Source organism: Gopherus evgoodei, unplaced genomic scaffold, assembly GCF_007399415.2.
Source record: "Gopherus evgoodei ecotype Sinaloan lineage unplaced genomic scaffold, rGopEvg1_v1.p scaffold_80_arrow_ctg1, whole genome shotgun sequence".
In the NCBI taxonomy this organism is placed as follows: domain Eukaryota; kingdom Metazoa; phylum Chordata; order Testudines; family Testudinidae; genus Gopherus; species Gopherus evgoodei.
Genome location: NW_022060101.1, coordinates 160,323 through 227,954, shown reverse-complemented (window position 1 = coordinate 227,954; position 67,632 = coordinate 160,323). Strand labels below are relative to the sequence as shown.

The following is a 67,632-nucleotide window of genomic DNA, read 5'->3' as shown; positions in this document are numbered from 1 at the left end:
GGAGCTCCTCAACTAGCCCCCACCCTTCCTGGTCCCTTTCCTTGAACATTTCTTTCAAAATTGTGAAGTGACTACAATAGCACTCACAAACGGTTCATTGGGGGGGGAAAAAAAAAAGCAGGATCGGGCCCAGAAAAGCAGGCAAGCAACAGAAAAAAAAACAACTGAAAAACAGGTTGAAAGCCCTAAGGGAATAGTGTTAGAAGTAAGAAAAGCAGTAAGTGCAGGCATGAACCCCTGGAACAATACCTAAAATGGTGAAATCTGAGGTGAAAAAGGTGTCATTTTGGGACATAAACAAGTGATTTAAGTAAAGAGAGTAAAAAGTTAACTCTACAGAGGCTGGAGAGAATTAAGCAGTTAAACTTTGTGAAAATGTTAAAAAAGGACCATGTTAATGAGAGAGAATTCTTGGTTTCTTTGCAGCCATTCTGAAGGGAAATGGGCCCTTTTCCAGAAGAGTGCCTGTAAATAATCCATATATATATACAGCTATGCAAAAACAAAACAGTGTAAAGGAATGTTAAGGAAAAAAAAATGTGTATGTATCTATGTCTGTGAAAATATGTAAAGTTCTATGAATCTAAACCAGCACATCTGGTTTGTAAAACTACTGTTTTGTAGGTGTAAGATAAATTGATTTTGTTTTTGTTTTTAATGCCACTAAAAATTCATTTGACTCTTTAATTCAAAGTTGCAAAACTGACAGACCTTTTTGCAAGACACAGGTAATTAGTGTTGTTTGGCTTTGGGATTTAGCATTTAACCCTTAAGGGGTAACTTGATTCTTTACAAAAATTAAAATGTTTTTAAATACAGACCAAGTCATGGCTGCAATAGGGCAGTCAAAATCAGGAGAATAGGTAAAGATTCTGGAGTCTGTCTGTTTGTTTTGTTTTTTTTGTAACAATAGCAGATAAGAGTTGTAGTGAAAGAATAAGAAATTAACAGTGACCCTCTGAAGCAACAGCAGAGGTGAGGTGCACAAAACAAAAAGAAGCAATGTTAAAAACTCTGAGCCTTAAAATGGCTCTGTGGAATCAGACTGTCACTTTGATAAAAATACATGAAAACTCTGTAAGAACAAAAGAAACAGTTATACCTTATGTAAAAATTAATATGGCTAATGTTTTTGAAAAGTTATAGTATAGAAAGAATGTGCATTTTCCGTAGGACATGTGCAGCGTATATTGTAGAAAGGGATGTAAAAAAAAAAAATGCAAATGAAACATGCTGCTGAATTAAAATCCTATTAGAGCTCCAAAAAGAGCCGCAATAGGCTGTGTTTTCTTTTTCAGATCCCTGTGTGTTAAGACAGAGTCTCTGAGCTCTGCTGATGGCTTTGAATCCAAAAGCCTAGCCTGTGTTGATGCAAATTACCTAACTAATAAAGAAAGGTGAGAACTACCAGCACAAAAGAAGCTGCAAATAAAGAACATACCTGGTCAGCACACAAACTGCCTACATAAAAGGCATGGTATAACAAGATACCTTTTATAAATTTAATGCTAATGTTACTGTTAATATTAAACATTAAAATAACTTTAATGTTAGTAAGTACCCCTGTAACAACTTGTAGTGTGTATGATTTTTGAAAAAAATCCTTTAAAGTAATATGGTAATGATGCTTCCCAGCTATTACCTGTAAATAAACTTAAAGCTTAACACAGCAGGAAAAACATTACAAACTTGGTCTGCTATATAAGAGGCAAAACTTGAGGTACACCACCTCATGAATTTAATAACTAAACAATGGAATAATGTTTGCATAACCCTTAAAAAGTAGAACCCATTAAAACCTGGCCTGCCTATAGAACAAAAAACACAAGAAAATAAGGGGGTAATTCTGTTAGGTAATAAAGCAAGTCCTTACTCACCTCTCCAGCACCCGAGTTCGTGCGGGAGGCTATGGGCACACAATTCTGTCAGAGACCAGACACAAATGCGTTGATCAACGGGCTCACACTAACCCAAAAGCTTTAGAATAAGTGTGGCCCCTTTATTAGGGGTGAGCATCAATATTTATACACAGAAGTAAACAAAGTGATTAATAAAAGATAATGGTCATGCATAATCAATCAAGATTTTACAGGAAAAGCAAGTTTAACAAGTAAATGCATAGAGATAAAGGCTAATGGCTACTTAATAAAGGGGGTGTCATGAGTAGTTTGCAGGTCAGTGCTTTGTTCGATAAAGGGTTCAGAAAGGATTATGCAGAGACGGCCAGTCTGGGTGTGTTTTGGCTCCAAAGTTTACCAAAAGTTTAGACCCAACATTCCTCCATTTGTAGCTTTGAGATAACTATTAATCAAAAAGCTACACCCTATTTCAAGATTTCAAGGGCCGCTTGGCAATTTTAGCCTGGGCCAATTCGAAGAGAGTAAGGCTTTTAGCTGAAGTGGGAAAAGAATAAACTGACTTACATGAGTTTATGAGGGAGGGGACACACTGAATACAGCAACACAGTATTATAAGGACTACTATGGCCCCAACAACACCCACCAAGAGGTTTTTAACCCACCCAAATCCGGGCAGCCAATTTTATAAGGCTCCCAACCAATCATAAGGTGGCTGGCCAGAGGAGTAGTTTTTAGCCATTTCCCTTAGGTGTTTGGTACGTTGAAAAGTGTCAGAGTAGGTGTCATTTACAAAAACACAGCATTCTTCATTTATGAGGGCGCAAGTTCCTCCCTGGGCTGCTAACATCATATCTAAAGCCATTCTGTTTTGCAAAGCCAACTGGCGCAGCTGGGACATTTCCCCGGCCTGATTCTCAAATAGGGTTGCAGTTTTATTGGTTAAAGATTTTAATAGTTTCTGTAGACGGATGATAGCACCCTTTAAGCTAGTGTGACCAGCCCACCGCTGCCAGGACAAACCATCACGGAGATTAATATCTCTGTCAGTTTCACGAATGTTACGAACGTGGGGAAAATGAGGGGGAGTGAGGGAGATGCGAGAAGGCGGTGCTAGCCATGCCAAATAACATGACCCTGCCCAATCAGGGGAGAGAAAATAATAAGCCTTGGGCCCGCACACCCAGTATGTTCCATATAATGCGTTTTGGGTATTTTATTTTTCAAAGTAGGAGGTAACCCACCACCCGGTGTACCACTGTTCCCCTGGTAACGCAGAGGGGTCGTTGTGTGAACTGCAGAGGCACAATTTGGTAGTGTTGTCCTCAAAGGGCAGTGTAGTACTGCTTGAGCAGTTGTAGAAGGCAATTGTGTATCCTTTAACAATTAGTTGGACACCCTCGAGATCTGAGCAGGGCTTTTTAAAAACTGACTCTGAAAACCTGCCCCTCCATGAAAAAGTTGAAAAGGTTGGATCGGGGTGAGGGATTCACATATGGGATAAGTGGGATGCGCAAGGCTTGAAGCCAAGATTTTTACTAAAGGCAGTGCCATTAAAATATATGTTGCATTTACTTGTTCCCACAAAAGTTGACCCTTTTTCTTTAACAAAACACAGTGATCCTGTTTGATTGGTTACCCTGAGATATTTGTTAATTGGCACTTCTGTTTTGTCCCATGTAAGATTGGGTTGGACTGGATCTTTTATTCTAGTCGGTGGCATCCAAGTCATATTAGCAGTGGTTAGGGGAATGGGTGTGAAGGGGAGTCCCTGTGCTGCATTTACTGGAAATTGAGTACATACCCAGCAATTACTTCTATTTCCTAAAATACGAGTTTTAACCTCGTGGGAATATCTGATAAAAGCATTATCTTCATAAGCAGAAAATAAACTAAAAAAGCATAAAAAACATACAGTTGTCAGAATAAAGGGTCCTCTCATTTTTTCCGAGTTAATTTAAGTCTAATGTCTGAGAGAGGTAAGCTGGTCCACTGGTCGAAGGCAGTGTCCTCAGTGGTGACAAGAGCTGCTGGTCCGTCACTGTGGTCCACTACGGCTGGCTTGACGTGGGAGTGGTGGATCCAAGATTTGCGTCCTTTCAGGAACACTGCAGTCTGGGTTGTTAAAAGAACCTGGTGGGGTCCAGTAAACCTTGGCTGGAGGGTGTCGTCACGAACGAACTTTTTGGCCCAGACGAAGTCCCCTGGTTGGAACGGGTGGATTTGTTCCTCCAGCGGCACGGTCTGGGAAAACTGCGAGGCTTTCCAAAGGGTACGGAGGCGAGCCTGTAGGGAGAGAAACTGACACGCGGTCATATGATCCCCTCCCAATAGTGAAACATCAGCACGTGGTAGCGCCCCGCCTTTGAAAGGGGAGTGTCCATAGAGCAGTTCAAAGGGGGATAATCCCAATGCGCGGGTTGGGCGAGTACGAAGGTGAAACAGGACCAAGGGAAGTACCTGAGGCCACTTTAATCCTGTTTCCTGACAGTATTTAGCCAATGTAAACTTAAGTTCCCTATTCATACGCTCAACTTTCCCGCTAGACTGGGGGTGGTAGGGTGTATGAAAGGAGTGTGAAATGCCCAGTCCTTGTTCTAAACGGCCAAGGACATGACCAGTAAAGTGAGGTCCGCGATCTGAGTCGAGCACAAGAGGGATGCCAAAACGGGGTACAATGTCTCTAAGGAGAATCTTCGCCACTGTGGCAGCAGTACAATTAGCAGTAGGAAAAGCTTCGACCCAGGAAGTCAGAGGGCAAACCAAAACAAGGAGGTGCTTTTTTCCCAAAAGCCTTTGGCATATCTGCAAAGTCAATTTGGAGATGTTGAAATGGAGCAGCAGGCGGAGGTCTTCCACCCTTAATTTTGTTAAGAGGCGGAGCAGGTCCATTACGCTGACATGTGCTGCATGCTTTCACTATTGATAGGCAATAGGGTTGAATGCCTGGAGCATACCAAAAGCGAGCGATAGTGTCCACGAGGGCATGCGTGCCGTAGTGACCCCCTTTATCATGGTGCCAGCGAACTGCCACGGGGTACGTGGAGCGAGGGAGGCAGGCTCGGCCATCTGGCATAAGCCAGGTTCCTTTGACCAGAGTGGCCCCGAGGCTCTCCCACGATTGTAGTTCAGCAGCGGGTACTGGTACGGGGTGCGGTGGAGTAAAGGAGGAGGTTGCAATAGCCAATGTGGGCATGGCTAAAGGTAAGGTGGCAGCCTTCTTGGCGGAGGCGTCAGCCAGGGCATTCCCACGGGTAACGGGGCTACTATTTTTAGTATGGGCCCGGCAGTGAACTACAGCCAGAACAGAGGGTTTTTGGAGGGCGTCCAAAAGCTTGTGGATGAGGGGGAGGTGCTGAATGGGTTTACCGGCAGCTGTCTGGAAACCTCGAAACTTCCAGAGGTGGATATGACAATGCACAACTCCAAAAGCATATTTGCTATCAGTAAAAATGGTAACGGTCTTACCAGCGGCCAACTGGCAAGCTCGGGCCAGGGCATAGAGTTCAGCGACTTGAGCTCCCCAGTTGCCTGGCAGTGAGGCGGCCTCTTGAATGTCCCATCTGGGGTGACAGCATAACCAGTGAAACGCTTGCCATTAACATAGGAGCTTCCGTCCGAGAAGAGGATGCAATCGGGATTGTCTAGTGGCACGTCAAACAGGTTGTCCCTTATTTGTAAGATGCTGGAAACTACTTCCACACAGTCGTGCTGATCCTGGAGGACTGGCAGGTCAGGAAGCAAGGTAGCTGGATTAAGGGGTCCACACCTTTCAAAAATTAGGTTAGTGTCTTCTAAGAGTTCGGCCTTTAGCTGTTGCTGACGATGGGCCGAAAAGACTTGGGTTGTGCCCCTACGCAGAAGGGCTGACAAGGCATGAGAGGTCCAAACCGTGGTAAAATGACCCAGGGTTAGGCTCTTTGCCTTTGTGATCAGCAGGGCAGCTGCTGCCAGAGTCCGGGTGCAGGATGGGGTTCCCTGAGCGACAGGGTCGATTTGCTGAGAGTAAAAAGCAAGCGGGAAATGGTGGGGCCCGCTCAGCTGGGTAAGGACACCACTAGCAATTCCGCCCCTCTCGTGGACAAAAAGGTGAAAGGGTTTGCTGTAATTGGGGGGGCGGAGAGACATGGAGGAGGCCACACTGTCCTTGAGTAACTGAAAGGCTTGAATAGTGTCCGGGGACCACTGCAAAGGGTCAGGAGCAAGGTTAGCAGTGAGTCGGTGGAGCGGTTTGCTTAACTCCCCGCAGGACGGCAACCAGGGGCGACAGAAGCCAATTAATCCTAAGGAACCTCGAAGTTGTTTCTTGGTGTTCGGTAGAGGGCAGTTTTGAATAGTCTTTATGCGGGCTGGGTCCATCTGTCTTCCCTCTGGGGTTAACAGGAAGCCCAGATATCGGACCTTCTGTGAGACCCACTGAATCTTTTTAGGGTCTACCTTGTGGCCTCTGGTGTGTAGGTATAATAAAAGTGCCTTACCATCGATGCGGAGGGCAGCTTCTTCGCGATTACCTAATAGGATGTCATCTACGTATAGGACCAATGTGGATCCCTGCGGACTGGTGAAACCTTCCAAGTCGTGGCGGAGGCACTGGCTGAAAATCGTGGGGCTGTCTCTGTAGCCTTGAGGAAGTCGTTGCCAGACATAACTTTGTCCCTCCCAGGTGAAACCAAAGAGATACTGAGAGTCTGGGTGCACAGGAATGCTGAAAAAAGCTGATTTTAAGTCAATAACAGTGAACCACTCAGCATCCCAGGGGATTTGGCTGATGATAGTAGCTGGGTCAGGAACTACTGCATGAAGAGGGACCACATACTGATTAACAACTCGTACATCCTGTACAAAGCGCCAACGAACAGGGTCTCCGTCCTTTTTAGGAGGCTTTTTGACAGGCAGTATAGGGGTGTTACAGGGAGTGCGCTGAGGGCGGACTAGCTTTTGTGCAATGAATCCCTCGATAATGGGGCGGATGCCCTCCCGGGCTTCCAGTGACAGGGGGTATTGAGGGACTGACGGGGGGGTTAAGGAAGGCTTCACCTGAATCCTTACGGGCTCTGCTGAAAGGAGCAGGCCAACATCAGTGTCAGAAATTCCCCAGAGGGTTGAAGGCAAGTCAGTGAGGTCAGGGGAGAGAGAGGGGGGTGTTTCCCAATTACCCTGAGTAGGGGCCGAATCTCCTAACACTGTCATCAATAATCCTACCCCTTCAGGAGTGCAGGTTAAAGTAGCCTCAAGCTTACAGAGTAAATCCCGGCCCATCAAAGGGATCGGACAAGCTGGGGAAAAAAGAAAACGGTGAGGAAAACATTTATCAGCATAAACAACATTCAAAGGCAAAGTGAGTTCCAGAGACTGTGGGTTGCCCTCCACCCCAGTCGCAGTTTTAACCTCAGAGGATAGCCAGGGAGAGGGGGCATGATTTAAAAGAGAGAAAGTAGCCCCAGTATCAATGAGGAAAGAGACAGGCAGTCCCTGGACTGAAAGGGTTAAACGAGGCTCTTTGCTGGGAGGGGAGAAAGTGAGAAAGGAGCCGGCTAAAGACATTAAGGAAATAAGACCATCACATTGTTTGCCTTCGCCCCCGGGGTACCGTCATTGAGGAGGCTGAGTTTGCTGCGGCTGCTGCTGTTTCCCGTAGTTGATCCAGGCCTGGGGGATGGGCTGAGCTGGTGGTGCAGGGGTGTATTCCTCACTTGTGTAAGCATCTGCGGATGCAACCAGACCCTCTGGGCGTCCCCAGGGGCATTCACGTTTAAAGTGACCAGGCTGTCCGCACTGAAAACAATTTCCTGATGGCTGGGGTCGCCAGGACCCTCTTCCTCGGGCACCCTGGAATCCCCTGCCACGGCCACGGCCTTTGCCTCGAACACCGCCGTGAAAAGCTAAAGCCATCAGCTTATATTCTTCCTTTTTCTTTTTCTTTTTACTACTTTCCCTTTCTTTCTCCCAGGCAAAATCAGCTACGTCCAACACTGAAGTGACTGACTCACCTCCCCAACCAGGGCGAAACTTTAAGAAGTAATCCCTTACAGGGGGCACCGACTGATTCACAAAAAATGAAATAAGAGTAGGGTGGTCTGCTTCTCTCTCAGGATCCATCTGAGTGAACATTCGGGCCCCCTCCAATAGCCTCGACCAGAACTTTCTGGGCGGCTCATCAGATTCCTGCCGAATCTGCATGAACTTAGCCTGATTAGGCGAGCGGCGAGCCATTTCCTTGAGTCTCTCTAACAATCGCTCTCTATCTGCTCGCAGCTGAGTCAGCCTTGGCTGAGTCCAGTCTAGGGGATTCCAGCCAGCGGCCAGATCCCGCCTATCCATCCAAGTAAGATTAACTGCATTGCTATCTCCCCATGTCCTTTCTGCCATCCACAATCTACTACGTTCCTCTCCGGTCAAAACTCTACTTAACAACTGATCCACATCCGTATAAGTAGGATTATAACTTAAAAACAATCTTTCTAGAAGTTCTATGATCTTTCGGGGATTTTCCCCCAAAGACCCTGACAACTGTCCCCACTCTTTTAAGTCCCATTCTAGCCATTCTTTATATTCCACAATACTAGCATGTTGCAACCGTCCATCATTGCCCATATAAGGTTGATCGTGCACCTGTAAAGGCATCTCTCTAACTATACTTTCCTCGGGGGGGGGCATGCACCCTGCCGTACCTGCTTGGACATAAGCCTAGTAACTACTCCTCCCGAGGTTTGCCCCTCCATTTCCTCCTCATCCTTCTGCACAAATTCCAATCTGGTATCCTGCAGATTCCCCTCTGCTACAAGGAGAGAGTCCCCCTGCGGAGGAATAGGGGCAGGTGCAGAGGGGACCAGCTGACGAGTCAAAACACGCCGTGGTCTACACCCTTCATCGAAATAACCTGGAGGGGGTTCACTCTCGGGAGAGTACCTGACTGCCATAATTTTTAAAGATTTCCACAGCTCTGCTGCTGTGTCCCAACAAAACCAGTAACATAACTGTCCCGGATGGTCTTTTTCGATCTGGCTCTTTACTCCTCTTAAGGCAGCCTGCTCGAAAGAGCCATACGAAGGCCACCTCATCTCCGGGTCGGCCAATACCGCGGTATACCCAGTCCAATTCCTTACACATAGTGTGTACAACTTCTTCCTAGACATTCCTGTCTGTACTGGGAGTTTCCCTTCATTCCATAACTTATTTACAATCCCCAACGGACTCTCAAGAGGCACGCTAGTCCCTTGACCCATGGTGTCTGACAGGAGCCCTCCAACTGGCGTTTACCCTGCTGTTCAATACACGACCCCTCAATATTGAATTGGCTGGGAGAAATCTCCTGTGGCGCCTTGCCAATTCATATATGAGTGGTCTGACCACTGGACAGAGGTACCGCACCAGAAGGTATCCCGGACGAGCCCCCAAATTGTTAGGTAATAAAGCAAGTCCTTACTCACCTCTCCAGCACCCGAGTTCGTGCGGGAGGCTATGGGCACACAATTCTGTCAGAGACCAGACACAAATGCGTTGATCAACGGGCTCACACTATCCTTAGCTCTCAAAGCTTTAGATTAAGTGTGGCCCCTTTATTAGGGGTGAGCATCAATATTTATACACAGAAGTAAACAAAGTGATTAATAAAAGATAATGGTCATGCATAATCAATCAAGATTTTACAGGAAAAGCAAGTTTAACAAGTAAATGCATAGAGATAAAGGCTAATGGCTACTTAATAAAGGGGGTGTCATGAGTAGTTTGCAGGTCAGTGCTTTGTTCGATAAAGGGTTCAGAAAGGATTATGCAGAGACGGCCAGTCTGGGTGTGTTTTGGCTCCAAAGTTTACCAAAAGTTTAGACCCAACAATTCCTCTGTTTTGCCTGCAGTCAGGAAGGGTATTTGTAAAAGAATGGAATCTTTAAGCAATAATCAATGCCACCCCAAAAGGGGTAGAAAAATGTTCTTTTTGTCTTTCAGATAATCCAAAGTACTGCATAATAGGCTATGTGTATGTGTTAATTCTTGGGGAAAAGTGTTTAAAAAGTGTTAGCAACTTACCAGAAGACAAATGTAAATGTAATGTAAGTACTGTGTTTACCAATAATCACATTTACTATTTGCCACAACAACAACACCACCAAAAGAGTCTCAGCTTACTGTAAGCACTGATTTAGCTGAGTTCTCTATCAATCTTGGCACTGAATGGCAAACAGTTACCAATCATCTGTTAAAAGGTAAAAAGGTAACATGGTTAAGTGGAAAACTGGACCATTCATATTATACACGCAAATGGGGACATGTTAAGAATTGCCACTGCATAAAAGCATAACAGCTTACCATTGGTATAACATATTTTCTGGATGGTCTCCCACAACTACTGGCATACTAATGTTACTACCCCTAATTGTTTTTCGTTTTAAATTGTATGTGTTTAATTGAAATGTTTAAAATGTGCTGGTGGATAAAACAAATGTATGTAAACCTAAAGCCACAGGCCCAAATCATCTCCCAGTATTTTCTATTACATGGACTAAATAAGAAGTGACACTGGCGATTAATAATCTTGGCGATTAATAATCTTAGTATCAAAAGGGGGATATGTAGGAGCAGGATTTTATAATGTCCCATAAGAATTACAGTATAATTTGATTTCATCCTGCTAGCCATCTTTTTTAAATACCAGAAAGAAATGACCCTCTGGGACTATAAGATTCTGTTTTCCCATATGCATTACAAATTGGGCCCTCTCTAACTCTTTGTTTTAAGATTTAGGTAGTAAGAGACAGGATTCTCTATTGTGTCTGTGTTAAGTAAATTAGAGAAACATTGAAGGCCTGGGTCTCAATGTAAATTGTCTTAGTTATCAATTGTAAAACTTAGCAAGGTTTAATTTGCAATGCATTTTTGTTCAATATAAAATACTACTGTTTGTATTCTCAATCTATTTGTGTGAATGAGGAATGTATGCATCAGGAAAAGACAAGGTGTGAAGGCCATTGTTACAGCCAGAGTCAAGGGACGGCTGTTAAACTGTCTGGCATCTCAGAGTGGATACATGCTTCGCAGTGTAAGAATGCACCACCCCCAGTGAACCAACCACCACCTCAGGACCACGCAGAGTCAATTTTTTTGACTCCAGAAGAAGACGTAGAGGAACAGCCTGCAATACCTTACAATCTACGCTCTCGTAAGGGTTGCCAGAAGCAGATGACTACATAAAGCAAGGCCCAAGAAGAAGCAGTAGTGAGCCGAGCGCCTGCTGCCTGGTGGACATAAAACTGTGAGTGCAGTTCCCTCAGTTGGGGTTGTCAGAACCAGAAGGGCCTTGCCTCCAGCATGCAGCTCTGGTAGCGCCTGTTCCTCGGCTGCTGGTATCTTAAGGTCTGGGGTGCACACAATGACAATTCTTTTATCCAGCAGCAAGTGTGGATAGCTCAGACCCTTATTATTTCTAAATGCTGGGTCTGCAGCCACATCCCAGCCCACTCTCAAACTGGTGTTCCTGTCCTGGCTATCCCACTCAATTACCCAGACCTCACTGGAGGACCTTGTCTGTTTAACACAATATGGAACAGTAATGACACCTGGGAAGAGGCTATTGGCAGTTCCTTTACCCCACTTGGGGGAGCAATATACCAGGCAAAAAGGCTCCTAAGTAGTTAAATTATGGCAAATAAAACCAGAGAAAGTTTAAGAGCCCTGGCCAAGGAAACAGAGGCGATCGGACAGGTGGCCCTCCAGAACCGTCAGGCATTGGACATAGTGCTCGCGGCCAAAGGAGGGACCTGTGCTCTCACTGGAAAACAATGTTGTATGTTTACACAATACCAATAAGGTAATAGATCGCTATAGCCACTTAGAACAAATCACATATCTTCCCCATGAAGAGTCGAGTTCTTTATGGAAGTGACTAAGTAACCTGTTCAATTTCTCTGGCATAGGAAACTGGTTGTTTCAGGGAGCCCTAACTATCCTGTTTGGAATCTTAGTGATTTTTGTATGCTTTCAGTTAATCTCCTGTTGTATACAGAATTGTGTCACCCAGATGACTGCCCCAAAACACAGTGCTAATATGATGATTTTGAATATCGCTGATGAACTAAGAGATAAGGAATGGTTAATTTGTGGAACTCAGTAAGGGTTGGTCATGGCGTACGCCTGACCAAAAGGAGGGATTGTGAAAGTAGAATGAATTATATAGTAAGAATAGAAAGGATTAAAGAAATGCTGTCTGTACCTTTAAGCAAAACTGTTGGCATGCTGCAATCCAGGTGTCAGGAATACAGACATTAACATAGAACAATTGCACCGTTTGAGGGCAATTGGTGAAGTATTAGCCTTAAATCGATAACAGTTAGTAAGGAAATAGGATATGCATGCTGTGCCCCAGGTGAATTTTCCTGTTTTGCTTTCTTTGTCCCTTTGTCTAATTCCCGCTCTTTTATCTGTATAAATAAGACTGTTTGGGCCTTGCATGGCCACTCACATATTCTGAATGTTATTGGCGGAGCGCTGCGCTAATAAACAGAGTGGTCTGACAAATTGTGAGTCCTGATTCTAACTTTGACAGGGGTCACTCTGCCCAGTGACCTGGGGAAGTTCAGGGCCCCCTCTCCGGGACAACGCGTCTGCTGTCAGGTTGGCACTTCCCTTCCCATGGACCACGTCCATGTCATAGTCCTGCAGGAGCAGGCTCCACCTCAGGAGCTTGGCGTTGGCTCCTTTCATCTGGTGCAGCCAGGTCAGGGGAGAGTGGTCGGTGCACACGGTGAAGTGTCGCCCAAAGAGATATGGCTCTAGCTTCTTAAGGGCCCACACCATGGCCAGGCATTCCTTCTCGATGGCCACGTAGCTTTGTTCCCGGGGCAGCAGCTTCTTACTCAGGTACACGATGGGGTGTCTCTCCCCCTTTTCATCCTCCTGCATTAACACCGCCCCCAGTCCCGTGTTTGAGGCGTCAGTGAACACCATAAAGGGCTTGTCAAAATCTGGGTTTGCCAGAACTGGGCCACTAACCAGAGCCTCCTTCAGCGCCCGGAAAGCCTCCTGGCACTGCTCAGTTCAGATCACCTTGTCTGGCTTCCCCTTTTTGCACAGTTCAGTGATGGGGCCAGCTATGGCACTGAAGTGGGGCACGAACCTTCGATAGTACCCCGCCATTCCAATAAAGGCCTGGACCTGTTTTTAGTTTGGGGAGCAGGCCAGTTTCTGATCACCTCCACCTTGGCTGGTTCCGGCTTCAGGCAGCCGCTCCCCACCCGATGGCCCAGGTAAGATACTTTAGCCATTCCCACCTTGCACTTTTTAGCCTTTACTGTTAACCCAGCCTTTCGGAGTTGGTTTAGGACTTGTTTAACCTGGGACACGTGGTTTTTTTAGGTTTGGCTGAAGACGCAGATGTTGTTAATATACGCCACGGCAAAACTTTTTATTTTTTTTAGTAGCTGATTTACCAGGAGCTGGAAGGTGGCCGGCGCTTCCTTGAGGCCGAAGGGCAGGGTCAGAAACTCATAGAGCCCCAGAGGGGTGATAAAGGCCGATTTCAGCCTGGCATCTGCGTCCAGCGGCACTTGCCAGTAGCCTTTGGTAAGATCCATAGTGGTGAGGTACCGAGCACCTCCCAGCTTGTCTAGGAGCTCGTCAGGCCTGGGCATAGGGTAGGCATCAGATACGTTGATGGCATTGAGCTTTCGATAGTCCACACAGAACCGGATTGACCCATCCTTCTTGGGAACCAGCACCACTGGCGAGGCCCAAGGGCTGGAAGACGGCTGGATCACCCCCAAAGCCAGCATGTTCCTGACCTTTTTTTTAAGATTCTGGGCAGTTTTACCAGTGACCCGGAAAGGGGAGCATCTTATAGGGGCATGTGACCCGGTCTCCACCCGGTGGACAGTCAAATTAGTGCGTCCAGGCTGGTTGGAAAACAGCTGTCGGTACAGATGCAGCACCCCCCTGATCTCAGCGTGCTGGCCCGGGGTCAGTTGCTCAGAGAGGGGAATCGCCTCCAGGGGGGAACCAGCTTTTGTCCCAGGGAATAGATCCACTAAGGGGTCATCTCCCTGCCCCTCCCAATGTCCACACACGGCCAACACCACATTCCCCCTGTCATAGTATGGTTTCATCATGTTCACATGGTACACCCGACGGTGATGTGTCCGGTTTGACAGCTCCACCACATAGTTTACCTCATTCAGTTGCTTGATAACCTTGAAGGGCCCTTTCCAGGCAGCCTGGAGTTTGTTTCTCCTCACGGGGATAAGAACCATCACCTGATCCCCGGTGGCGAAGTCACGGGCCCGTGCCGTGCGGTCATACCAGACCTTCTGCCTCCTCTGGGCTCGGGCCAGATTCTCCCTGGCCAGGCCCATGAGCTCAGCCAGTCTTTCCCGGAAGGTCAGGACATACTCCACCACTGACTCTCCCTCGGGAGAGGCCTTCCCCTCCCATTTGTTCCTTATTAGGTCTAGGGGCCCCCTCACCCGCCTTCCATACAACAGTTTGAAAGGTGAAAACCTGGTAGATTTCTGGGGTACCTCCCTGTACGCAAACAGCAGGTGAGGTAAGTACTTGTTCCAATTTTGCGGATGCTGGTTTATAAATGTTTTTAGCATCATCTTCAGCGTCCCGTTGAACCTTTCTACCAGCCCGTTGGACTGGGGGTGATACGCTGAGGCCCAGTTGTGCTGGACCCCACATTTCTGCCATAAGGACCGGAGCAGGGCCGACATGAAGTTGGACCCCTGGTCCGTTAAGACCTTCTTGGGGAACCCCACCCGGCTGAAAATTGTCAGCAGCGCATCTGCCATTGTGTCTGCTTCGATAGAGGACAAGGCCACCGCCTCGGGGTAGCGAGTGGCAAAATCCACCACCACCAGGATGTATTTCTTCCCTGACCGGGTTGTTTTGCTGAGGGGTCCCACTATGTCCATGGCCACCTTTTGGAAAGGTTTTTTTATGATGGGTAAAGGCCTCAAAGCCGCTTTCCCCTTGTCCCGGGCCTTCCCCACCCTCTGGCAGGGGTCACAGGATTGGCAGTACTGTCGGACATGGGTAAAGACCCCAGGCCAGTAAAAGTTCTGTAGCAGCCTCTGCCTGGTGCGCTGGATTCCCTGGTGCCCTGCGAGAGGGATGTCATGAGCCAGGTACAGCAGCTTGTGAGGAAACTTCTGGGGAACCACCAGCTGCCTCCTGATCCCCCATGACTCTACTTCCCCTGGGGGAGCCCATTCTCGGTACAGGAACCCCTTCTCCCACAGGAACCTCTCCTTGCAACCTCTCCTCATGGTCTGTACCGCACTAAGGTCAGCCCGGTCCCTGTGCTTCCGCAAGGAGGAATCTTTCTGCAACTCGGCCTGGAACTCAGCAGCTGGGACAGGGATGGGGACCGGCTCTCTCTTGCGGGCTGGGTCTGAGGCCGCAGCCTCTCTGCACCGTGCCCCTGGGCGTTCCCCGTTCCCTGAGTTAGGGTCCTGCACCTCAGGTCGAGTACCTTCCCCGTTGTCGGGGAGCAGTGCCATTTGCCGACTCTGACTACGAGTCACGACCAGGGCACTCTGGGTGTTACTAGTCCAGTCCTCGAGGTCCCCTCCCATTAACACGTCAGTGGGCAAATATCGGTGTACCCTCACATCGTTGGGGTCCTCCTTGGCCCCCCATTTCAGGTGTACCTTTGCCACGGGCACGTTGAATGGGGTCTCGCCCATGCCCATCAGGGTCAGGTAGGTGTCGGGCACCATCCGATCTGAGGCCACCACCTCGGGCCGGGCCAGCGTCACCTCTGCACCCGTGTCCCAGTACCCAGTGACCTTCCTCCCATCTACCTCCAGGGAAACAATGCACTCTTTCCGGAGGGGCAGCCCCGCGCCTATCCGGTAAACCAAAAACCCGGAGCCTGGAGCATCCACAGGTGGTATGTTGCCAGCCCCCCTTTCCTGGGAATGTAGCCCCTCCTCCGATTGGGTTTTTACCCAGTCCACCCTCTGCGGGTTGGGTCTGCTTGGTCTGTCCCTGAGCTTGGGGCACTGGGCCCGTATGTGACCTCGTTGGCCACAGCGATAGCAGCCCATATCTCGTGGGTCCCCTTGAGTGGGTCGGAGGGACCTGCCGCTGGATGTTCCCCTTTTGGGGGGGTTCTCCATAGGACCCCTTTGGGAGGTCCCATGATGACTCTTTCTCTGCGTTGAGGCAGGCCTGCTCCTTCGAGACTCCTCCCTGCCATCCCCTGCCCGACTGTCCACAAATTGGTCGGCCAGCTGGCCTGCATGCTGCGGGTTCTCCGGCTTCTGGTCCATCAACCACAGCCTCAGGTCGGACGGGCACTGCTCGTACAGGTGCTCCAGTATGAATAGGTCAAGCAGGTCCTCTTTAGTTTGGGCCCCAGCTGTCCACTTGCGGGCATACCCCTGAGCCCGGTTGACCAGTTGTAGGTATGTGACCTCACGGGTTTTACGCTGGCTCCGGAACTTTTTCCGGTACATCTCAGGAGTCAGCCCAAACTCGCGGAGCAGGGCCTGTTTGAACAGTTCGTAGTCCCCTGCCTTCGCCCCTTTCAGTCGGCTGTACACCTCCACGGCTGTGGAGTCCAGTAAGGGGGTGAGAAATGAGATCCTGTCTGCAGGGTCAACCCTGTGCAGCTCGCAGGCATTCTCAAAGGCCGTCAGGAAGGTATCTATGTCCTCCCCCTCCTTACGCCGGGGCAGCAAGTGCTTATCAAAGCTCTTTGTAGGCTTGGGCCCCCCCTCACTCACCGCAGCCAGGGCCCCACTGCTCGCCAGCCGGGCCAGGTCCAGCTCATGTTTACGCTGTTTCTCCTTTTCCTCCCGCTCATGTTTACGCTGGTTCTCCTTTTCCTCCCACTCACGCTGGCGCTGGTTCTCCTCATGTTCACGCTGTTTCGCCTTCTCCTCCAGCTCTCGCCTCTTTAACTCGAGCTCTTCCCGTCTCAGCTCCCTTTCATATTCCAGCCGCCTCCGCTCCACGGATGCCGAGCGTTGCCGGGCGGATCCCCTGCTGGCCGGGGGGGTCACGGTGCCCTCGGTATTCACTGGGCTCCTCCCCGCCCTTCCCCTAGGCCTAGGAAGGGGGGGTCTCAGGAAGCCCTCGTCCGCCGGCTGACCACTCCCAGCGGGGACAGACACTGGTGCCTGCGCTGCATCTGCCCGGCTGCTTCCCTCAGAGACAGGGCCCCGTTCATTCGTGCGGTCTCCCTGCTCCAGCTGGGCAATCAGCTGGTCTTTGGTGAGCCTCCCCGGGCGCAACCCCCTCTGCTTGCACAGCTCCAGCAGGTCACACTTGCGCCGCTTGGCATACATCTTCCTGCTGGCCACTCACAGGCCGGGGTGCTCGCCGCTCCCCACGGTTTCCAGGGGGGCCCCTAGTGCACCAGCCCTTCGTGAGGTCACCACCTCTCTGCCAGGGTCGAGCTGCAGACTCCTCCGCCCCTGGGACTGCTCGCTGCAATCCCCCGGGGGACCCTGTTACTGCAAAGTCCTTCTCACTGGGCACACACTCCCAGGGGTTAACCACCCCTTCGTTTCACTGCTCCCCAGTCACTTACTGCAGGAAGCGCCGTCCACGGGCTGCAGTATATCCCACCTCTGCCACCAGTTGTCACGGAGTGTGGGGGAGTCCGGCCCTGCACCCCTCTTCCTGGGACCCACAGTGACTCTTAGCCAGCCAGTAAAACAGAAGGTTTATTGGACAACAGGAACACAGGTTACAGCAGAGCTTGCAGGCACAGTCAGGACCCCTCCACTAAGTCCTTCTGGGCTTTTAGGGTGCTTGGATCCTAGCTAGGATACCCTGAATTCCGCCCACACGGGCCCAAGCCCAAACTCCAACTGCTTCCCTCCTGCCGCTCCCTTCCTTTGTCCCCTTCCCGGGCAAAGGTGTTGACCTTTCCCCTCCCTTACCTAGCTCAGGTTACGGGCCCTGGCATCGTCTATCCCCTAAAGTCCTCCCCTGCTCTCCCCCTCCCCACACAGACAGTCCCTACTGCATCACACCTGTAACAGGCACCCTCACAAGCCCCCCCCCCCCCCCCCCCGGCAGGACAGGAAGTATTCTCCCTGTTTTCAAGAGAGGGAAACTGAGGCACAGAGCGGGGAGGGGAATCACTCAGGGCCTCACAGCGAGCCAGCAGCAGAGCTGGGAATAGGACCCAGGAGTCCTGGCTCCCAGACTGCACTGCTCCCACCAACAGGGACTCCCATGATGCTCTGAGGGAGCCTACAGAGAGTGGGAGCACGGGGCACCCAAACTCCAGCTCCCATGGGCAACTGCGGTAGCTTCGCCACATGGAATTTGGTGGTTTTCAGGCAGAAGTGTTCGGTTTTAGGCCAAAAATTACGGTTTCCCACGTGACCGGCCCTTCCCCCCTTCTCCAGTGGGTGCTGGGATGGGGCTCCATGCACCCCAGAGATAAGGAGGCCGCAGTCCCTGCCCCAAGGGGCTCACACTCTAAATAAACCAGACAGCAAATGGGGCCGGCCGTGCCCATCCGAGCTCCCCAGTTCGCGTCCCGTGGCCGACATGCAGAGCACGGGGCAGGCGACCCCCCGGCAGTGGGTCCCAGGGAGGCGGGAGGTTCAGGAGACGTGGGGCTGTTCACCAGGCACAGCTCCGAGGCCCTATGCAAGGAGTAACAGGGAGATAACACTGAGGAGGGGCAGGGGGACTGGAGCCCCTGGGTCAGTCCGTCTTCACAGTCTGGAGTCTCCTCCGGCTCCAACCGGCTACGTTAGAGCTGCAGGAGGAAGACACGGGAGAGTCAGGGTCTGCCCCGAGCCGCGTCCGTATGGGTCAGAGAGGGGCTGGGGGGGTGGGTTTCCCCTAGGGCCATTCCCCAGAGAGACCACCCCAAGCTCTCCCCCTCCCAGAGACACCCCCCAGTGCTCCCGCTGCCTGGAACCCCTCTCTGCAGAGGGGAGACAGACCCAGCCGCAGACTTGGCCCTGCACTCGGCACCCCAGCCTGGAGCTCAGGGCTGGCTTGTCGGAGGGGCCGGGCCTGGGGGTCTCCTCTGGGACAGAGCCCCCCCCACATACCGGTGATGGAGCTGTCCGATCCATGCTCGCTGGCTGTGGGGGGAGAAGGGAAGGGGGTCAGTGTCTGGTGGGGCTTGATACACTCCCCTGGGCTCAGCTCCCCACCTCCCTGCCCCACGGGGAACAAACGGGGGCTGGTCAGATTGCGACACAGAGGCAAAGGAACGGCCCAGCCCAGGTAGGGAAGGTGACCGGCCCCACAAGGATCCCCAGAGCAGATCTGGGAGCAAACACCCCCTGTGAGCTAAGCCCTGCCAGCGACGGAGAATCGCCCGGCCAGCTGTTCCAGGGGTTAATTCCCCCCCGCCCTGGCAGCCACTGATGCCTGATTTCGGGAAGGTGCGTGGGAGCTAACCTCCCGCCAGGGGCCCCGGGGACTGGGCGTGGGGTTCGGGTTTCAGACAGACCCACAGGACAGCGACTGTCCCGGCAGGCCCAGCGCCCTCGGGGTGTTCATGGTGCCTGGACCCTGCTCCCCAGCTCCCCCACACTGCACAGCTCAGCGCCAAGGCCAGGCTGGTCTCGGTGGGGGGACACGGACAGCGCCCAGCCCAGCATGGGGCCGTCTCACTCACCCGGCGCCGGCGAGTACAGATCCGCCTTGGGCCCTGCGGGGAGAAGGCAGATTTCAGCGACCGCTGGAGCCGGTTCTGGTCGCTCTCCGGGGCCCGGCCCAGCATGGACACCGGGGCTCAGGGTCCCCGATAAACCCAGCCCGCGGGGAGGGGACCAGACACCCCAGGGTGAGCGGTCGGCTCCCTCCCTGAGTCCCCATCAGGGTCCTTGCCAGCCCCCCTCGGGGAGCCCAGGGCACCAGCACTGGGGGGGCAGGGCGTGGGGCAGCCCGGGGACCCCCGCCCCGGCTCCGTACCTGACTGCCTCCTCCTCCAGGCCAGGCCGACCAGCACGGCGACCGCCCCCAGGGCCAGGATCACGCCCGCCACCACCGGGACCAGCAGCGACTCGGACGGCGACTCTGAGACGGGGACAGGACAAGGGCTGAAGGGAACCGGACGAGACTCCCCCCGCCACTGCCCTGATCCCCCGGCAGTGCTCCATAGCCCCCCCCCCCCCCGAGATCCTCCCCCATCACAGGAGTCAGTCACCCCCGCCCCTGTCAGTGCCCCATAGCCCCCCTGAGATCCTCCCCCATCACAGGAGTCAGTCACCCCCGCCCCTGTCAGTGCCCCATAGCCCCCCTGAGCTCCTCCCCCATCACAGGGGTCAGTCACCCCCTCCCCTGTCAGTGCCCATAGACCCCCTGAGCTCCTCCCCCATCACAGGGGTCAGTCACCCCCTCCCCTGTCAGTGCCCCATAGCCCCCCTGGGCTCCTCCCCCATCACAGGGGTCAGTTACCCCCTCCCCCATTAGTGCCCCATAGAACCCCCAGCCCCCATTACAGGAGTCAATCACTCGGTTCCCCCATCAGTGCCCCATAGCCCCCCTCCTCCATCACAGGGTCAGTCCCCATCACCTATGCAGGGGCTCAGCCCCCCCACAATCCCCCTCCCCCCGGCCTCACCCCACACGGCGACGAGCGGCTGGGCCAGGCTCTCGTGCTCCACATGGCAGCGGTACAGGCCTCTCTCCCGGGGGTCGAGCTCCACCGTGGCCCAGGCGTGGTAGGTCCCGTCCCCGTTGGGCAGGATCCCCCCTCGCCACGTCTCCTGCTCTCTGCTCTCCCCCTTTCGCAGCCAGCTCAGGGCAATGTCCCGGGGGTAAAAGCCGTGGGCCCGGCAGCAGAGGGTGGTGGGGCCGTCAGGGGCGTCTCTGCCGGTGACCCGCACGGCCGGGCGCTCTGGGGAGACGAGGGGGCAGAGGGGGAGCCGCAGGGTCACGGCCAGTGAGCAGCACCCCGGTCCCCCCGGCCGCTACCAGCACTCGCCCCAACATCCCTCCCTGGGCCCGGATGAGGACACAGACCTGGAGTGAGGGGCCAGGGGATCCATGGGGCAGGGGTGTCCCCAAATGGGAAGTCGGGGAGCATCAGGGACGTCCCTGCCCCCCAGCCCCATGGGAGGTCCTCCCCCTCCCCCCCAGCGCCCCCTGCCCTTCCTCTGCCTCACCAGAACCCCCTGCCCTCCTCCCTCCCCCCCAGCTCCCCCTGCCCTCATCCCACCCCTAGTGCTCTCTGCCCTCCCTTCTCCCACCCCCCAGCGCCCCCTGCCCCCCAGAACCCCCTGCCCTCACCCCGCCTGGCCAGCACCCCCTGCCCTCACCCCACCTCCAGCTCCCCCTGTCCTCACCTCACCCCCCAGGGCCCCCTGCCCTCACCCCGCCTGGCCAGCGCCCCTACCCTCACCCCACCCCCCAGGGCCCCCTGCCCTCACCCGCCCTGGCCAGCGCCCCCTACCCTCACCTCACCCCCCAGGACCCCCTGCCCTCACCCCGCCTGGCCAGAGCCCCCCGCCCGAGCTGCAGGTAGCGGCGCAGGGCCTCGACACACTCCCGCTCCAGGAAGTGGCGATAGTACTGCAGGGCGACCGGGTCCCCGTTCCACCGGCGCTGGGTGGCCTCGGCCTCCCGGGCGGGAGCCTCCCAGCGGTGCCGGGCGGCGTCGTAGATCAGGAAGTCGCCCCCGTCGTAGCCAAAGCGCCGGAAGCCCCCGGTGCTGCCGTCCGCCCGGATCTCGCAGCCATAGGCGTACTGGAAGATGTGGAAGCCTGCGTGGGGCAGAACCGGGAGTGGCGTTGGGACGGGGACCCCACAGAGCCAGGACCACTGCTGGGTCTGTGACCCCTCCCTGGACCCCACCCCAGACCCTGCTTAGCAGGGATCCTGCAGGGCCCTGCCCTGTGCCCCCCTCAGTGCCAGCCCTCATCTGCCCCCCGCGGGGTCCTGGCTGGGCAGGACTGCATGGACCTTGGTTCTGATCCGGCCATTCCTGGGAACAGAGAGAGGGGTAGGGAGCCCCGGCCCGCTGGGGGCGCTGCACAGACACAGTGAGACAGTCCCTGCCCCAAACAGGTAACGGCGCAAAGAGACAAGAAACCAGAGGGGAAACTGAGGCACAGAGAAGTGAACTGACTTGGCCAAGGTCACCCAGCAGGTCAAGGGAAAAGAGCCAGGGCTAGAACCCAGGAGTCCTGGTTCCCACTCCTCAGCCCCCACTCCCTCTCTAACCCACCAGCCCCCAATCCCCTCCCAGAGCTGGGGACAGAACCCAGGAGTCCTGGCTCCCAGAGCAGTGCTCCAGGTCCCCTCTCTCCCCACCCCCGTGTCCCCAGTGCCCCAGCCCCTCTGGCCGCGTGCGGGCGCAGACTCACCCCTGCTCTGGTTGTAGAGGTGCATGTGGCTCCGCACCTTGCCCCGGAAGCAGGCCTGACGCACCTTGTGGACGCGGTTCTCCCGCTCCCAGACCTCAGGCTCGGTCTCCTGCATCCAGGGTGCCCGGGCCTGCATCTGCTGGGTCTCGCTGTCGTACTCCACGAAGCGCTGCCCGTCCACGTAGCCAGCCACGGTGAACTCGGGCACCCCTGGGCCGGACTCCGAGACGGCCGTCAGGAAGTATTGCAGGGAGTGCGACCCTGCGGGGGAGGGGGAGCGGTGGTGTTAGTGGGATCTGCCTGCACCCCCCCCCCGCAAACGCCGGGAAAGCAGCCTCCACTCCCACAGCTCCACAGAAATCCCCCCCAAAAAATCCCCAATATAATTGTAAGGGGGATTGACGGACAGCTCACTCATCTCCTCAAGCACAGAGCAAATGGGGAATCACCAGCAGCTGGAAGCACTACAGGGCACCTGACACACAGTAGAGCATGAACAATTGTGCTGAGAATGGGACAGAGGGTGTGTGTGCACGGACACTGCACACATACACACACAGCCAGCGGACAGACACACACATGGAGTTCCCTTCCCCAGCACCACAGGGCAGCCCTGCCACCACACAGCCCATGAACCCCGATTCCCTAGCCCAGGCACAGGGCTGCAGGGAGAGTGGACAGAGGCAGACGTGGGGTGAAAACAGTGGGGAAGGAGGTTGCTGCCACATCCGGCCCCAGACCAATGACATCACCCTCAGGGGTGGGTCTGGCCCCAACTCCCCAGTGAGCTCCTGGCACCCCACAACACACCCACTATCCACTGGCACCCCAGACTGCTGCCGGACTCTCCCCCACCTGGGCAGTACGTCCCAGCCCTCCCCCGATACCACGGGAAATATACCACTGCACACACACCCCACCCCACCCGGGGCCTGTGACAGAGAAATGTCTCCCACAGCCAGGAAGAGAACCCAGGAGTCCTGGCCCTCAGTCCCTCCCTGCTCTAGTCCACCAGCCCCCACTCTCCTCCTAGAGCCGGGGAGAGAACCCAGGAGTCCTGGCTCCCAGCCCCCCCCGCTCTAACCACCAGCCCCCACCCCCTTCCCAGAGCCAGGGAGAGAACCCAGGCGTCCTGGCTCTCAGCCCCCCTGCTCTAACCCACCAGCCCCCGCTCCCTGCTCATAGCCGAAGAGAGAACCCAGGAGTCCTGGCTCCCAGCCCCCCACCTCCCGCTCCTGGGGGAGGGGTTAAGGCCCGTTTGCCCCTACTCACGTGACTCAGCGCCCCCCAGCAGGAGGATGGGGAGAAGGAGGAGGCTGCCTGGGCCCCCCATGCCGTGTGGGTCGCGATCCCGCTGTGCTGTGGGGCGCGCTGCTGCCGGCCCTGGGAGCCGCCCCCCCGCGGGGATTGGGCACCACGGGCGTGTCCTGCCCATTGCGACAGACCCACGGGGCCGGGCCAGGGAGGAAGTGAGATTCCGGCACAGCTGGGGGGGCAGCCCCAGGCCCCCAGCCCAGGGCTGCCCCCCCACCCCAGCCCCACCCAGACGCAGGGGCCCGGGCCGCCCCTCCCGCAATTCAGTTAGAGTCACAGACATGTGGGGGGGGATCTGAACCCTTTGTGCTTAGTCACAGGACACACCAGGGTCCCCCCGCCCCCCAATGAGCCGCCCCCATCTGCTCACATTACCCACGTGCCCCTCAGCCTGCCCCCTGCGCTGCCCGGGGGTGTCTTCCAAAGAGTTAAAGTGATTTAGGAGCCTTAGTCCAGGAGAGAACCCAGGAGTCCTGGCTTAATTCCCCCCACACACACACACCTTTAATCTTCACCCTGCCCATGTCGTCCTTCCCCACAGACCCCCCCCCATCGCTCCAGGCCCTGCCTCCTGGCCTCTCTCAGGGGGGTTTACCCTGCTGCCCATCACCCTGGCATCCCGGCACCTTCCACACAAACTCAACAGCGAATAACAAAGCTCCTGGTGGATGACAGGGAGACTCTGCTTCGTTACACCCCCCAGCCAGCCCTGCTGCGGCTCTGCCTGATCTCCTGAGCCCTTCCTCCCTGAGCCGGTGCCCACCCCCTTCCCCACAGACCCCCATGCCCACCCCGGTCTGCCCCATGGGCAGTAGAAGGCAGCTGGATCGAACCCAGCGACCAGGGTAAGCTCCCCAGGAGGTCGGGGTGTGTCTGCCCCCCCGCGGCCGGCACTGTGTGCGGTGGCCAATGCCCACTGCGGGCGGCTGGCTGTGGTGACGGGCTCCCTGCCCAGCCCAGGCGACCGGCGCAGCGGCTGTGTTTAACTCTCCCCGGTCGCCGCAGGGCCACAAGTTCCCCGTGCCGGGGGCCGGGGGGGACAGGATGGCGAAGTCGCAGTGCACTTGCTGCAGCCCGCAGGGTGTCGCTTCCTCTTCCCCTGCCAGTCCCTCAGCAGCCGAGTTTGAGGCAGTCACATGGGGACCGGAGCGTGGGGGAATGGCAGAGCTGCTGCTATCCGGCCTCTGGCGCCCGCCAGGCCCAGCGCGGGTCACATCCAGCCGGCAGGGAGCTGGGGCTGAACTGCCAGTGGTGCCAGTCCCCGCGGTAGCTGCATCCTGCCCCAGGCCAGCTGGATCCGTGGGGATCTTGCCTCAACCTGCCCCACGCTGAGCTGAGACAGGTACCGACATGCTGCTAACGCATCACTAGGCCAGGATCCCCTAGGTGCAGCCTCCTCCACCGAGGGCCACGCCGTGCTGATGCCAGCGACGTTAACCCGTCTGAGCGTCTCTCCCCAGAGCTGTCAGCTACCTGGGGCAGGGACTGGCTGTGCAGCGCCTGGCGCCGGGGGGTCTTTGCCTGGGCTGGGCACCCCCAACACTACTGCAATACGGGCAATGAACACACTGCCCCGGGTCCGGCTCTGAGGGCCGTCTGAAGAGGGGCGGGAGGGCTGGGGTGTCTCTGCCCTGCACAGACTCAGAGCCGCTGGGACTGAGAGTGCCGTGGTCTGGGCGGTGTTAGCCGGGTCTGTCTGTACATGGCTCTGGAGCGAGCAGCTCTGATTCAAACAGGATCCAGATTCATTCAGATGTGACGGGGCCATTGGGCTTTACCGGCTCCCGGCTGCAACGGCACCAACAGGGGACACCCCAGGCCTCGGCCTGTGAATCCTCCTGCATTGACTGGAGTTTTCAGTTCTCAGCAACAGGGCGGTTCGGCTCGCTGGGGCAGCAGAGCCTGGCGCCGGGAGGGGAGACGGGCTCAGACAGACACAGCAAACACCCAGACAGGTGAGGGGCACACCAGAGACAGGGCCTTTGTTCCAGGGGTTCAGTGACACGAGCTAGTGCAGCGGGTCTCACGCTTTCCAGACTGTCCCCCTTTCCGAAGGCGGATTGTCTTGCGTCCCCCAAGTTTCTCCTCACTTAAAAGTACTTAAAAATCAGACATGAAACTATGGACGTGTCACAGTCACACTATTATTGAAACATTTCCGAGCGGTAGGCGTGTCAGTCTGTATCCACAAAAAGAACAGGAGTCCTTATGGCACCTTAGTCCTTATGGCACCTAACACATTTATCTGGGCAGAAGCTTTCACGGGCAGAAGCTCCTGAGGTCCCTTCCAACCTTGATATTCTATGATTCTGTGTTACAGCCCACTTCATCGGCTGCATGGAGTGAACAATACAGTAGTACATTTTTACCGTATAATTATAAGATACAGAAGATATCAATATATATTGTATAAGATACAATAATTGGAATATAAACACTGCACTTACATGTCAGTGCCCTGTACATTACACAGAGCCACAGAAACAGTCATGGTATGAAACTGTGGTATACACCAATTTCACTAGTGTTTTTTGTGTAGCCTGCTGCACAACTAGGGAAATATCCAGCGGAGTTGATGGACCCCCTGGCAGGTCTCTGTGACCCCCCAGGGGTGCGCGTCCCCTGGTTGAGAAATCTAAGGGTCTCTGCCCCACACAGCAGCTTTCACTGTAAGTCTGACAGATCCCAGGTATTTAACCTGTTGTACTCAAAGTGCTGCACAGGATCTTTTCAGGGGGTTAAGGCAAAGCCCCACATTTCTTGGTAATACATGTATCAATCTGCACTGCATCATCTGCGTATGAGATATATCACACACACACACACACACACACACACACACACTCCCTCTTGTTGTTGTTACCAACTAGTTGCTCCCCTTAACTGCACTGGCCAGGTTAGTTAGATGGGGGAGGGGTGGAGCCGGGGTCCTCTGCAAGACACCTCCCCTCATAGCAGCTTCCCTCTCAAGCAAATCTGCACCAGATTCAAAATCTGGGTGTGTCCATTGGTCATCTGTGGTGCCTCCTTCTGGCTGTTGTCCCAATGCTGCACAGAGGGTGTTTCCAAGGGAAGGTGCTGGCTTCTAACCCCCGAGGCCGTCAGTGTGTCTGAGCTTCTCTAGTGAGCCCACTTGGCCCATTTTATTGTCCTTGGGGCTGGCTCCCAGCCCCTCTCCAAGGGGTGCAGCTGTCTGGAGGTGCTGCCTTCCACACCTGGCTCATCCACACCTTGTTCATTCAACAGGGCAATTGATTAAAGCGGGGAGGGGGGGATCTTATTCTACTCCTAGCGAAAAGATATTTTTCTCCCGCGAGGCAGCCGAGCGTCACACCTGGGGCCTGGTCACCGAGGCAGAGGGAAAGAGTGAGGGATTCAGTCCAGGTCACACGGACAGTCAGCAGCCGAGGAGGGGGGGGAAGACCCCAGGGAATGACTCCAGCCGCTGGGGGGTCCCCGTCGTCGAGCGGGGCAGGAACACCCATGGGGAGGAGCTGCTGAGCTTCTGGATGGCGACTGGTCTCTCCCACACTTATGGCCTCCGACCCTGCAAGAACGAGATACAGGGAGTCAGGGGGAGCCCAGAGCCTCCCCTTTTCTGGTGGCTCCATACTCTCCCTTTTCTGGCAGTCCCCCCAGGTGCACCCCCTTTTTCTATGGTGCCTCTGCAGGAGCCGTGTCTGTTCGTACGGTTCAGAGCTGACACTGGAGAGGGACCCGCTGCAGCTGGACAGGGGCTCCCCCCACCCTCAGGTCGTTCTCCAGATCCCCCCGCAGCAGGGCCAGATGGGGTGAGACGCTCCATACCCAGCGGGGTCACTCCCAGCTCTGTCTGGGCAGGCTGGTCTGCTAGAGGAGCAGGGCCTGGGGGGCTCCCCCCACCCTCAGGCCGTTCTCCAGACCCTCCCGCAGCAGGGCCAGATGGGGGTGAAACGCTCCATACCCAGCAGGGTCACTCCCAGCTCTGTCTGGGCAGGCTGGTCTGCTAGAGGAGCAGGGCCTGGGGGGCTCTCCCCACCCTCAGGCCATTCTCAAGATCCCCCCACAGCAGGGCCAGATGGGGTGAGATGCTCCATACCCAGCAGGGTCACTCCCAGCTCTGTCTGGGCAGGCTGGTCTGCTAGAGGAACAGGGCCTGGGGGCTCCCCCCACCCTCAGGCCGTTCTCCAGATCCCCCCACAGCAGGGCCAGATGGGGTGAGATGCTCCATACCCAACAGGATCAGTCCCAGCTCTGTCTGGGCAGGCTGGTCTGCTAGAGGAACAGGGCCTGGGGGCTCCCCCCACCCTCAGGCCGTTCTCCAGATCCCCCCGCAGCAGGGCCAGATGGGGGTGAAACGCTCCATACTCAGCAGGATCAGTCCCAGCTCTGTCTGGGCAGGGTGGGGGGAAGAGGAGGGAGTTCCCAGGCTGGTTCATTGCTCCCCACCGTGGGGAGCAGGTGTTCAGACTCCCCCACTCTGCCCCCAGGCTGGTCTGCTAGAGGGGCAGGGTCTGGGGGCTCCCCCCACCCTCAGGCCGTTCTCCAGATCCCCCCGCAGCAGGGCCAGATGGGGTGAGATGCTCCATACCCAGCAGGGTCACTCCCAGCTCTGTCTGGGCAGGCTGGTCTGCTAGAGGAGCAGGGCCTGGGGGGCTCTCCCCACCCTCAGGCCGTTCTCCAGACCCTCCCGCAGCAGGGCCAGATGGGGGTGAAACGCTCCATACCCAGCAGGGTCACTCCCAGCTCTGTCTGGGCAGGGTGGGGGGAAGAGGAGGGAGTTCCCAGGCTGGTTCATTGCTCCCCACCGTGGGGAGCAGGTGTTCAGACTCCCCCACTCTGCCCCCAGGCTGGTCTGCTAGAGGGGCAGGGCCTGGGGGGCTCTGGGCCTATGGCTGGGGGGAGTCGCCCACCCAGAAAGCAGCCAGGCCCTGGGCTGAAGTCACCACTTACCCAGTGAGCCGGTGTCACACCCAGAGTCGCTGCCTGTGGGAGGGAGAAGGGGGTTAGCGCTGGGCAGAGGGCTGGTTCCTGGCTGATCCCCCCACCCCACACCAATGGGATCAGACTGGGGTGAGCAGAACGTCTCCGAGGCCCAGAAGTGGCCCAGCCCAGGCAGGGACCATGGGAAGGGATCAGAAAGGAACGAGTCCCCGAGTCCCCACAGCCTGGAATGACCCCCCTCCCCCTTGCAGAGGGAACCCACCCCCAGCTGGGGGACTGCAGGGCACCCTGGGGCAGGGCCTGGGGAAGGCATCTCCCCATAGAGGTCTCTGTGACCACAGCTGATCCCCAGGGGGGCTGGACCCCCCAACACTTACCACTGCTGGATCCTTTGCTGGATTCTTTGTCACTGGCTGTGGGGGAGAAGGGGACAGGGTCAATGTCTCCGAGCCCAGGGGGTCAGTGTGCTCCTGGGGTCATGGCCCCCCTCAGAGGGGTTCCAGCCACACCCATCCCGTTACACCCACCCCTCCCCGGGGGAGCTGCCCTGGGAGCCCAGACCATCACTGCCGGCTCGGCCTGGGGGGCCCGGGCCCCGACCCCAAGCCTGGGTGAGGAAGGGCCCATGTGGCAGGGCCCCTGTGGTGGGATCTCAGGGACCGTGCCTCCCAGCTCTGCCGAGGGGAGCCTGGCCCCAGAGAGGGGAAAGGAGGGGCCCCTGGTTACCTGCCCTGCTCACAGATGACCCTCCTGGAGAGTGCAGGGTGAATCGCCAAGTCCCATTCACAGCCCCCCCCGAGATCCCACCCCCACCTGGTCTCCCTGCTGGGGCCTCTGACCAGGAACTGAAGGGTTAATGGGTCACCCCTCCTGCTCCATCATTAACCCAGAGAGGAGCTGGAGTCCTGATTGCCCTCTGTGGGGGGACAAGCGGGGTTAGTGTCTCCTGAACCGGTGCTGGCGAGGCAGACGTCTCCCTAGGAATCGATTCCACCCTCACCTCCCCCACCCCCCCGGCCCAGGGCTCACCACCCCCCAGCCTGCCCCAGACAGGGAACAGCATCACCCAGAGCTGCCCCAGGGCAGAGCCAGCCAAGACCCCCCGCCTGGTACGGCTCAGCCCGGAGACCAGGGGGCCTGCACCCCACAGAGCCGGGGGCACGTCGCGCGACGCAGGGAATTGCGAGTGACTGGCTGAGCAGGGGGCAATGGGGCGTTAGTGCCCGGACCTCGAGAGCCCGGTCCCGGGGGGGGTTCTGGGCTGGGCTGTGCCCCATCCCCACACCTGCCAGCAGCACCAACGGGCTCTCGCTCACCCTGAGCTGGAGTGTATCCGGCTCCGGTTTTCCCTGCAGAGACAAGGCAGATTGCAGTGAGTGCGGCCGCTCCCGGGGCAGGAACCAGCTCCGATCCGTGTTCCCAGCCCAGCACAGACCCCGGGGGCTCAGGGCGCGACTCAGTGTCCCAGGGGAAGCCGGGCGTAAGGAACGAAACAGAGAGACCCAGCACCATCCGCTCCATCTCTGGCTCTGGCCCAGCAGCAGCCCCCAGCGGGGTCTCTGCCCAGCCCTCTGCAGGGCAGTCACACAGCCTCAACACAGGGGTCTGGATTGCTCCCACCCCCGGGGCCCCATCGCAGGCCCCACACTGAGAGGTGGCTCCCCAAGGCCTGGCACCACCAGCCCCCCATTACCTGAGCACCGCCTCCTCCAGAGAACAAACCCAACTGCGCCACCAGCGAGCAGGGCAGTGACAGCAACGGCCCCAATCAGCGCAGGGGTGTGACCGCGGAGCCAGCCTGGATCCCAGCCCGGGCCGGGGTGTGACCGCGGAGCCAGCCTGGATCCCAGCCCGGGCCGGGGTGTGACCGCGGAGCCAGCCTGGATCCCAGCCTGGGCGGGGTGTTACCGCGGAGCCAGCCTGGATCCCAGCCTGGGCTGGGGTGTGACTGTGGAACCAGCCTGGATCCCAGCCTGGGCCAGGGTGTGACCGCGGAGCCAGCCTGGATCCCAGCCTGGGCCGGGGTGTAACCGTGGAGCCAGCCTGGATCCCAGCCTGGGCTGGGGTGTGACCGCGAAGCCAGCCTGGATCCCACCCGGGCCGAGGTGTAACCGCGGAGCCAGCCTGGATCCCAGCCTGGGCGGGGTGTGACTGCGGAGCCAGCCTGGATCCCAGCCCGGGCCAGGGGTCCCTGGCACTGAAACATTGGCTGGAGGTGGAACGGGTTTGGGAACACGGCGAGCCTGGTGCCAGGCCCCTGTGAGTTAGCGGGAGTTTACAGTCCTGTTAACGAAGGATTGAAAAGGGAACGCGAGGCCTGGGCCCGGGGAGAAGAGACGCTCAGGAAGGAGCAGGGAAGGGCACCCGCTTCCCCTGGCCGCTGCGGTTTGAAGAGTAACGGACGTTCCCAGAACAGACTCACTGTGGGGGTACGGAGCACGGGGCAGGGTAAAGAGACAGCCACGGGGGGTGCGAATGGGGGACGGGACGGACGTGGTGTTTGGGGGGGGGTGTCTCACTCCCTGCTCCCTTGCAGAGCCCCCGTCCCGCTCGGCTCCGCGGTCACACCCCGCCCCGGGCTGGGATCCAGGCTGGCTCCGCGGTCACACCCCGGCCCGGGCTGAGATCCAGGCTGGCTCCGCGGTCACACCCCGCCCCGGGCTGGGATCCAGGCTGGCTCCGCGGTCACACCCCACCCCGGGCTGGGATCCGGGCTGGCTCCACGGTCACACCTCGGCCCGGGTGGGATCCAGGCTGGCTCCGCGGTCACACCCCGGCCCAGGCTGGGATCCAGGTTGGCTCCGCGGTTACACCCCGGCCCAGGCTGGGATCCGGGCTGGCTCCACGGTCACACCTCGGCCCGGGTGGGATCCAGGCTGGCTTCACGGTCACACCCCGGCCCGGCTGGGATCCAGGCTAGCTCCACGGTCACACCCTGGCCCGGGCTGAGATCCAGGCTGGCTCCGCGGTCACACCCCGGCCCAGGCTGAGATCCAGGCTGGCTCCGCGGTCACACCCCGCCCAGGCTGGGATCCAGGCTGGCTCCGCGGTCACACCCCGCCCAGGCTGGGATCCAGGCTGGCTCTGCGGTCACACCCCGGCCAGGCTGGGATCCAGGCTGGCTCCGCGGTCACACCCCGGCCAGGCTGGGATCCAGGCTGGCTCCGCGGTCACACCCCGGCCAGGCTGGGATCCAGGCTGGCTCCGCGGTCACACCCCGGCCAGGCTGGGATCCAGGCTGGCTCCGCGGTCACACCCCGCCCAGGCTGGGATCCAGGCTGGCTCCACAGTCACACCCCGGCCCAGGCTGGGATCCAGGCTCGCTCCGCGGTTAAACCCCGGCCAGGCTGGGATCCAGGCTGGCTCCACGGTCACACCCCGCCCCGGGCTGGGATCCAGGCTGGCTCCGCGGTCACACCCCGCTTCATTTATCAGCTCCCTCTGGCTTCCCGGGGTGCCCCCTCCCTCTGGGTCCTGTCTTAGCCTCCTCCCCCACTAGCCACAGGCCCTGCCTGTCCTGCGGCTTCGCTCATTTTCTCCACCTGGGGAGGTGAGCGAAGTGTGTTACCGGTGGGGCTGTAGGGCCAGTCGCCCTGTGACACCCCCCCATTTCATTCAGCGTCCACACCCCCCGGCCTCACCCCACACGGCGACGAGCGGCTGGGCCAGGCTCTCGTGCTCCACATGGCAGCGGTACAGGCCTCTCTCCCGGGGGTCGAGCTCCACCGTGGCCCAGGCGTGGTAGGTCCCGTCCCCGTTGGGCAGGACCCCCCCTCGCCACGTCTCCTGCTCTCTGCTCTCCCCCTTTCGCAGCCAGCTCAGGGCGATGTCACGGGGGTAGAAGCCGTGGGCCCGGCAGCAGAGGGTGGTGGGGCCGTCAGGGGCGTCTCTGCCGGTGACCCGCACGGCCGGGCGCTCTGGGGAGACGAGGGGGCAGAGGGAGAGCCGCAGGGTTAGTGCCAGTGGGAAAGCAGGAGAGGTCAGAGCCTGGGAAACACCCCACAGGGACCTGCCCCGCACAGGAGCCCAGGGGAGAGGGGACCTGCCTGGGGAGGGGTCTCTGCACCCTGCCGGCATAGCACAGAAGGGGACCCCCTAAAAGACTCAGCTGACCTCTGGGGGTCTTGCCCTGTAACCCAGCCCTGGGTCAATATAATTAGTATCTCAGACAGGCCAGGGAGTGGGTGAGTCTCTGCAGGGGGGGGTCCCCCCACCCGGGTGGGCTCCCTGCCCCCCTCACCTCTCCTCTGCAGCGTCTCCTTCCCGTAGCCCAGGTATTTCTGCAGCCACTCGACGCATTTCCGCTCCAGATAGTCCCGCTGCTGCTGGCTCAGACGCCGGTCGGCCTCCATCTTCCCCTTGGTGATCTCGGCCTCCTTGCTGGGCGCCACCCAGGTGGGGGTGCGGGTGTCGTAGGAGAGGAAATCCCGCCCGTCGTAGCCGTACTGCCAGAAGCCCCCCGTGCTGCCGTCCGCCCGCAGCTGGCAGCCGTACATGTACTGGAAGGTGTGCAGGCCTGGAGGGACGCACGGAGCCGGGTGAGGCCGCAGATCCGGCCACGGCGCCTGACACGGCTCGTTACACCTGACTTGGGGCCACGGCCCCTCGGTCTCTCAGCCCCTTGCTGCCCCCATGGCCCCTCGCTGCTCCCATGGCCCCTCGCTGCTCCCACAATCCCTCGCAGCCCCTCGTGGCCCCACAGCCCCTCACTGCCCCCACGACCCAGCCACCGCAGACAACCCCAGGGCGAGTCGCTTGTGCTGCTATTGAACTCAGTTCCGAGGGAGGGTCTGGGACATGGCTCGGCTGGGGGCTGGGGTTAAGGTTGGGCATATGGCTCAGCCAGGGCGAGGGTTGGGGTTATGGCTTGGCCCGGGGTCGGATCACCATTAGCCCTGGGGCCGGGGGCCGGTCACAGCTCAGCCAGGACTCAGACAAGGGTCACTGTTAGCCCAGGGTTGGGCCCGGATCACCGCTCCGCTCAGCGCTGGAGCTGGGGTTACCCTGAGGCCAGGGCTGGGGTGATGGCTGGTTCCTCCTTTGCCCAGGGTGACGGGCACCGGCCAGCGCAGGGCGCGGGCTGGGGAGATTTACGGCCAGCACTGGGGCTGGGACTGGGGTTACGGTCACTGCTCAGCCGAGAGCTACGGTCCCTGCTGGGCCCGGGGACGGGGTCCCTGCCGGGGATGGGGACAAGGGACGGGGGCACTTCCAGGCCTGGTGACGGGGTCACCACGGGGATGGGGGTCCGGGCTAGGCCGGAGACAAGGTCACTGCCAGGTCTGGGGACAGGGTCACCACAGGGATGAGGGTCTGTGCTAGGCCCAGGGTCACTGCCGGGGATGGGGACAAGGGACAGGGTCACCACTAGACCTGGGGACAGGGGATGGAGTCACTGCTTAGGCCCAGGGATATGGGACAAGGTCACCACCGGGCCTGGGGTCACCGCGGGGACCAGGGATGGAGACAGAACAGAATCTCTCCTAGGTCCCAGGCTCTGGGGTCCCTCCTAGACCCAGAGTCTAGGGTCACCGCCAGGCCCCACACCCCGGCCCCTCATCCCCGCTCTGGTTGTAGTGCTCCATGGCGATACGGACGTTGCCGTTGAAGGGCTCCTGCCAGCCCTTGGCGATCCAGGTCTGCCGGTCCCAGTACTCGGGCCCCTCGGCCTGGATCCAGGGGGCGCGGGGCTGGGCCCCCTTCCCCTCACTGTCGAAATGGAAGAAGAGCTGGTCGTCCAGGTACCCGACCACGGTGAACTGGGGCAGCCCCGGGCCGGGCTCCGACACCGCCGTGTAGAAATAGCGCAGCAAGTGCGGGCCTGGGTCTGCAGGGAGAGAGAGAGAGAGACCCTCCTGTCAGCCAGCAGCCCCCTTCCCCGTCCAGCCCCCAGGGCAAGCCGGGACCCCACCCCACACTGCAGAGGGGAGAGACCCTCCCGTCAGCCAGCAGCCCCCTTCCCTGTCCAGCCCCCGGGGAGAGCCGGGACCCCACCCCACACTGCAGAGGGGAGAGACCCTCCTGTCAGCCAGCAGCCCCCTTCCCCGTCCAGCCCCCAGGGCAAGCTGGGACCCCACCCCACACTGCAGTGGGGAGAGACCCTCCCGTCAGCCAGCAGCCCCCTTCCCTGTCCAGCCCCGGGGAGAGCCGGGACCCCACCCCACACTGCAGAGGGGAGAGACCCTCCCGTCAGCCAGCAGCCCCCTTCCCCGTCCAGCCCCCAGGGCAAGCTGGGACCCCACCCCACACTGCAGTGGGGAGAGACCCTCCCGTCAGCCAGCAGCCCCCTTCCCTGTCCAGCCCCCGGGGAGAGCCGGGACCCCACCCCACACTGCAGAGGGGAGAGACCCTCCCGTCAGCCAGCAGCCCCCTTCCCCGTCCAGCCCCCAGGGCGAGCCGGGACCCCACCCCACACTGCAGTGGGGAGAGACCCTCCCGTCAGCCAGCAGCCCCCTTCCCTGTCCAGCCCCACAGCCAGAAGCCCCTTTCGCCCAGCCCAGCCCCCGGGGAGAGCCGGGACCCCACCCCACACTGCAGAAGGGAGAAACCCTCCTCATCAGTCAGCAGCCCCCTTCCTCGTCCAGCCCTTAACCTGCAGCCCCCTTCCCTGTCCAGCCCTCAAGGCAAGCCGGGACCCCACCCCACACTGCAGTGGGGAGAGACCGTCCCATCAGCCAGCAGCCCCCTTCCCCGTCCAGCCCCACAGCCAGCAGCCCCTTTCACCCAGCCCAGCCCCCGGGGAGAGCTGGGACCCCACCCCACACTGCAAGGGGGTAGATGGGGCCTCACTCTTTGCTGGGCCAGGGGTCCATGCAGTGTCCAACGTGATGGGGCCCAATCTCAATTGAGCAGGATCCGCGCAGCGCCTGACATGACCAGGCCCCTCATCCTGACTTCTGATCCCCATAAACTTTAATTAACAGCAGCAATTAGTGTCTGGCAGCCTCACCCACGTCGCGCTGGGCGCTCGCCAGATGGGGGATCGAAACCACAGGAGGGGGCTAGGCAGGGTGTTGGGAGAGCAGCCGTCACCGCAAAATCCAGTGTCCCACAAGGAGGGGCAAAGGGGGGGATGGGAGGGGAAACTGAGGCATAGCCAGAGGTTGTGACATGCGTAATGGCGTGGGGAAGGAAGTGGGGCAGGGCTGACCCGGAACTGGGGGTTCCTACAAAGACTGACTGAGCCCAGCTGGGACAGGAGCCCTGTTCCCTGTACCCCCTCCCATAACAATTGGCAGGGATCCCCACTCTCCGCAGCCATACCCCTCCCCAGGACACCCCCTCTTTTCCCAGGACGCCCAGCTATGAGGGTTGGGGGGTGGGTGCCAGTGTCCAGCTAGCCACCCGAGCTGCGATTCTGGGCTCGCATTAGTTTTACAGCCCCCAGTATCAGCAACTCACTCCTGATTCACAGCCAGGCAGCCGAGAGCAGAACTGGGCCCTGCGGGGGGCGGGGGGGGAGGCCTGCATTCGAGCCCCAAAACCCCTCACCCCAATACAAGCATTTCCTGCCCCCTGGTTCATCCCCCTCGACGCCTCCCAGCACAGGATCCTGCCCCTCCCTGCGAGCTGGGGGTAGCACCCCAATACTCACAGGCACAGCCCCCTGGGATGGCGAAGACCCCCAGCAGGAGGAGGCGGAGGGGGACAGGCACAGCCATGCTGAGCCCAGTCACTCTCCCCCCTACATCGGCCAGGACGCTCCCCACTGGGCTCCGGAGCAGAGCGACTCTCCGGGTACACCTTGCCCCTGGCCTCGTCCCTGGGACTTTGCCCCAGGAAGGGCTGGGGCAGCCGAGAAAGCCCCACAAGAGAGCAGCTGCCCCATCCCCTGGGACCAGGCAGAGCCCATCTGCCAGCCGGAGACAGAAAGTGAAAGTGTCACTGAGGATGGCACCTCCCCCCATGGGGCAAACACCTGGCTGGGCAGAGAGGTGTAATGGTTAGAGCTGGGGAGGGGCTAGGAGCCAAGACTCCTGGGTTCTCTCCCCGGCTCTGGGAGGGCAGTAGGGGTCTGGTGGGTTAGAGCCAGGGAGGGGCTGGGAGCCAGGAGGGGAGGGGAGGGGAACAGCCTCTGGCCCCCAGCATCTGGGTCTGGCCTGGCCACAGCTGCCCGCAGGGGCTCTGTCTCAGCCAGTCGCACAGCACTGGGGTCTGGATGCTGCCCCCCTGGGTGGCAGGGCCCAGCCTGTCCACAATCCCCCGTCCCAGGCCCCTACCTGAGCGTCTTGCTCCAGCAGTGACAGTCACCCCAGTGCCCAGCCCCAGAGGGGCGCCTGGCTCGGGGAGCAGGGGAGTGAGGGAGATCCCAGAATCCTGTCCCCCGTTACGGGTCAGTCCCCGTCTCCCATGGGCCGGGCTCACCCCCCCCAACGCCCCCTCGTACCCCAGCCAGCAACCACCCCCCGGCCTCATCCCACACAGCGAGACAGATCCAGAGTGTGGGGCCCAGAGGATCACAGGGGCAGGGCTGTCCCCAAAGGGGTGGGAGGAAGGGCAGTCTGGAGGCAGAGTGGGGGGGTGAGTGTCCCCTGGGTTCCTGGCCCCCCCTCACCTCTCCACTGCAGCTTCCCCCCCTCCCATCCTCCAGGTGTTTCCTGAGCCCCTCACAGACCCACTCCAGGCTCAGCCTCGCTCCATTGGCATGGGGGGGTTCGCTCTCCTCACCCCCAGCCCAGCGGGGGGGGTCGGGGCTATAGCCTCCCCGTAGTGTCTGTGCTGTGGGACCCCACACACACACGGTGCTGCCGGCTGCCTGGCTCTCCTGGCCAGGCCTGTGCTGGAGGGCGAGAGGGTCTGGAACCCACCCAGGGGGGCACCAGCCTGCACCGACCCCCCTATCCAACCCCCCAGACCTTGGGGGAAAGGTGTGTCTGGGCCTAGCTGTACCCGGCTGGCTCCCGTCCCTGCCTCAGGGTGAACCAGATCTGAGCTCGGGGTACAAACCCCAGCCTGGCTCCAGGGGTCGCTCTGACCCCATTCACACTAACCCCCCAGCATCCTGCCACGTCGGAGCCCACGGAGCTAGCTTAGCCTTCGATATTATCCGGCAGGAATCCACAGGCCTGCGTCCTGCAATACCGGGGGGGCCCTTAGCCTACAAGGAGGGTCCCCTGCCACCCAGCGCCCCCATTTCAGGCAGCCTGCACCAGTGAGGGGATCCCCCCTTGCCCCAGACCCTGCAGCCCAGCGGAGAGGTGCTGGGGTCGCTGCCCTGGACTCACTCCCAGTGTCTCTGGGTAAGTGACTCCCCCGACGGTCCCGTTCATCACCCCCAATCTCCCATCCCGCCCCACTGCACCCGATCCACTGTCTGTGCCGTGGGACCAAGTTCCCCAGACCCCCACGGGGAGGAGACCCCCAAGAGCCGCTCCCTGAGCTCTGCGTTCACTGGAGTTAGAACCTCTCCTCCCCCAGCCCCAAAGGGACCGGAGAACAGACTAAGCTGTATGGCAGGGGAACTCCCCCTCCACGGCAGGGACCGGCTGAGGGGAGACGTCACTCCAGCAGGGACACAGACACCCCCAGTCCGGTCACCGTGTGTGGAGGGCAGCCCAGCTGGGCAGTCAGTGAAATTTGGGGGGCAGAGCTGCTGGGGGCTGGGCCATCCAGCTAGGGAAGGGGATTAAAATTAAGTAGCCTTTACACAGCTCTGACAGACACTCACTGCACCAGGGAGCTGGGCTAGTCCTGGCCCTGCTCCGTGCCTCAGTTTCCCCTCTGTAGTAGAAGGATGACAATACCCACCTCTGTGAAGAGCTTGGAGATCTGTGGGTGACAAGCCCTGTGGAGGGCTGAGAACTGCCCAGGCGCTGCAGGACTGGGCCCCAGATTTGAGGCGTTTATGTAACAAGTAGCCACGACGATGAAACAAGTCTTTATTTCCAGGGTACAAACATCTCATCTGTAACTAGCAGACGGGCTCTGGAGATCACGTCGCTGTTTGCAGAAACCTCCATCCTGTGCATTACAATAGTGCCTGCCAGCCAGTCACAGCCCAGGGCCCGGGTGCCAGGCGCTGGACAGACACGCCCTGCCCCAAGGAGCTGGCAATTTACACAGATAGCACAGTAACTGCAGCAGGAGACACTGAGGCACAGAGATGGCAAATGCCTTGTCCATGTTCACCAGGTGGCAGGGCTGGGAATAGAACCGGAGTCTCCTGAGGTTATGACTGGATCCTATTCCCCACCTGCCTTTGGGCTAAGTTCCTGTGCCAGAAACACACAGCTACGAAGCCATTTCAGTGGCTTGCCCGGACCTGGGTTCCACCCATCCTGGGCTCATCACTGACTCCTGGTGACAGGCAGAAGCAATTCAGACATGGAGTTAACACCGGGGTGAAGGATCTGTCGTGGGAGGTGGCAAACGGGAGAACTCCAGGGCACGTTAAGGATGAAGCTCAAGGGTTTACAAGGAGTAACTCAGTCAGGGGTCCAATTCTGGGCATTTGTGGCCCAAACCCAGAACCACCGGGAGGTCGCACTAGGTTATCAAGAGTCACTGAGAGCCGGCCACAAAACTCCAGGGAAAGGCTATTGTTTCAATGTCGTGCACAACTGGCCTGTGGAACTCACTGCCACAAGATGCAGCTGACACTAAGAGCTTAGCAGGACTGGACGCTCCTGTGGCTAAAGAGAGCATCCAACGCCGAGTGGTTTTTTAAAAACTGATCCCTAGAAACAGGTTATTCCACAATTTTCCACTAGGGGGCACCCTACACCGGGATCAGCTGGCACTGGCCACTGGAAGAGACGGGATACCAGGGTAGATGGGCCCGTGGCAGGGCCATGCCCCCTTGTGGCACAGCACAGCCCTGCCGGGACCTTGCCCTCAGTCCCGTGCCAGTTCCCCCAGTAACGTGTTCGCTGCCGAGTACTCAGCGTAACGTTCCCCTTCCCGGGGCGCCGTGTGCTGAGTCTATGAAATAGCCTCTGTTGTCCCTTCCGGCCTAGACCCTTCCCTCTTGGGGTTCCCAACTCTCCCTAGCTCTGAGCCAGGAAGCCTGTTTGTGCCCCTGCAGCCCCTGGCCTCTCTGGGGAGGCTTTTCCACGGGCCACCTCCTGCCCTGCTCCCACAGCTCATCCCCCTAGTAAGGATCCCCAGCCCTCCTCCGTGGGGCCATGCACGGATTCCTATAGGCACCCCTGGCCCACCCCACGGAACCGCTCCTCTTGCCCGGCCGAGTCAGCTGACAGCTGGGTTTTCTCCTTGTCGGCCGAGAGGGTTAAATCTCACCCCTGAACAGGCAGTGTTGATATTCGGTCTAATGGAACAGCTGGCGTGAAACCAGGCCCAGACCAGGCTAAAAGGCAGAATCACCTTTCCCTGAACCTGCACTGTAAAGACTGTAACTGTCTTTCCCCTTCTCCTTCCTGAGCCAGAGCCCCCTGGAGCCAGGGACTGAGTCACTTCTCTCTGAAGACGGCATAGAGCAGTGAGACGAGATAGCAACCGGACACCCCCACGCTCCAGTATTCATGCTTGGACAGCTCCTACATGGAAGCCACGATCCTGGGCTAAAACATCGACCAACTCGGTCATAAGATGCAATTCGATCACGGGCTCCAGTCAGGTTTTTGTTTAAACAAAATATCTTCATCGCTCTTGGAAAAGTTGCATGGAAGTTTACAAACAAAGGCCATAGTGTAAGTCTTGTGTCACCTTAAACACAGTCCTAGCAGCCATACAAGGCACCACGGTCCAGGAGGGATGAGGTCACAGATATTACACCAGATTCCCTTCCTCCTGGGCAGATCTCTCGTCTCTACACTAAACCAGACCCTGGTGCCGTTCTTGTAACGTAAACACTTTGAGATGTACGCCAAGAAGTGAATTAATGTCCAAGTTCACACCAAGGTTCCCAGGTTTAAATTAGAATTTAATTCTCAAGGTAACAACTCTCCATTCTTTTTTCGTAACAAAATCCTACAATTTGCCTGAATACATATACCTACATTTGTGTTTGTAATTATTATTTTTTGTTAGCTTCGAAATAGTCTTTGGTATTGGTAGGAGAGTTAATGTGGAAATGTATCTTTATATTCTACTGATCTAGAAATGATCTATACAGGAATTGTTCTTTTAATTATAAATATGATATTAAACATTATGAGTTAGAAATACAATTTTTGCTTATTTTACTAATGTTTTAAAGTTATTTAGGATAATGCCTGGGATAGCCAGATTATTTTAGTTACTGGGAATTAGGAGATTTTTTTGATAATAAACCTACAAATTGTTTAAAGTTAGAATCAAATCGGGGAAAACTTCTAATTCTAAACAGAAGGATGGAATGACGTCTCCTCAAATTAAAGTTAAGAACAAGCAGAAAAAGAATAAACCTTGAAACTCTGCAATTAAGCAAAACTCCCAGGAAAGAATTACCATGTTACATCAGAAGCTTTCGTTCTGTGCCGAAATGTAACAACAGAAAGTTAAGCCAAATGACTTTTAAATGACTTGGTCGGTGTATATTTGAATTCACAATGCTGAAGAAGCCGCTAAGGAATTCCCAGAGGAGGCTGGACGCCCTAGAAAGGTGGATATTTCTGGATCCAGCACGCAAGCTGGGTGGGTAAGAAACATGCTGTGACACTCCGACCTGCCAAGTGGACAAATATGCAACTGAATCTGCACCTATCACCAAATCCAGGCCTCCCCAATGGGCTGATGATTGACAAAATAACTTGATCTGGTTTTGGAATCGAGCCAGCCCCTCAATACAACTGAACAGAAAAATAACTATATACAAAACGTTGCAAAATCCCAGTTCGTTGGATCTCTCTGCTAAGAGACCAGACTCTCTTCCCTTGGGAGCAGCCTTCATCTAAAGCCCCTGAGGTCTGGCATGCCCGGGCGTCTCGCTCCTGACTTGGGAAGAGCCCTCGTACGTAAGCAAAGGTCAGGAACTCTGCCCTCCCGAGAAGGCGTCTCTTTTAACTAAAAATCCTTTATGGACGAGAACCTGGGTTTTGGGACCTTACAGGTCTGAAGTCCCAAATACACAGAACCCGAGGAAAGAAAGTGCTTGTCTGACAAGCCAAACCTAACTGTGTAAAACTACAATAATCAATCCCCATCCCCAGCATCATGCCCGGAGACTCCGGACACCAAAAAGAAGATGAGAGAACCCCCCAGAGCACTAAAGCACAGGACGATTGCACAGGCCCTGTTCACTGCAACGGTTCCACAGGGCTTTTCTGTGCTTTGCAGGAGCCAGAATTTATCCCTGTAAAGCACAAATCTTCTCTTTTGAGAACCATGACCTTCCTCGTAGTTCAGATTCATGTCCCAGAAATCCAGACCATTGTTCTGGATCTTTCCACGGAAATTCTTAAAATTAACAACATTCACAGATACCAGTAAAATATCCTGGTTCCAAAGAAATGCCGAGAAACACCACACTAAAAAGGGCGGGGGGCGGGGAGAGCACTGAAGTACCCCTCAGATTTGAAATCTCCAAGGAATCTGGACGGAGTTCCAGGGGTAAATGGAACACCCTGTAACGAAGTGCTGGTGCCTAAATCCCCATGGTTGTCTCTCACCCAGAAAGCACTGTAATTGCACAGAAATAACAGTTGCATGTTTGGAAGGATAAGGCTGATCTAACGGACCAACTTACTGAAGCTACTTTGCTGTTGCTTAAAGAACTAACCGTAGGCTCACAATTGTCCTGCTGGGTATTTCCGCAATCGGAGGCTGCCCTGCGTGTTGGGAGAGCTCGGCAGCGATTCCTTGTTTAGTGGTTCAGCTCTGTGTTGTCTTATTTAAACTCAGCTCCTAACGTGAAGTGCTACTGAGAACCAGCAACTTCGTTACATCACTGGTTCTGCTCTGGCCGCAGCCATCCGGTCTCTGCATGTGTGTGAGAACTGCCAGAGAGAGTCCGGCTCAGATCTCTCCCTGGTAACGTGACACTACGTGAGCGCAAAGCTCCCCTCTAACTGCCAAACCTCACGTCTGTCTCAGTCGTGGGGCACACGGTGACTTGAACTGTGCTGGGTGTTTGAACTGCAGAGTCACTGGATGTGTGAATATCTTACACTCCGCACTAGCCTCAGGCCCGTTTCCGAGCGCATTAACTGGACTTGGTGCTGGTTTCCCTGTGGGCTCAAGTACAGAGACGGTTTCTTCTTTTCCTGCATGTCACACGCTATATCTAGAGAAAGTCCGACTGCGAGTCAGGTGCACGTTGTTCCCAGCAAGGGTAACGAACCACTGGAACAATTTGCTAATGGCTGCGGTGATCCTCCAGCCCCACAATGTGTAACTCACGACTGGCTGCTTCTCCCCAAGATCTGCCCCGTTCGGATCGTGAGGCAGGTCTCTGGCCTGTGCTGTCCAGGGGTCCGACAGATGATCACAGTGGTCCCGTTTGGCTCGATGTACGTGTGCTTTGCCTGCGACCCTCTGCAGCTAAAGGCCTTGCTCTGGCGCCCGTGACCCGGAGGAGAGATGCGCGTTCCCTCCTCATGCCGCCTTCCCCAGCGGCTCGCCTTGCCGGGCGCTTCAGGCCGCAGCCCCACGCACCTGGTCTGAGCCGTGTTCCTATCGTCTGCCATTTCCAAACTTCCACCCGAGAACGCCCCTGAACCAGAGCCGACCCCTGTGCCGGTCCTGGGCCTCTCCTCGGCCTTTGCAATCCGGCACTGCTAGCCCCCCCCGGGCACTGCTAGCTCCATCCCCCCAGCACTGCTAGCCCCCACCCCAGCACTGCTAGCCCCCCCCGGGCACTGCTAGCTCCCCGCCGGGCACTGCTAGCTCCACCCCCCCAGCACTGCTAGCCCCCACCCCCCCAGCACTGCTAGCTCCATCCCCCCAGCACTGCTAGCCCCCCCCGGGCACTGCTAGCTCCATCCCCCCAGCACTGCTAGCTCCATCCCCCCAGCACTGCTAGCCCCCACCCCGGGCACTGCTAGCTCCATCCCCCCAGCACTGCTAGCCCCCACCCCGGGCACTGCTAGCTCCATCCCCCCAGCACTGCTAGCTCCAACCCCCCAGCACTGCTAGCTCCATCCCCCCAGCACTGCTAGCCCCACCCCAGGCACTGCTAGCCCCACCCCAGGCACTGCTAGCTCCATCCCCCCAGCACTGCTAGCCCCACCCCAGGCACTGCTAGCCCCACCCAGGCACTGCTAGCTCCATCCCCCCAGCACTGCTAGGCCCCCTCAGGCACTGCTAGCTCCATCCCCCCAGCACTGCTAGGCCCCCTTGGGCACTGCTAGCCCCACCCCAGGCACTGCTAGCTCCATCCCCCCAGCACTGCTAGCCCCCCTCGGGCACTGCTAGCCCCATCCTCCCAGCACTACTAGCCCCCCTCGGGCACTGCTAGCTCCATCCCCCCAGCACTGCTAGCCCCCCTCGGGCACTGCTAGCTACACCCCCCCAGCACTGCTAGCTCCATCCCCCCAGCACTGCTAGCAACTCCTGGGCACTGCTAGCTCCATCCCCCCAGCACTGCTAGCCCCCCTCGGGCACTGCTAGCTCCATCCCCCCAGCACTGCTAGCCCCCCTCGGGCACTGCTAGCTACACCCCCCCAGCACTGCTAGCTCCATCCCCCCAGCACTGCTAGCAACTCCTGGGCACTGCTAGCTCCACCCCCCCAGCATTGCTAGCCCCCCTCGGGCACTGCTAGCTCCACCCCCCCAGCATTGCTAGCCCCCCTCGGGCACTGCTAGCTCCACCCCCCCAGCACTGTTAGCCCCACCCCAGGCACTGCTAGCTCCACCCCAGGCACTGCTAGCTCCACCCCAGGCACTGCTAGCCCCCCTCGGGCACTGCTAGCTCCATTCCCCCAGCACTGCTAGCCCCCCTCGGGCACTGCTAGCTCCATCCCCCCAGCACTGCTAGCCCCCCCCCAGCCACTGCTAGCTCCATCCCCCCAGCACTGCTAGCCCCCCTTGGGCACTGGTAGCTCCATCCCCCCAGCACTGCTAGCCCCACATGCTGCAGCCACTGGGCCCTGCCGCATTAACCCCTCACCCACCAGCAGCACAGGCAGCATCAGGTTTCCAATCCCGGCAGAGGCTTCGATCCCCCCGGAGTCTCCAGCTCTCGTGGGGGTGACAGACTGTCTCTGCCGTCCCTGCCCGGGCGGGAGGAACCAGCTGGGGTGCTGGGCCCCCCTTCTTCCCTTCCCATCAGTGACAGACTTGGCCCGGGTACAGGTCCAGTGGGTGTGGGGGGGAACACACCTCAGCCCTGCTCAGGGTCCCAGCAATTAAGGGACACCCCCTCTCACCCCTGGAGGCGCCTGTTTCATCCTTCTGCCATCGGCACAACTCATCAGCTGCCTCCCATCCCTCCCCAGTGCAAAGTGTTCACAGCCTCGGCATCTGGGTCTGAGAAACAAACCACGCGGCCCACAGCCCTGTACTGCCGTCCTGCCATGCTCCCTGCCTGCCCCCACTGCAGGGATCAGAGACTCGCAGTCCCCCCCCCCACACACAGACACACACAGACACACACAGACACACACACACACACACGCACACACACGCACACACAGCTCAGCCTCACTCCCCATCCGTGACTCACCCTCAGCCGACAGAAACCCCGGAGCTTCCCAAGGCAGCGACTCCTGGTCTTTTCTGCACGGTTTATTGATCACTTGCAGGGTCCGTCCAGCACTGGACTCTCGGGGAGGGGGAAGAGGAGAAATGAGGCGAAGGGATGCGCAGGAGAGACCTGGCTGGACTCCTGGCCCGGTCGGGCAGCCTCAGCCATCCCAAGACAACGTCATCGGCCTTTTATCCATCGAGCTAGAAGGAACGCCTCGTCATAAATCCAGCTCGTTAAATACAGCCGGGAAGGGGGCGACGGCGCTGGCCGGCTCCCCCAGGCTGCAGGGAGCTTCCCACAAGGGCTCCGGGGTACCACTGTCAGGGAGCACAGCGCACGCCCCGTGGGGAGACCCGGGGAAATGAGAGCGAGGGGGGCTGGCTCTCTGTCCTGCCGGCCAAACCCCGGCACAGCCCATCACTCCCGAGCCACCCCAGCACCCAGCTCCCTGGGCAGCACCGAGGGGAGAGGGCAGTGCCCCACGGGACACAGCTCCAGCTGGGCAGGACGCAGAGGGGGGTGGAAGGTTCCTTCTCCCCCTGCCACATTAGGTGGGTCGGGAACTCGGCAGCAAGGAGGAGCCGATGGGGCTGCCTGGGCTTGGCAGAGCCAGAGGAGGGGTCTGATCAGCCGCTCGCAATGATGAGGCAGCCAGATACTTTGGAGAGGCGTGAGGGAATAGGGAAGCGCACCCCTCATGCTGGCTGGGCAGGGCGGCGAGGGGGGTCTTCTCCCCAGTGTGGTGTCTGGTAGGCGGGTACCAGGAGGAGCAGCCAACACTAGCAGGGCGGCGAGGGCGTCTCCTTCCCCGTGAGGCGTTTCTGGTAGGTGGGTACCAGGGGAACCACCCAACCCTAGCAGGGCGGCGAGGGCGTCTCCTGCCTCATGTGGCATTTCTGGTAGGTGGGTACCAGGGGAACCAGCCGGCCCTAGAAGGGTGGCGAGGGAGTCTCCTTCCCCACGTGGCGTCTCTGGTGGGTGGGTACCAGGGGGACCAGCCAACCCCAGCACGGCAGCGAGGGGGTCTCCTGCCCCGCGTGGCGTCTCTGGTAGGTGGGTACCAGGGGGACCAGCCAGCCCTAGCAGGGCGGCAAGGGGGTCTCCTGCTCCGCGTGGCATCTCTGGTGGGCAGTTGGATACCAGGGGGACCAGCCGGCCCTAGCAGGGCGGGGTGGGGGTCTCCTGCCCCGCATGGCGTCTCTGGTAGGTGGGCCCAGGAGGACCAGCCAGCCCTAGCAGGGCGGCGAGGGCGTCTCCTGCCCCACGTGGCGTCTCTGGTAGGTGGGTGCCACGGGGACCAGCCGGCCCTAGCAGGGTGGCAAGGGGGTCTCCTGCCCCATGTGGCATCTCTGGTGGGAGTTGGATACCAGGAGGACCAGCCGGCCCTAGCAGGGCGGCGAGGGCGTCTCCTGCCCCGCGTGGCATCTCTGGTAGGTGGGTCCAGGAGGACCAGCCGGCCCTAGCAGGGCGGCGAGGGCGTCTCCTGCCCCGCGTGGCGTCTCTGGTAGGTGGGTACCAGGGGGACCAGCCGGCCCTAGCAGGGCAGCGAGGGGGTCTCCTGCCCCACGTGGCGTCTCTGGTAGGTGGGTACCAGGGGGACCAGCCGGCCCTAGCAGGGCGGCGAGGGCGTCTCCTGCCCCGTGTGGCATCTCTGGTAGGTGGGTACCAGGGGGACCAGGCGGCCCTAGCAGGGCGGCGAGGGCGTCTCCTGCCTCGTGTGGCGTTTCTGGTAGGTGGGTACCAGGGGGACCAGCCGGCCCTAGCAGGGCGGCGAGGGCGTCTCCTGCCCCGCGTGGCATCTCTGGTAGGTGGGTCCAGGAGGACCAGCCGGCCCTAGCAGGGCGGCGAGGGCGTCTCCTGCCCCGCGTGGCGTCTCTGGTAGGTGGGTACCAGGGGGACCAGCCGGCCCTAGCAGGGCAGCGAGGGGGTCTCCTGCCCCACGTGGCGTCTCTGGTAGGTGGGTACCAGGGGGACCAGCCGGCCCTAGCAGGGCGGCGAGGGCGTCTCCTGCCCCATGTGGCATCTCTGGTAGGTGGGTACCAGGGGGACCAGGCGGCCCTAGCAGGGCGGCGAGGGCGTCTCCTGCCTCGTGTGGCGTTTCTGGTAGGTGGGTACCAGGGGGACCAGCCGGCCCTAGCAGGGCGGCGAGGGCGTCTCCTGCCCCGCGTGGCGTCTCTGGTAGGTGGGTACCAGGGGGACCAGGCGGCCCTAGCAGGGCGGCGAGGGCGTCTCCTGCCCCGCGTGGCGTCTCTGGTGGGCGGACAGGCCGGAGACGCGCGAGACGCTCTCCCCGCACTCGGGGCACGGGCGGGTTCGGCGCCCTGCGTGGGTCCTCTGGTGGCGGCTGAGGTTGGAGCTCTGGCTGAAGGTTTTCTGGCAGCGGGGGCAGTGAAAGGGGCGCTCGCCCGTGTGCAGGATCAGGTGGGTGACCAGGTTGGAGCTCTGGATGAAGCTCTTGCCGCAGTCGGGGCAGCGGTAGGGGCGCTCGGCCGCGTGCGTGCGGCGGTGCCGGTTGAGGGTGGAGCTCTGGGCGAAGGCCCGGCCGCAGTCGGCGCAGGCGTAGGGCCGCTCGGCCGTGTGCACCCGCCGGTGCGTCACCAGGGTGGACTTGACGCCGAAGCTCTTGCCGCAGTCGGGGCACTTGTAGGGGCGCTCGCCCGTGTGGATGCGCTGGTGCCGGTGCAGGTGGGAGCCGTGGCTGAAGCGCTTGCCGCAGTCGGGGCAGCGGTAGGGCCGCTCCCCGGTGTGGGTGCGCTGGTGCATGACCAGGTGGGAGGTGCGGCGGAAGCGCTTGCCGCAGTCGGGGCAGCGGTAGGGGGTCTCGGCCGTGTGGGTGCGCTGGTGCCGGATCAGGTTGGAGCTCTGGGCAAAGCGCTTGCCGCAGTCGGGGCAGCGGTAGGGCTCCTCGCCCGTGTGGATGCGCCGGTGCGTGGTCAGGTCCGAGCTCTGGCTGAAGCCCTTCCCGCACTCGGGGCACTTGTAGGGCCGCTCCCCGGTGTGCACGGTCTGGTGCCGGATGAGGTGGGCGCTCTGCCCGAAGCCCTTCCCGCACTCGGGGCAGGTGAAGAGTCTGTCTCCCGGGGAGGCTCTGGGCTGGGCCACGGTCCCGTGGGGGCCTGTGAAATCCGCCCCGTACGGCACAGACTCACCCAGTCTCTCCGCCGTGGCATTGTCAACCTGGCGCTCGCAGGCCACTTCCTGCTGAGGACTCTGGGAACGTCCTGGGAATGTCCCATACAGTTCTGCTGGCTCCGGACCATCCTGTTCGGGATTCTCCTCGGTCTCGCTCACCAGCCCCTCGCCTGCTGGGAGAGAATCCAGACATGGGTCAGTCTCGGCTCGGAAAGGGGGGTGGGAAACCAAAGAACGTTCCCCTGTGGCTGGGAATCTGCCCCTCAGGGACAGACCAGAGCCGGGAGCCCCTGCAGGCTTCAGCGCTCATTTAAAATCAATGCACTGACGTTCCCAGCCCGCCCACTGGGGGAGACGGTTCACTGCTGCTGTGCTGCCTTCCTGAGTCTGCAGACAGGTAGCACCCGTGCCTGGGCTGCTGCCCAGAGCTTCCCCAGCAGCAGCAGCAAAGGGAAATTGGTAAGAATCTGGTCAGTTTCAGGGCTGCTGAGAGACTGATCCAGATCAGGTCAATTTCACTGTGTCCCTGCTGGGAGGCTCTGAACTAGGAGCTATTCACCGGGGGGACGGACAGACAGACAAACACACTGGGATCTAGGGATGATGGTTGGACGGGGTAGGAGCTGGGACGTGGCTAGCCAGAGACTCCCTTCCTGCAGCACGTGGCCATCACATTTACAGGCAGCGACCTGGCGGCAGGAGCTCCCTGCGGCCCCCACCGGCTTAAACTGTCACAGATTTTAAGAAAGAAAATAATCCCTGGCTACAAAGCAAGTCATGGTCATTATCCCCATCTGTACAATGGGGAAACTGAGGCACGGGGCAGGAACACGACTGGCTCGAGGTCACCCAGCAGACCAGTGCCCAACCCAGCTCTCCTGACTAGCAGGCCAGTGCAGTACGCACTAGGCCACGCTGCCTCTTGGTGCTTTTGAAGTGAACTTAATAACGGCACAAAGCAAGAAGGTGAGGTGGGAGAAAATCTCATCCCAGGCGAGGTACAGAAATGAAACCTTCTGCCCCCTGCGTCGGCGCAGCCAAGCGGCTATTTAGCCTGATGGACACACGAACAAACCCCAGGCTCCAGGGCACCCGAGCCATTGCCGGGGGGTCTCTGAGAACAGGCAGCCTGAGCCAGCAGCCGTCCTCTGGTTCGAGGCTCTGAGCTGTTCCCAGCCCTGCTTCTGGGTGACCCCGCAGAAGCCGCGTCCCCTCTGTGGGCCCGTTTCTCCTCCCGTCCGGCCTAGTCAGACTGGGAGCTCTGCAGGGCGGGCAGCCTCTGGGGTTCGTACAGCACCTGGCACGGTGGGGTCCAGGCCCACGAGCTCTGCTAATGCAAATAGTAATAATGACAACCCACGCTGGGGGGATCACCCCTGGTTTCCGACTCGGTTTAAGCGACTCCTCACCTGTGCAGGCGTCTCTCGGGGTCTCCTCAGCGCCCCGGGGACCCGGGACCCCCAGCTCTGCCCCTCGCTCCATCCAGGAGAGCGTGTCCGGCCCAGGGATGAGAAATCCTGCTCGGGGGACGGGAACTGGTGAGATCAGGGCTGGGAACGTAGCCCCACGTTTGTTACATGGAAGGGTCCAGGATTCTAACGCAGCTGCTTTTCGGGCTGGTCCAGGGCGCGGGGAGGGGGGTGGGGAGATACAGAGCTTGACCGGTCTGACCCAGGGCATGGGGAGAGGGCAGGATACTGGGAGGGATGGGCCTAGGGGGCTGATCAGCGGGCACAGGAAGGGGGCTGGATACTGGGTGGGATTGACCCGGGGGGGGCAGGAAAGGGGCTGGATAACGGGAGGGATGGGCCCAGGGGGCAGGCATAGGGGGCAGGAAGGGGGCTGGATAGCGGGAGGGATGGGCCTGGGGGTCTGAACAGGGGGCAGAAAGGGGGATACCACAGTCCCTGGGGTTTCATTGTCCCCTACAGACACCCAGGGCAGCAGGCAGAATGGGGGGGGGCTCTGGGAGGGCAGGGGGGGCTGTGGGATGTTCGGATCTTACTCACCCCCCTGCCTGCTGCTCCTGCCCCAAGGCTGGATGGGGGTCTGCACCCTCCTGTCCCCCTTCCAGCCCCCCCCCCCGGCCGCGGTCCCGCAGCGCCCCAGGCCCGGCCCCTCCCGCACTGCCCCCCATCCCCTCCCACACCTCCCTTCCAGCCCCCCACTCTCCCCCGTCTTCCCCCCATCTTCCCCACTCCTCCCTTCCAGTCCCCCCACTCTCCCTCCCGCCCTCCCACACCTCGCTCCCCCGCCCGCGGTCCCGCAGCGGCCCCGGCCCCTCCCGCACCTGCCGGCCCGGCGCAGCAGCTCCCTCCCCCGGCGGCGCTCGGCGCTGCCCGGCCCAGGGGCGGATCCAGCCCAGCGCGGCCCCCGGGCTCCCCCCGCCCGGGCCGGGAGCAGCTGCGGCGCTGACCCAGGAAGCCCAACCCCCGGGGGGGCGGGGCGGGGAGACCGGGCCCGGGATGGGGGGGGGCATGGGCCCGCCCCCGGACCCGCCTCTCCCGGCCGGTTCCCACCTCCCGGAGGGGTCGGGAGGCTCCCGGAATCACAGACCGTGTCTGGTGGGAACCAGCAGGACCAGGACCAAGCACCGCGCCCGCCCAGCTCCGGCTACTCCCCGCCCCCACGCTGGGGCCCCCAGTCCTGCAGCCCCCCCAGCTCCCTGCTCCGGGGCTGCCCGCCTGAGGGGCAACGTGGGGCTGGACGGGGCACCCGGGTACCCGGGGTCGGGGCGCTCGCCTGGGAGACCCGCCTGCGATTCCAGCCCGCCCCAGGGGGCCTGGCGAGCTTGGGCCAGTCCCTGCCTCTGGGTCCTGCCGGGCCTTGGGGTGACACCCACCCTGCCGCACGGGGGGGCCAGTCCCTGCCTCTGGGTCCCCCCGGGCCTTGGGGTGACACCCCACCTGCTGCACGGGGGGGGGCCAGGCCCTGCCTCTGGGTCCCCCCGGGCCTTGGGGTTACACCCCACCCTGCCGCGGGGGGGGGCCAGGCCCCGCCTCTGGGTCCCCCCGGGCCTTGGGGTGACCCCCCCACCCTGCCGCACGGGGGGGGGCCAGGCCCTGCCTCTGGGTCCCCCCGGGCCTTGGGGTTACACCCCACCCTGCCGCGGGGGGGGGCCAGGCCACGCCTCTGGGTCCCCCCGGGCCTTGGGGTGACCCCCCCACCCTGCCGCACGGGGGGGGGCCAGGCCCCGCCTCTGGGTCCCCCCGGGCCTTGGGGTGACACCCCCACCCTGCCGCGGGGGGGGGCCAGTCCCTGCCTCTGGGTCCCCCCGGGCCTTGGGGTGACCCCTACCCTGCTGCACGGGGGGGCCAGGCCCTGGCCTCTGGGTCCCCCCGGGCCTTGGGGTGACACCCACCCTGCCGCACGGGGGGGCCAGTCCCTGCCTCTGGGTCCCCCCGGGCCTTGGGGTGACACCCCACCTGCTGCACGGGGGGGGGCCAGGCCCTGCCTCTGGGTCCCCCCGGGCCTTGGGGTTACACCCCACCCTGCCGCGGGGGGGGGCCAGGCCCCGCCTCTGGGTCCCCCCGGGCCTTGGGGTGACCCCCCCACCCTGCCGCACGGGGGGGGGCCAGGCCCTGCCTCTGGGTCCCCCCGGGCCTTGGGGTTACACCCCACCCTGCCGCGGGGGGGGGCCAGGCCACGCCTCTGGGTCCCCCCGGGCCTTGGGGTGACCCCCCCACCCTGCCGCACGGGGGGGGGCCAGGCCCCGCCTCTGGGTCCCCCCGGGCCTTGGGGTGACACCCCCACCCTGCCGCGGGGGGGGGCCAGTCCCTGCCTCTGGGTCCCCCCGGGCCTTGGGGTGACCCCTACCCTGCTGCACGGGGGGGCCAGGCCCTGGCCTCTGGGTCCCCCCGGGCCTTGGGGTGACCCCCCCACCCTGCCGCGGGGGGGGCCAGTCCCCGCCTCTGGGTCCCCCCGGGCCTTGGGGTGACCCCCCACCCTGCCGCACGGGGGGGGCCAGTCCCCGCCTCTGGGTCCCCCCGGGCCTTGGGGTGACACCCCCACCCTGCTGCACGGGGGGGGGCCAGTCCCCGCCTCTGGGTCCCCCCGGGCCTTGGGGTGACCCCCCACCCTGCCGCACGGGGGGGCCAGTCCCCGCCTCTGGGTCCCCCTGGGCCTTGGGGTGACACCCCCCTCCCTGCTGCACGGGGGGGGCCAGTCCCCGCCTCTGGGTCCTGCCGGGCCTTGGGGTGACCCCCACCCTGCCGCACAGGGGGGCCAGTCCCTGCCTCTGGGTCCCCCTGGGCCTTGGGGTGACCCCCCACCCTGCCGCGGGGGGGGCCAGTCCCCGCCTCTGGGTCCTGCCGGTCCTTGGGGTGACCCCCCCACCCTGCCACACGGGGGGGGGGCCAGTCCCTGCCTCTGGGTCCCCCCGGGCCTTGGGGTGACCCCCCCACCCTGCCGCACGGGGGGGCCCGGCCCTGCCTCTGGGTCCCCCCGGGCCTTGGGGTGACCCCCCCACCCTGCCGCACAGGGGGGCCAGTCCCTGCCTCTGGGTCCCGCCGGGCCTTGGGGTGACCCCCCCACCCTGCCGCACGGGGGGGCCAGTCCCTGCCTCTGGGTCCCCCCGGGCCTTGGGGTGACACCCCCACCCTGCCGCACGGGGGGGCCAGGCCCTGCCTCTGGGTCCCCCCGGGCCTTGGGGTGACCCCCCCACCCTGCCGCACGGGGGGGGCCAGTCCCTGCCTCTGGGTCCCCCCGGGCCTTGGGGTGACCCCCCACCCTGCCGCACGGGGGGGGCCAGTCCCCGCCTCTGGGTCCCCCCGGGCCTTGGGGTGACACCCCCACCCTGCTGCACGGGGGGGGGCCAGTCCCCGCCTCTGGGTCCCCCCGGGCCTTGGGGTGACCCCCCACCCTGCCGCACGGGGGGGCCAGTCCCCGCCTCTGGGTCCCCCTGGGCCTTGGGGTGACACCCCCCTCCCTGCTGCACGGGGGGGGCCAGTCCCCGCCTCTGGGTCCTGCCGGGCCTTGGGGTGACCCCCACCCTGCCGCACAGGGGGGCCAGTCCCTGCCTCTGGGTCCCCCTGGGCCTTGGGGTGACCCCCCACCCTGCCGCGGGGGGGGCCAGTCCCCGCCTCTGGGTCCTGCCGGTCCTTGGGGTGACCCCCCCACCCTGCCGCACGGGGGGGGGGCCAGTCCCTGCCTCTGGGTCCCCCCGGGCCTTGGGGTGACCCCCCCACCCTGCCGCACGGGGGGGCCCGGCCCTGCCTCTGGGTCCCCCCGGGCCTTGGGGTGACCCCCCCACCCTGCCGCACAGGGGGGCCAGTCCCTGCCTCTGGGTCCCGCCGGGCCTTGGGGTGACCCCCCCACCCTGCCGCACGGGGGGGCCAGTCCCTGCCTCTGGGTCCCCCCGGGCCTTGGGGTGACACCCCCACCCTGCCGCACGGGGGGGGCCAGGCCCTGCCTCTGGGTCCCCCCGGGCCTTGGGGTGACCCCCCCACCCTGCCGCACGGGGGGGGCCAGTCCCTGCCTCTGGGTCCCCCCGGGCCTTGGGGTGACCCCCCACCCTGCCGCACGGGGGGGCCAGGCCCCGCCTCTGGGTCCCCCTGGGCCTTGGGGTGACCCCCCCACCCTGCCGCACGGGGGGGGCCAGTCCCTGCCTCTGGGTCCCCCTGGGCCTTGGGGTGACCCCCCACCCTGCCGCACGGGGGGGCCAGTCCCTGCCTCTGGGTCCCCCCGGGCCTTGGGGTGACCCCCCCACCCTGCCGCACGGGGGGGGCCAGTCCCTGCCTCTGGGTCCCCCCGGGCCTTGGGGTGACCCCCCACCCTGCCGCACGGGGGGGCCAGGCCCCGCCTCTGGGTCCCCCTGGGCCTTGGGGTGACCCCCCCACCCTGCCGCACGGGGGGGGCCAGTCCCTGCCTCTGGGTCCCCCCGGGCCTTGGGGTGACCCCCCACCCTGCCGCACGGGGGGGGCCTGTCCCTGCCTCTGGGTCCCCCTGGGCCTTGGGGTGACCCCCACCCTGCCGCACGGGGGGGCCAGTCCCTGCCTCTGGGTCCTGCCGGGCCTTGGGGTGACCCCCCCACCCTGCCGCACGGGGGGACCAGGCCAAATTTCTTGGTCAAGGTAGCATCAAGGGCCAGATTCCAGAGACAGTAACAAAAAATACCAACAATGAAATAAGTAAATAGATTTCGGGGTCTGGGCAAACGTGTCTGGCGGTCCAGATCTGGCCGGCGTCCCCTGTTCTAGTGGGACTGCCCGGTCAGTGACAGCCTCGGACAGCGGGAAGCAGGTCTCAAGGACGGGGATGGAGCCCGTGAAGAACTGAGTGGACGGCAGGGACGGGAGACATGCGACATGACAGATCGTGGAGCTGTATCTAAGGAAGGGGCCATGTTTTAATGCCTGGTAATGATGATCAGTTTTGCATTTCGTGAGAATCGTTCTGTTTGTGACGTTGTGTAAACCAGCTAACCAGCGATGGTGCCTTGGGGGACGCTGACCAGACTTTGCAGACGTCCCTGTGCCATTCAGGGTTACAGGGTGAGGAGTGTACAAATGCTCGATACCCGTACGACTGTTTAAAACTCACCTCGGCTTTCCTGGTAACAAATGAACAAAACCCTGTTTGCAAGAACCATGGGTTTGTATGGTCTCTTACGTAGGTAAGAAGGGGGAAGATTTAATGCTTTTCCGGGACGGGCCAGCTAGTTTAAAAGCAACCCCACGTCTTCAAACGACGGACAGAAAGCTCTTCGCCCATATTCCTGATTATCCGGATTTGTGATGATCCATTCTGGCCCCGGTCCCAGTTCAATCGGATACACAGGATCCTGCTGTAATTGTTGGGAATGACGGGGTACGGGACAGAGCGACACAGACCCTGCAGCCCCCCGGCCAAGGGATTCCTGGAGGGAGGGTCAGGTCATTAGCCCAGGGACCTGATGGGACAATCAGGTTTATAACTTCAGCCTGCCTGAGAAGTAACCACGAAAAGGCTGTCAGGTTATCCTGAGTCACGGATGTTACAGACAGGTGACAAAACCCAGCCCGAGCCTGAATTATTGAACCGAAGAGGCTGATTGCTACGGCCCTGGGACTGGGTGTGTTAAAGCTTGAATGTAGTAAATAAGAAAACGGGGGAACGAAGTCACTTACATGCAGTTTGTCCATATGGAAATACATTTAATCGGTGAACATAACGATGAGAGGCTGGGCCAGGCTGCCCCCCCCCCCCCCCCCCTTCGTGCGGCCTTAAAGAAAGAGACTTTGGGGGGAAAACAACACAACCAGACGGGTCTCCTGAAGTGAGTTTCCCCATCCTGGCTGCCACCCCCATCCCTGGGATCTCAACCCTGAGAAATGTCCACCCAGCCCAGGGAGTGGGACCCACAGGACACGGCCACCTCCCCCAGCTCCAGCCAAAGCCCAGACAACACCTGGGCTGAACAGGATCAGACGTTTGGCTCCAGCCCGTCTCCGCTCCCTTCTCCTGTCCCGTCACTGCCAGCTCTGATGCACCCAGGAGACGCTCAAAGGGCCTTTCCTCTCTCCGGTGGATGGGACCGGGACTGGGACCACGGACGCTGTGACAGGGAAAGCCTGGCTGGCTTCGTACTTCACACTGCAAAGGCTTTACCGGCTCGGCCTCCTGTGCTGCGTCGTTACGAAACGGTTCCCAGGCTGCTGACGGTGCATGCCCTGGCGCTGAGCGGGCAGCGGTCTCTGCACCCCGCCCCGGCCTGTGATTAACACTGTGTAACGGTGGACAGCGGCTGCGTTATGTTAACACCTTCGGCCCATTCACTCCGTCCCCCTACGCCGGGCTGGCGGATGGAAGAGCTGGTCGGGACTGCCAGGGGCTGCCGAGCCGGAGGAGTCCCCGATCGGCCACCCCCGAGGCCAGCGAGCGGGCGGCTGGCCGCAGCGCCCGGGAGGCCGGCCGGGGTCAGTCCCCCGCGTGCAGCCGCTGGTGCACCAGCAGGTTGGCCCTCTGGCTGAAGCGCTTGCCGCAGCCGGGGCACTGGTGGGGGCGCTCGCCCGTGTGGGTGCGCTGGTGGGTCAGCAGGTTGGCGCGCTGGTTGAAGCTCTTGGGGCAGCGGGGGCAGCGGAAGGGGCGCTCGCCCGTGTGCAGCACCCGGTGCGTCAGCAGGTTGGAGCTGCGGTTGAAGCTCTTGCCGCACTCCAGGCAGCGGAACGGCCGCTCGCCCACGTGGATGCGCCGGTGCCGGTTGAGGGTGGAGCTCTGGGTGAAGCGCTTCCCGCACTCGGCGCAGGCGAAGGGCCGCTCGGCCGTGTGCACCCGGCGGTGGTTGACCAGCGTGGAGCGCACGCTGAAGCGCTCGCCGCAGTCCGGGCACTGGTGGGGGCGCTCGCCCGTGTGGGTGCGCCGGTGCTGCGCCACGTCCGAGCTGGTGCGGAAGCCCTTGCCGCAGTCGGGGCACTTGCAGGGGCGCTCGGCGGTGTGGGTGCGCTGGTGGGCCAGGCGGTGCGAGCTGCGGCGGAAGCGCTTCCCGCACTCGGGGCACGGGTAGGGGGCCTCGGCCGTGTGGCTGCGCTGGTGGATGATGAGCTCCGAGCTCTGGCGGAAGCGCTTCCCGCACTCGGCACAGTGGAAGGGCTCTTCGCCCGTGTGGAGCCGGCGGTGGCTCACCAGGTCCGAGTTCTGCCGGTAGCTCTTCCCGCAGTCCGTGCACTGGTAGGGCCGCTCGCCCGTGTGCACCGTCTGGTGCCGGATGAAGTGCGAGCTCTGCATGAAGCTTTTCCCGCACTCCGGGCAGGTGTAGAGTCGCCCTGACCGGGCTGTGGCTTCGCTCGGGTCCATTGTGTCGCCCCCGTGGGGAGCGGGTTCACCCCCACTCTCTTCCGTGAGGTTCCCCTGCTGCCCCTCGGAGGCTTTCCCCGGCTCCGGACTCCTGGACATGTCCCCTCCGGATCCTCCTGGCAGCGTCTCATGCGCCACCCCTGGCTGAGTCACCTCCTCGTTCCCACGCGCTGGAAGAAAGAGAGAATCCAGACACCCGTCACTCCTGCACTGGACTCCTCAGGAAAGGGGAACAGACCCGAGGTGTAAACCCCCCTCTGGCTGCTCTGACTGCCCCTGGCGGGAGGGGAGGCCCCAGGCTGGGAACGCCCGCAGGATTCAAGCTCTCATTTCTGGCTTTTGGTTTTGTAAGGAGCCAGATGAGGCTGCACAGCCTTCCTGAGTCTGCAGACAGGCAGCTCTGGTGCCGCTGAGATCCCCAGTAGCAGGAAATTGAGAAGACACTGGCCATTTTCAGGGCAGTTTCCTGTGGGCTGCTGTGACACTGACAAATCAGGTCAATTTCACTCTGAGGGATTGCAAGGGTTCTGAGCACCAGGGGAGGGAGGACTTGGGGCTATTCCCAGGGTTGGGGGGGTCAATTGGGTACACTAGGATCCAGGGGCGGATGGACAGATAGTGCAGGGTCTAGGGATGGGACCAAACCCGTCTCCTTTGCTGCAGCGAGTGGCCGCCAGGTTCCCCACACCTCAACAGGAGCACGGGAGGCGTCCCCGCGGTTCAGCTTCACGCGCAGATGTCAGCACTTTCAAAATGTACGTAGAAAATGCCCCTGCAAGTCCCAGGACGTCGGCTGGGCGGGGGTGGGAGCGATCCATGAAAGCCACCACGCTGCCGGGCACAGCCGGCCTGAGACGCTGGGTGACTAGTCAGCGTCAGCGCGACCCCCAGGCCTCACCCCAGGGGAATCACCGGTGTGATGGGTGCTGAGGGGCTGCGCGGTCTGGTGGGTCAGACTCACAGAGCTTACGGCCAGAACGGACCTGGACAAAGATCCCTTTAGTAGCTGCTATTTTCCCCCCCTCCCAGGGACTTAAACACCACAATCAAGTCACTCCTCCACCTTTGGACTCCCGGGCTCTATTCCCAGCTCCACCACTGGCTGCTACGTCCTCTCGCTGGGCTTCTGTTTGCCCTCACACCCCTCCTCTCGCTGGCCGTTCACGCGACAGGGTCGCCGGGGCAGGGACTGTCTCTCGCTAGGTGTATGTCCAGCTCCGAGCACAATGGGCTCCTGAGCTCAGGCCGGGCTAGATGCTCACGTCACACAAATCGTTATTGTTCTTCATGGGGTACAAAACGAAAAAAGCAAGGAACGTAGCGAGGTCAAAACCTGGGCTGAGGCCTGGGGTGTACACGAGGCCTTTGCAGTGATGATGTTACTGCTCCGGGCCTCCATAGCAGCTGTTCCTCTGGAGGTCGCAAAGCACTGTGCAAAGATGGTTCGCGGTGCATGATCTGCCTAACAACAGGGAAACCGAGGCACAGAAATGGGAAAGAAGGCGGCGGGGCTGGGAACTCAGGTCATAAGATCCAACAAAGAACTGAGCGTAAGGTGGTAGAAATTGGGTGTTGTGGTGAGATTTCGTGAGACACTGCGTGAGTCTGTGTCCCACTGCCTTGTACTATGCACATAAACACACCTCTGTAAACGTGCGTGTGGAGGGGGACGGCGGCCTGGGGTTTAATCTAATCTGATGAGCTGCTTTGCCCTCAATACAGAATTAACCCCCCAGCTGCATTTACTCCCCCCCTCCTGAAATCCCCTCCCTGCCCGCGCTGGCTGCAGGGCACCGCCAGGCGAGAGTCACTGTCGGATGAGCGAAGGAACCGCATGTCCTAACCCCACCCTGTTTTCTTCGCGCCCGCAGCAGCATCTGCCCAGTCTGCGTCGCCGCGGCCCCTGCACAATCGTCGGCCCGTTGTGGTGTGCGGGTCTCTCACACAGGAGCAGGGCAGCGAAAAACATTTACAAACATAAAATGAGATTGGGGAAAGCCAGGGGGCCGGGGCAGCCCCTGGCCAGCCCGTAAAGCCCCTTCTGTTACTGCCCAGGATTTAAAGGCCCCAGGAAGCCGGGGGAGGGGGGGCGATTTCCAAGCTGGTTTAAGCGACTCCTCACCTGTGTGGGCGTCTCTCGGGGTCTCCTGAGCGCCCTGGGGACCTGGGACCTCCGGCTGTGCCCCTCGCTCCATCCGGGACAGCGCGTCCGGCCCAGGATCAGAAATCCTGCTCGGGGCCGGGACAGGTGAGATCAGGGTGTGCGACGCAGCAGGACAATATCTGCTACAGGGAACGGCCTATGATTTGAACCCAGCTCCGTGGCCTGACCCGGGGTCTGGGGATGGGGCAGGACACCGGGCAGGATGGGCCCATGAGGCTGACCCAGGGGCAGGGAGGGGGATACCACAGCCTCTGGGGTCTCACTGTCTCCACTTCAGACACCCAGGATGGGGTGGGGGGACGGGGTGGGGGGGGGGCTTTGGGAGGGCTGTGGGATGTTCAGATCTTAGTCACTCCCCTGCCTGCTGCTCCTGCCCCATTGCTGGATGGGGGTCTGCACCCTCTCCCCACCACGGCCCTCCATCCCTCCTGTCCTCTCCCCGCCTCTTCCAGCCCCCACGACCCACTCTCCGCCCGCGGTCCTGCAGCACCCAGCCCGGCCCCTCCCGTACTGCCCCCATCCCCTCCTGCCCTCCCACACCTCCCCCCCGCCCGCGGTCCTGCAGCGCCCAGCCCGGCCCCTCCCGTACTGCCCCATCCCCTCCTGCCCTCCCACACCTCCCCCCCGCCCGCGGTCCTGCAGCGCCAAGCCCGGCCCTTCCCGTACTGCCCCCATCCCCTCCTGCCCTCCCACACCTCCCCCCGCCCGTGGTCCTGCAGCGCCCCTCGGCCCGGCCCCTCCCGCACCAGCCGGCCCCGGCGCAGCAGCTCCCACCCCCAGCGGAGCTCGGCGCTGCCCGGCCCAGGGGCGGCTCCAGCCCAGCGCGGCCCCCGGGCTCCCCGCGCCCGGGCCGGGAGCACAAGTGGGGGCCAGCACGGATGCAGCAGCGGCGCTGACCCAGGAAGCCCAACCCCCGGGGGGGCGGGGAGCAGCCCATGGACCCGCCCCCGCTGCCGGGAGGGGAGCGGCACAGAGAGGACCCGTCTACCCTGGATCGCACACCCGGGGCTGCGGCCCCTGCTAGTGCGCTCGGGGCAGGCTGGGGTCGGGGGCGCGGGGCACGCAGAGACGGGCCCTTTGTGCAGAGTCAGCACCCGGGTCTCCCCATCGCCCCCACCCCTGGCTCAGGAGTGGGTGTCCCAGAGCCTGGCCACAGCCCCGACCCGCCTCCTGTCCCCAGGGGAGGGACAGACAGGGCTGGCATGGGGGGCTGTGGGCCCTGCATTGCAGGGGGTCCAGGAGGGGGAGCCGGTGTTTGGGGCTGCGGGAGGGGGGGCGAATTCCACACCCCACCGTCCTGGGCACCCCGAGAGCCATCGCTCTGCCATTGCCTGAAACACCTCTTTCCTCCCCGCAGGCAGAGTCTACACTAGGGCACAGCCAGCGGCATATAGATGTGTCCCTGCCACCGTCTCCGTGTCCCCCACTGGCCAGCCAAGCCGTGAGCGGGGACAGGGGGCCTGGCTGCCTGTTCCCTCATCACCACCATCCCCCAGAACCCCGCTGGCCCCTGGCCCCCACTCACCCTGAGCCCCCAGCTCTGTGGAGGTCTGGGAAGGGTGCTGAAGAGGTGCCAAGGGTGGCTGGGTGGGTGCTGGAGCAGCTGGTGGGTGGGTGCTGGGGTCCCTGGGTGGGTCGCAGAGGCCGGGGGCACAGAGGCTGTCTGGGCAGGAACCCGCTGGGCCATGGGCAGCTGGGCAGCCCTGGGTGTGTGCCGAGCAGGAGACCCCCGAGCCAGCGTGGTGGTGGTGGGGGGGTGCTGAGCCGGGAAGGCCTGGGGGAGACGTAACTTAGCCGTGGGGCGACACCTTCGGGGCCTGTGAACTCATGGTGCCAAGGGGGCGCCCAGAGCAGAAAACCACCAGGGATCCCAGCTAGGTCACTGCCCAGGCCATAGGGAGCCTCTGCCCCATGGGAGCCCCATTGCACCCGTCTTCTCCAGAGAAAGGCTGTGAAGCCCCTGGAGACGCCCCTGCTGGGTTGGGGGGTGCTGGGATGGGGTCTGGTTCAGTGCTGTTCTCCCCACCCAGGAGTTGCGGGGTGGAGGGGCTGCTCTTCCACCTCGGCCCTCAGCCATGGGGCCTGGCCCTGCTCCAGGCCCAGCGTGGGGGCTGCCCCACCACTTCCCTTCACAGCTCAGGCCCTCAGCAATCAGGGGCAGCCCTCTCCCTCCTGGGGGGTGTCTGACACACAGGACAAACCCGTCCGATGCTCATCAGCTATTTCCTGTCTCCCCCCAGCACAGCCAGTTCACAGCTCCCAGCCTGTGTCCGGCTCCGAGAGGCAAACCCTGCAGCATCCCGGGGGCGGGGGGCAGAATCAACCTTTACTGACATTTACCAATAAAAAATCTCGTCAGTTCCAAGCCCAGGTACCAGTACCAGCCAGCACCGGGAGGGGGCCAGTGCCCCACGCTGCGTGGGGTGGATCACAACAGTTCTATCCGGGGTAGAAAAATACCAACAATCCTAGGAATGGCCACACCGGGTCAGACTAAGGGTCCCGCTAGCCCCGTGTCCTGTCTGCCGACACTGGCCAGTGCCAGGCGCCTCGCAGGGAATGAACAGAACAGGGCGATTATCCAGGGACCCAGCCCCGGTCAGCCAGGCCCAGCTTCTGGCAGGCAGCATCCAGCAAATGCCCTTGGAGCCGTCTGTGCCAGGAGATGGGGATCTTTACGTGTACTAACCACACAGACACACACAGAGAGACACACACACACACACATACATACACAACGCAGTCTGTGAGGTCACTGGGGCCTTCTGTGCCAGGAGATGGGGATGTTTACGGGTACACACATACACCCACACACACACACAGACACACACACAGCCTGCAGTCTGTGAGATGACTGGGGCCTTCTGTGCCAGGAGATGGGGACATAGACACAAGCACACACACACACACACACAGACACACACACACACACACACACAGCCTGCAGTCTGTGAGGTGACTGGGGCAGGGACCGTCTGCTGGCTCCATGTCCGTGCAGTGCCCAGCGCGCCCAGCCCATCCTTAGGGCCCGTCGGTGCTGCTGACGTACAAATCACCACGCTAGGCGCTGGGAGCCCTGGTGACATCTCGCCTGCTCTGAGCACCGTGCGCTGCATTCAGGGACTCGGCAGCCCTGGGGTCGCTGTCGTGCCATTTGGCCGGCGCTTTCCCTCTGGGGGCGGCCGCGGGGCCTGGGCCTTGGAGGAACACAGGGCGAATTGTCCCCGCTGTGTTGGGCTGCAGAGAGAGCCGCTGAGACGCCCGGCTGCGAGTAGCACCTTGCCATGAGCTCAGCGCGGCGTCAGGGGCAAGGGCGGGTGCCGGGCTGGTCACAGCCCCAGGGACTCGCCTGGGCCCCGCATGGTGGTTAGTTCCCGGGGGAGTTGTGGGGACCCCCCCCGGGGCAGAACACGCTCACACACACACACACACACACACACACACACACACACACACACACACACAGCATCCCGCAGGCCAAGGGGCCCCACAGACCCTGCTGGGGGGGGGCAATATGTGTCACACCCGGGCGTGTGCAGGGGGCTGTACAGGGACAGGGCCCTTCCCACACAGACCCCGCGCTGGGCACAGGGACCCCACAGACCCTGCCGGGGGGGCAATATGTGTCACACCCAGGCCCGGGCTGGGGGCTGTACAGGGCAAGGGTCCTTCCCACACAGACCCTGCGCTGGGAACAGGGGCCCCACAGACTCTACCGGGGGGCAATATGTGTCACATGCGGGCACGTGCAGGGGGCTGTACAGGGACAGGGTCCTTCCCACACAGCCCCTGCGCTGGGAACAGGGGCCCCACAGACTCTACCGGGGGGCAATATGTGTCACACCCGGGTACGTGCAGGTGGCTGTACAGGGCCAGGGCCCTTCCCGCACAGACCCCGCGCTGGGCACAGGGACCCCACAGACCCTGCCAGGGGGTGATATGTGTCACACCCAGGCCCGGGCTGGGGGCTGTACAGGGAGGGGCCCCATGCTGGGCTCTGAGCTCAGCAGCGCTGGGCCCCGGGGAAGCCGAAGACGGGCGTGGGGGGACCTTCAAATTGTGCCCCCCCATCAGCAGGCGGCTCTACAAAGTCTCCCGCCCCCCTCCAGCTGCAGCCCCTGCAGACCGGGGAGGCCGGGCTCAGCCCTGGACCTGGCGGGATCTCGCGTGGTGGAACAGCTGGGGCTGGCCAGGGCAGGGGCGGGGCCGCGTGAGCACGTATGCAGATTTCCCTGAGAGCGGAGCATTGTGGGAACGGCAGCAGGCGGCCGAGCAGGGCCCCTGTTGACCGTGCGGGGCTCGGCGGCGAGAAGGGTCCGAGCCCGGGCCCGTCGGGGCAGCTGGCGGCGGGCGGAGCCGGTGTGGGCGGGGCCGGCGGTCGGTCCGAGTCGGGCCCCACCGTGTGTTGAGAGTGTGGGGCGAGCGAGGGCGGGCGGCATCGGGGGTTGAACCGCTCATACTTACCTGGCCGGGGAGATCCGGTGATCACGGGGGTGGTGGGCGGTGGGTGGTGGGTGCTCCAGGGGCGGAGGGAGCAGAGGGGGGCTGGGGGGAGCACTCCAGGGACTGGGGCTCAGGGGAAGCTCAGGAATGGGGAGCTGGGCCCCTGCAGGGACACCCTACGGAGGGCAGGTTTCTGGTGGCAGAGGGGGGGCTGGGGTGACGGAAAGTCCCTAAAAGAGGTGGGGCCATTAGTGGGGCCCCCCGCTCTCCCTGTCCGCTCGCGCCTTTGGCCATGGAACGGCGCCACCTCGTGGCGATTTGGGGGCGGGCACTGGGCCGGGAGGAAGCCCGAGGGCCTCACTGACACAAGGCTGCGCTGCCAGGGCGCCCCAGCCTGGGGGAGAAGGGAGGCGCTGCGGGAGGGGGGAGGAGCCTGGGAGTGACCCTGAGGGGTTGGTGGGTGTGGGTGGGAGAAGTACCGAACAGTTTCTTTGCGGGAGGGCACCCAGAGGATTCAGGGGGCCTGGGGCAAAGCAATTTTGGGGGCCCCTTCCATAAAAACAAGTTGCAATACTATAGAATACTATATTCTCATGGGGGCCCTTGTGGGGCTCAGGGCAAATTGCCCCACTTGCCCCCCCACCCCCCAGGCAACCCTGGTTGAGGGTCCTCCCCTGTCCCGGTGTGGCCCAAAGGCCCCCCTCCCATCAGCCTCCCGGCCTAGGCATCTGACTCAAACCTTCCGCCTGATCCTATAAATGGTCCCTAGTCTCTGGGGAAAATAGGTACAGAGCCTGCTTCCTACGCTAAAACTGTGGTAATTTTCTCAAGGTGGGAGGGGTGGAAATTTTTTTCCTGAGGGGGACACTGATGAGAGTGACTGACCCAAAACAGCCAGCTAACAAACCCTCCCGCTGCCCCTCGCAGATGTTGTCGGCAGGGCAGCGCGCCCTCTGGGTGCCCAAGTCTCTCTGTGTCCTTGCAGTAGGAGGATTTTACGGCTGTACTTTGTATGATTTAGAATAAAGGATAAAGAATAATAATGTAGCAAGTATTACATGGACTGGTGTAGGATTTCCCCACATTCTGCCAGCCACCCTTTCTGAAATGGGCTAAGGGGCCATTGGTAGAGATGCATCAGCCAGAATCTGTGTCTGGGCTGATTTCAAGGCAGGGACAGACCTTTAGGGTCACCCCTTTGTTGTAGGTTTAGCATTTGGAAATAAGTAAATGAATGCGATGATTGTTTTCTCCTGCATTGCAGTTGGATGTTCCTGTTCCAACGCTCTGTGTAAAGCGATCCTGTGTTGTGTATGAATGAGGCATGGATGTGTTAGAGGATAAGTGGAGAGAGGATGAGAAGAACAATTTAAGAAAACGCACTCGTCAAAGGACAATTCAGCACGATGGTGCAGAACTCGCTGGTCCCAAAGAAGGAAGATCATTGTATAACCAGGGGGCCTTGCCATGAAACTGTGGGTTCATCCTGCCAAGACTTCCCCGGAGCATCGTGTCTCGACCGACGGGACCCGGCTCCTCCCTACCCACAATCAACCCAGCTGGGCACTAGATTGATCCAGACTCTGGACTGGTCACTGTAACATCGACTGGCGGGACAGTGCGTGTGTGATTGGATGCATATGCTAATTGTTGTATTTCCAATAAATGCGGCACGTTGCCTTTTCCCCGGAAAAGATCCCGTGTGCTTCTTATAAGCAAAACATCCCACTCAGGTGGACTCGCTGCAGGGAGCCCTTGGCGTGAAGCAGGGTGCTGATGGCTCCGAGGTTCAGTTCCAGGAGGTGGTGAAGTCACGACACTTGCCCTAGTCAGCGAGTGACACACTAAGTGATACACTAAGTGTCACTAAGTGAGTCTGGCACCCTGAAGTAGCCCTCCCAGGGACATCACTCTCCTAGGGCTGCCAGCTCCAATTGGCTGTCTGGGGGATGGAGTGGGATTTGTCTGTAATATTTTGTATGAATACTGTGTGTGCCTCAGTTTCCCCTGTACACTGCATTGTTGACTAGGTGGGGGGGAAAGGCTGTTTACTCTTTGCAGAGGCCCAACGGCCCAGAGCATGTCGACTTCCTGCCTCTCAGCCAGGGAGCTGCGCCCCATTCCCCTGGCCACGAACATGGACCAGGTGGGGGTGAGCTCACCCGAGAACTAGAGACAAAAGGGGAACAGGGGACAGAGACCCAGACCGGGAGCCAAGGGGTCCATACAACTTGGCTGGGGCTGGGAGACCCTCAAAGGAACTCTGCTGTACCCCATTTCTCAGTGCTGGCCTGAGGGCTTCCTAGGCCGTGTGCCAATCACCCCATAAACCCGCCCGCTGACAGGCTGCCTGAGTCCCTGCTCACGCGGTGCGGGCATCGCCCCCTTTGGGGTACACGTCTCTTGGGGGTGCCCAGCCCAGGAGGACTCGCAGTGTCAGGCTGGGGTGCTAGCGGGGCCGAGGTTTGTCCCAAGGAGGCCAGCGGACCCGGGGGTGCGGGGACACTCCAAACGGGTCCTCCCAGACCCAGGGGCAAGGCTGGGCCAAGGCATCACACCTGGGAGCTGCCACAGAGGGGTCCAGAGTGGAGATAACCTGGGAGCTCAGGGGCTGGTGTTTGAGCCGAGATCCCAGGGGTCAATTCCTGGCCCTGCCAGTGACTCCATGTGTGACCCTGGGCCAGTCACTGACTTCTCTGGGCCTCTCTCTCCAGCTGGGCCATGGGGACACTGGCCTGGCCCTGCCCCATGGGGTGGGGGGTGAATGCAGCAGAGAGGGGGAGGGGCTCAGAGACTGGGGGGCCTGAAAAGCCCCTTAGGGAGATCAGTGGTGGGAGCAGCTGGGAGGCCGAGCTGTGCCTGACCCACGGAGACTGAGCCCCCGCTCTGGTGGGGTGCCTGGGGGCAGGGGGAGCTCAGATCTTTTCCCTGAGACGCCAGCCCTGAAGCTCTCACTGGGACTAAATTTACAGAGACAAAGGCGAGTGATTCCCCCCCCCCCCAGCCTATCTCCCCACAGCAGCGAGGGGTTGGGGGCAGGAGACCAAGCAGATGGAGCAGCCCAGGCACTTTGCTGTGTCCTGCTATGGGGCGGCTGGCCCTGCACTGGCCAGGCTCTCCAGCGTCTTCCCAGCTGCTCTGGGGGTCTCAATGGGGCCATGGCAGGCGCCGGGCGAGTCCTGCAGACCCACCCCAGACCCTGCGAGGGAGAAGTAGGGAACCGAGCCTGCTGGGGCCGGCTCTGCCTGGCGACTGGTGATGCTGCCCAGCCCCGGCGCTGACTGGCCTGGGGGTGCCCATCCCCAGAGCGATGGGCGTTGTCCCGGGGCTGGTGCTCGGAGCTGCCAACTCCACGTGGCAGGAAGTCGCCAGAGACACCCTGAAAAGTCACTAGATGTCGCTATTTAGACATTCAAAACGGCATAAAAATGTCACTAAACAAAATGTGCAGAGAGTTCAGCTGAGAATTACCGGCGAGTCGCTGCCGGGCCAGAGGGCACCCCGCTGCTGAGCCCGAAAGCCGCAGCAATGCTGGGCAGGCCCTGCAGAGTTCAGCTGAGAATTACCGGAGAGTCGCTGCCGGGCCAGAGGGCACCCCGCTGCTGAGCCCGAAAGCCGCAGCAATGCTGGGCAGGCCCTGGAGAGTTCAGCTGAGAATTACCAGGGAGTCGCTGCCGGGCCAGAGGGCACCCCGCTGCTGAGCCCGAAAGCCGCAGCAATGCTGGGCAGGCCCTGCAGAGTTCAGCTGAGAATTACCGGAGAGTCGCTGCCGGGCCAGAGGGTACCCCGCTGCTGAGCCCGAAAGCCGCAGCAATGCTGGGCAGGCCCTGCAGAGTTCAGCTGAGAATTACCGGAGAGTCGCTGCCGGGCCAGAGGGCACCCCGCTGCTGAGCCCGAAAGCCGCAGCAATGCTGGGCAGGCCCTGCAGAGTTCAGCTGAGAATTACCGGGGAGTCGCTGCCGGGCCAGAGGGTACCCCGCTGCTGAGCCCGAAAGCCGCAGCAATGCTGGGCAGGCCCTGCAGAGTTCAGCTGAGAATTACCGGAGAGTCGCTGCCGGGCCAGGGCATCCCGCTGCTGAGCCCGAAAGCTGCAGCAATGCTGGGCAGGCCCTGCAGAGTTCAGCTGAGAATTACCAGGGAGTCGCTGCCGGGCCAGAGGGCACCCCGCTGCTGAGCCCG

The 67,632-nt window shown here is 60.7% G+C and overlaps 4 protein-coding genes across 4 annotated transcripts; all 4 read right to left on the bottom strand.

Moving 5' to 3' along the window:
• Positions 1 to 17,851: 17,851 nt before the first annotated feature.
• On the bottom strand, positions 17,852 to 23,533 carry LOC115643975 (major histocompatibility complex class I-related gene protein-like). The gene is made up of 8 exons (XM_030548033.1): positions 23,414 to 23,533; positions 22,142 to 22,402; positions 21,263 to 21,538; positions 20,398 to 20,673; positions 19,746 to 19,850; positions 19,450 to 19,482; positions 18,875 to 18,907; positions 17,852 to 18,573 (listed from the first exon to the last, which is right to left on the bottom strand). The coding sequence occupies exons 1-8, from the start codon at positions 23,472 to 23,474 to the stop codon at positions 18,563 to 18,565; spliced, it is 1,056 nt and encodes a 351-aa protein (XP_030403893.1). The 5' UTR covers positions 23,475 to 23,533; the 3' UTR covers positions 17,852 to 18,562.
• A 2,148-nt stretch (positions 23,534 to 25,681) lies between these two features.
• Positions 25,682 to 30,584, bottom strand: LOC115643964. Its single transcript, XM_030547989.1, has 6 exons — positions 30,474 to 30,584; positions 30,072 to 30,270; positions 29,695 to 29,727; positions 28,756 to 28,791; positions 28,388 to 28,420; positions 25,682 to 27,002 (listed from the first exon to the last, which is right to left on the bottom strand). The coding sequence occupies exons 1-6, from the start codon at positions 30,582 to 30,584 to the stop codon at positions 26,695 to 26,697; spliced, it is 720 nt and encodes a 239-aa protein (XP_030403849.1). The 3' UTR covers positions 25,682 to 26,694.
• Positions 30,585 to 31,636: 1,052 nt separating this feature from the next.
• Positions 31,637 to 36,231, bottom strand: LOC115643976 (class I histocompatibility antigen, F10 alpha chain-like). The gene is made up of 4 exons (XM_030548034.1): positions 35,973 to 36,231; positions 33,939 to 34,205; positions 32,619 to 32,894; positions 31,637 to 32,295 (listed from the first exon to the last, which is right to left on the bottom strand). Exons 1-4 carry the CDS (start codon positions 36,037 to 36,039, stop codon positions 31,994 to 31,996), a joined length of 912 nt encoding a protein of 303 aa, XP_030403894.1. The 5' UTR covers positions 36,040 to 36,231; the 3' UTR covers positions 31,637 to 31,993.
• Positions 36,232 to 47,063: 10,832 nt separating this feature from the next.
• Positions 47,064 to 59,313, bottom strand: LOC115643963 (zinc finger protein 665-like). Its single transcript, XM_030547988.1, has 5 exons — positions 58,969 to 59,313; positions 55,974 to 57,016; positions 50,365 to 50,485; positions 49,484 to 49,591; positions 47,064 to 48,247 (listed from the first exon to the last, which is right to left on the bottom strand). The coding sequence occupies exons 1-5, from the start codon at positions 59,039 to 59,041 to the stop codon at positions 47,151 to 47,153; spliced, it is 2,442 nt and encodes an 813-aa protein (XP_030403848.1). The 5' UTR covers positions 59,042 to 59,313; the 3' UTR covers positions 47,064 to 47,150.
• Positions 59,314 to 67,632: the final 8,319 nt, after the last annotated feature.

Bases quoted from the DNA above. Each gene is read 5' to 3' on its own strand.
- LOC115643975 (XM_030548033.1), bottom strand. From the start codon at position 23,474: ATGGGGGGCCCAGGCAGCCTCCTCCTTCTCCCCATCCTCCTGCTGGGG. The intron at 21,539-22,141 runs GTGAGTCTGCGC...TGCCCCACGCAG, and splicing joins CCTCTACAACCAGAGCAGGG to GCTTCCACATCTTCCAGTAC. The intron at 20,674-21,262 runs GTGAGGGCAGGG...TCGTCTCCCCAG, and splicing joins GGGGGCTCTGGCCAGGCGGG to AGCGCCCGGCCGTGCGGGTC.
- LOC115643964 (XM_030547989.1), bottom strand. From the start codon at position 30,584: ATGTTTCAGTGCCAGGGACCCCTGGCCCGGGCTGGGATCCAGGCTGGC. The intron at 30,271-30,473 runs GTGGGATCCAGG...CACCCCGCCCAG, and splicing joins GCGGTTACACCTCGGCCCGG to GCTGGGATCCAGGCTGGCTC. The intron at 28,421-28,755 runs GTAAGTGTTGGG...TCCCTCCCACAG, and splicing joins CAGCAAAGGATCCAGCAGTG to GCAGCGACTCTGGGTGTGAC.
- LOC115643976 (XM_030548034.1), bottom strand. From the start codon at position 36,039: ATGGCTGTGCCTGTCCCCCTCCGCCTCCTCCTGCTGGGGGTCTTCGCC. The intron at 32,895-33,938 runs ATGAGGGGCCGG...GCGTCCCTCCAG, and splicing joins GCACTACAACCAGAGCGGGG to GCCTGCACACCTTCCAGTAC. The intron at 32,296-32,618 runs GTGAGGGGGGCA...TCGTCTCCCCAG, and splicing joins GGAGACGCTGCAGAGGAGAG to AGCGCCCGGCCGTGCGGGTC.
- LOC115643963 (XM_030547988.1), bottom strand. From the start codon at position 59,041: ATGGAGCGAGGGGCACAGCCGGAGGTCCCAGGTCCCCAGGGCGCTCAG. The intron at 57,017-58,968 runs GTGAGGAGTCGC...TCTTTCTTCCAG, and splicing joins CCCGAGAGACGCCCACACAG to CGCGTGGGAACGAGGAGGTG. The intron at 48,248-49,483 runs GTGAGGAGTCGC...ATTCTCTCCCAG, and splicing joins CCCGAGAGACGCCTGCACAG to CAGGCGAGGGGCTGGTGAGC.